The sequence below is a fragment of the Aristolochia californica genome, unplaced genomic scaffold, assembly GCF_029961685.1.
Source record: "Aristolochia californica isolate CCGP_79_NKW_82.1479 unplaced genomic scaffold, dmAriCali1.0.hap1 SCAF_4, whole genome shotgun sequence".
NCBI classification, from domain to species: Eukaryota; Viridiplantae; Streptophyta; class Magnoliopsida; order Piperales; family Aristolochiaceae; genus Aristolochia; species Aristolochia californica.
In genome coordinates, this window is record NW_027182103.1 from 25,964,024 (window position 1) to 26,036,112 (window position 72,089).

The 72,089-nt window shown below is 37.1% G+C and overlaps 1 pseudogene; it reads left to right on the top strand.

Moving 5' to 3' along the window:
- Positions 1-32,940: 32,940 nt before the first annotated feature.
- Positions 32,941-34,472, top strand: LOC137963173 (E3 ubiquitin-protein ligase AIP2-like; annotated as a pseudogene).
- The last annotated feature ends 37,617 nt before the right edge of the window (positions 34,473-72,089 follow it).

Below are 72,089 nucleotides of genomic sequence, written 5' to 3' on the forward strand. Positions count from 1 at the left end.
TCTTTTCAAAACAACTTGACCAATCAGGAAAAACCTTTTCAACAAAGAAATTCTAGAATAAGGGAGGTTTAAGAAAAATATATTTTGAGTTTAAATTGAGGAGAAAATGTTTTATAATATAGAAATTTCAGACTTTGTTAAGAAAGCAAACTAAAATCATGTAAGTAGAAGAATGGGAAACTCGTGTTATGTGAGATACAAAAATAGAAACTCTTACGGAATGATGCTCAAGTTGGGAAACACTTAATTAAAATTTGAAAACAACTAGAAAACTTAGTCAAACTAATATTATCATCTCAAAAAGGAAAAAATTGGCATAAAATTTGGAGTTCGACATGCAACAAGCTACCAGCATGACCTTCAATTTTTCCAATGTTGATATCTCTCTTTGGAAGCATCCAATTGAGAAACGGTTTGTTGGATTAGAAAATAGACTCATGTACCTTTTTTTACATCAAATTTTATTTGCTACTTCAGATATTGATTTCTCTTTGTAGAAAACTCCGATTGACAAAATCCTTTTTGAGTTGAAAACTAGACTAAAATATACTTCCATCAATTTTTAATTTTAAAAATTAAATATTGTTTATGATAATGTAAACTCCAAAGACAAAAATGGGTGCTAGGTAAAAAGGAAGACTCTATCCGCTTTTGCTTCTCCATCTCAAAACCTTGCCACTTTGATACCATGTTAACTTACAAAGAAGAAGTATGGAAGAGAGAGACATGAGAAAAAGTAAGAAAGAGAGGAGGCACAAGAGGGAACCAAGGAGGAGCATGTGTATAGATATGAAGAGGAAAATTTGAGAATGGTGCATCCTTTGATCCCATACATGGTTTTTAAAAAATGATACAATGACTCGTGCTAAAAATAAACTTTCCCAAACTTCCAAATTACACCCAATAATATCTCACTAAACCTAATCACGATAATTTATAATAAGGAAACTAAACTAAAAGAATAAGGAAGAAATCTCTCACTTACCCCCCCCCCCCCCCCCCCCACACACACACACACACACACACACACATACATGCTCCATTTAGGGTCTTCTTTTCTTCTTCTTCTTTGACTTTTCTTTAATTATTAAACCTCCTTTGCTTGAGACACAACTTAGATTCTTTGTTATAAAATTCTTCAACACCCTCCCCCCAAGCTATACTTTGTAACTTCAATAAGCAAACAATCTTTGTCATAAAATTTATGTGGCTGAAAAAGAAATTTTTGATCTTGTGTAGATTGAACAAGAAATTATCATTCCAAAAGAAGTTCTAATTGTCTTGATTCATCTTGTTCTTGTCTATATCTTGTTTTAATCTCATCTTGTTGTCCCCCTAAGATATTCTGGTTGCACAAAATTTGATTACCACTTGTAGAATTTGTTGTTGCCTATTACCTCATACTTACACTTCTTATTCGACACTCCTCAAGCTAGGGATCTCTTTTTTCTTTTCCAAGAAACCCTAGCTTCCACAAAATAATGGTGAGAACAGAAAAAACACCCTAGCCTAATGATCAAACTCCAAATCCTATCTGAAATATCCATTTAAATTTAAAGGCAGTTCAATCCACTTAGGGCAATGGAAAGAGTCTACTCACTTTTTAAGGGTAGGTTAAAACTTCTACTTGCGTAAAAACTAAAATAATAGATTTAAGATATGTTGGGTGCACTCCTTTTTTTTTAAAAGTAATGGGTCTATAGGCATTACTCTTAAGTCATTTTAGAAAAAAATTTTGAAGCAGTTTGAGGAATTAAGGGTGTAAAAATTCAAAGGAAACAAATGGTATAGGGATTGAAAAGAGAAAAAAAAAAAGGATAAATACGAACCTAAATAGCTAGAGATAATAGATCAAAAAAGGATCTCATTATCTTTGTGGGTTGATTGAGTCAATACCATGTTGAATTTATGGAAAAGAGAAATACTTCATTGACTTATTATAATCAAAGTACATGAAACTCTATTTATGATAGAGGAAGGTAATAGAGTCCAATTACAATTAAACTACCTTTGTCCCAATTACACCCAAACTCTAACACTTAAAGATAAAGATAAGCCCTAGCATAATTAAATAACTCAATATAAATAGAAGACTAACATGACTAAAAAACCTTTAAACTGAAACTCTTCTATGAGATCTGCTTCCATAATAATTTTGGGTATGTAAGACTTCTTATGCCACCTCAAGTGATCATGGTGAGTCAATATCTTATGGGCTTGGGCCCATCTTCCAACAAACTTGGATATGTGGGCCTTCCTTGTTCATGTGGACTTGGGCCCATTTTCCAATAGAACAAGCAACATAACCATCTAGAATGTGTTTGATAGTAAAAACCCATTTATAGCCCACTAGTTTCTTTCCAAGAGGAAGGGGAACAAGGACCCAAGTTTGATTTTCATACAAGGCATGCATTTCTTATTCCATGGCTACCTTCCATCCTAGATGTCTCAAAGCCTCCTGATAGGACTATGGAACAGAGATGAAGAAATAGATGCAAGAAACTAATAGCATGAAGAAAACAATTGATGGTGAGAAATTTTTTTTGATATAGGATGAGAAGTGGATGTTAGAATTAGATGCCCTAATTCCAAACTATCGTGAGCAACAATAATAATCAAAGAATAAAAATAAGCAAGCAAAAAAATACAACAAGATTTACACAGGTTCGCCTCAAGGTGAGACTATGTCTTGTCTTTCGCCACTGTAGTAATTCACTATCAAGATGAAATTGTTTACAATAGAAATTGTACACACTCATAGGTGTTTTTATCTAACCTCTCTCAGGCCACCACATATGATTCTCCACAATGATGATAAAACCCTAATAGTGGTGCCATCAAATATAAAAGAAAAATTAGGGCCACCGCAATACAAGAGGGAAAGATTAGTGGTCCACGTACCGACTCAATGTAAGGCATTGATTAAGCTCCACAACTTAACAGTGGAGGGCCTGCTGCAAGTCTGAGGCTCCTTCCGCAAAGCTATGGGCCAAATATCAAATTGTGGGCCAAATACAATAGGAGAAGGCTGACTTACCTCAGACGGATCTATAAACTTAATGAGTGTGGTGTTGGCTGAGTCTTCAGGGGGCTGAAGTAGATCTACATAAAGTGCCACAACGGGCTTCAAAGTTTCTTGTACTAATGAAAGACCCGGAGGTGCATCTTTTGAGATATAAAAAGATGTGTCCTCGAAAAAGGTGAACTTATTAGAGACAATTAACTTCTAAAGATAAGGATTATAATAGACTTAACCTTTTTTGGGTACGAGAGTAGCCCGAAAAGATACACTTTAGAGACTTAGGCTCAAGCTAACTCTTTGGAGAGGATGTGATATGAACAAAGCATGTGCAACCAGAGACCTTCAAACAAAGTGAGTATGGGTCTTCATCTGAAAAAAAATAACGAGTATAGGGATTTATGGCTAAGAACTGTAGCCTATTAATAAAGAAGTAGATTGTAAGAATGGCATGAGGCTAGTAATAGTATAGCACCTTCATAGAGTAGAGTAAGCCACGGGCTACCTCAAGAAGTTTTCAGTTTTTTCTTTCAGTTACACCATTTTTTTAGGGGCTTAGGCACAAAGTTTGATGAATAATACCACTATCATGACAAAAAGGATTGAAATTCGCTAGATAGGTACTTTTGGCATTATTCAATCGAAACAATTGTATTTGTTTTCCAAATTGTGAAGACACCATAACATGAAAGGAGTTAAATATGGAAAAAAATTCAGATCGTTCTTTAAACAAAAATTGCCATGTTACTCTAGTGAAGTCATCAACAAAGGTGATAAAATATTTAACTTGAGATATGTTCGAGACATTTAAGGGCCCCCATATATTTGAATGAATTAATGAAAAGGGAGCAACACCTTTAAGTTTATTTCGAGGAGAATATGTTGTCCTCTGGTGTTTGCTCAATTGATAGACTTAACAATTGAAATTTGATAAAGTTTTTAAAGATGAAAATAAGTGCTGAAGCGATGCTACTAATGGATGACCAAACCGGTTGTGTCACAACCTTGCCTTTGTCCAAGAAGTGGCAATCGCAGTGAGTGGAAGAGAGTTTAAGTAATAAATGCTCCTTTGTTCATGGCCGCCACAATCATGTGATTAGTTGTGAGATCCTGGAAAACACATGAAGAAGGTGAGAAGGTTATGGAGCAATTAAAACATTTTTTTTACTGGCTAACAAATAAAAAAATTTAAGGGAAATTGAGGGACAAATAGGACATAAGTAAGCGGAAGGGATGGTGTAACAGAGGAGGATCCCTTCCCAAGAACTTTGGTTATGGATCCATTAACCATGGTAAAAAACTTATTTGGTAGACATGGCTATAGGAAATTTAATAGACTCTTATTACCTATAAGATGCTCGGAGGCCCTGAGTCGATGATCCAAGATAAAGAGGATGAAGTGGGAGAAATTGTACCCAAAGCAGTGGCAGTAGTAGTAGTTGAAGATGCAAAAAAAGATGGAGGGGATACCATCAAAGTTTTTATCCTTTATAACTTTATAAGATATCATAATCATCATCGGTGATAGTCTTCTTTCCTCTTTGTGACTTAGATTGGGTAGAACTATTCTCATTTTGAACCGAGGCTTGGTTGGCAATGACCTAGTCCGGTTTGCCATGAAGCTTCCAATAGGTATCCACCAGATGGTTACTCCACCATAGTGAGTGCAGACACATTTGTCTAACCTTGAAGGACCTGAGCCACTTCTACCACCTCTTGCTTGGCCTCCTCTATAATTTCTACCATGCCCTCGGGTGGTAGAAGATTTACCCCTATTTCCTGAGTACATAGCAGATGATACATTAGCTTGAGATGTGGAGGAAGGATCTCGTATCTGAAGTAATATTTCACTTATGTCATCAAAAGATGAAAATGTGGAGGAGCTAAGGAGTTGGGATTTTTCCACTTCAAGAAATGGCTTGATATTTGACAAATAAATAGCGACTGCTAAGGCCTCCCATTAATTTTCTTGAACCGATATATCAATGGACTAGGTTTGAGAAAATTTCCCACTCATTAATCAGCCCTCTAAACCTAGCCAAGAACTCATGCAAGTTTTCTTCTTATTTAGTAATAAACATGTTATTAAACACATCATATAGTTTTCTCCTTGTTGTCAATTAGCCAACTAATGACAATTGTGTCATTCTTGAGCCATTTAATATAGAAATTATCAACTTCATCTATGGGTGGAGCTGGTTTAGCCAAATGTCCTAAGAGATCTCTAGTGATAAGAAATCTCTTAACCGACTGATCTCAACTTAAGTAATTTGAGAAACTGTTACAGTCCCGAGTCATGGATCTTGTAACATGGTACTAGAAAGGGTAATCCAGAGTTTTGGGGATGAGTTCTGCACTACTAAGGTCACTATTGGTTTTGGAAAATGGAAAAGAGAAAGAAGAGAAGTGAAGAAAATCAGATTCGTAAGGGAATCTAGACCTTTGGGTTAGATGAGGAGAACTCCAACCCTAGAGCTCATTGAGGAGAACTCCAAATCCCAATTTAGGCTAAAATCAGACTTGTCTTTTCCCATTCCTCTTTCCCCCCTAAGTAGGGTTTGTGCCAACAAGAGTTCAAGAAAAATAATTACAATAATGCCCCTACAACATATTAATTCAACAATTGAAATAAAAATGAAGTAAAAACAAATTGAAAGAAAAGCAATTAACTGAATAAATAAATGGCTCAGCCGCGGCGCTTTTGAATGACTCGGCCTACTATTGAGTCCATAACATTACTTCCCTTGGAGAAAGAACTTGTCCTCAAGCTCAAAGGTAAGGTAGGCTTGGCAGAATGTCTCCAGATCTTCCCATGTTGCAGATGCTTCATATGTGTTAGCCCACTGGATGAGAACCTCCCACCTATTATGAATTTGTCAGGCTTGCAAAATTGTGGCTGGAGAGAGGATAACATGCCCCTCTATCATTGGAGGTAAGAATGGAGGTGGAGGTGGAGTTGTACACTTGAATGGTTTGAGGAGTGACACATGAAAGGCATTATGAAGTTGAGAGTGTGGTGGAAGCTGAAGCTGGTAAGCCACCTGGCCGATGCCTTGGATAACCGAGAAGGGCCCAAAAAATTTGGGTGATAGCTTGTGGCGGGGGCCAACAATGGAATGTTGATGGTAGGGTTGGAGGTGGAGCCACACATAATCACCTGGGTTGTAAGTAACATCTTTGTGCCCCTTGTCATAGTATTCCTTCATCCGAGCCTAAGCTTTCTTGAGATGTTGGGTAGCATCTTGGAGTACTTGATCATGGTCCAGCAATGCCTGGTCAAGAGATTCAACTCTGGTGGAGCCAATATATGAAAATAATCGTAGAAGATCCCTGCCATAGAGAACCTTGAAAAGGGTAGCTTGCAAAGTTGTATGAAAAAATGTATTGTAGCAATATTTTGCCCAGGGAAGCCATTCGAACCATCGTTTAGGGCGGTCACCCACAAAGCAAAGTAAATACATTTCCACCGTATGGTTGACAACCTCAGTCTGGCCATTGGATTGAGGATGAAAAGAAGATGAAAAGTTGAGTTTGGTACCGCATAATTGGAAAAGCCCTCTCCAAAAGTGGCAGGTAAAGACTGCATCATGATCACTCATGATGGACTTTGGAATGCTTGCAAAATAACAATATTTTCTAAAAACACTTGAGCTACTCTGAAAGCCCTATAAGGATGAGCCAATGGAATAAAGTGAGAGTACTTTGAAAAATTTTCAACTACTACAAATAGGACGGATTTTCCATAAGTTTTGGGGAGGCCATCAATGAAGTCCATGGAAAGATCAACCCAAACCAGTGTGGGAAGGATTAGTGGTTGAAGGATGCCAATTGGTGATAAATGTTTGGCCTTGTCACATTGGCATACATGACACGAGGTCACGAAATCTGCAAGAAAAAATTGGCCCTAATCCGATGCAACGTCTTTTGAACACCCTCACGAGTGCTATCATGATAAGTGGATAAAATTACTACAATCAAGGAAAAGAAGTGTTGTAAATAGATACGATTGTCATACATTATAATGTTGTTCCGGATAGCCCACTTGGAGTCCATTGTCCTTGCCGTAATCTTGTGAGACAACTCTTGGAGTGCTAGAGTAGTCTAATGGTCCTCTTTAATGGAGTCTAAAAGGAGAGACTTTGGCTGACTAATCGCATATAATTGGTGTTGTTCGTCCAGACGTCGGGATAAGGTGTCAACCACCTTATTCTATTTGCCCGACTTATATTTCATCATAAAGTCAAATCCCATTAATTTTCTATTCTAATGCCGTTGTAGAGAAGTAGAGATGCATTGCTCCAGTAAAAATTTTGAGGATGTAATGATCAGTGCGGATGAGGAAGGTGCGTCCCCGCAAGTATGGCCACCAATGTTGAATAGCCTTGGCCAAACCAATTAACTTCTGGTGATGTGCCACTAATTTGGGGCCAAATGTGCAATGGGATGCCTGTTTGAGTGCATTGAAAGAGTCTATAGCCGCTTCGCTCCAATTGAAGGCATTACGTTTGAGAAGACTGGTCAAGGGAATGGCCAGCATTCCATAACTTTTTTATGAACTTCCGATAATATCCCACTAACCCCTAAAATCCTCTTAAGGCTGAAATGTTGTGCGGTTGTGGGCAATTGGTGACTACTATAATTTTTTCTAGGTCCACTATTACACCCTTTACTGAGATTATGTGGCCAAGAACTGGGGGTTCCCCAAATGAATATTTAGAGCATTTCAAGTAGAGGTGATGTGCTCGGAGAAGTTGGAAAACAAGTTGTAAGTCTTCCAAATGCTTGTCCCTTGATATTTTGTAAATCAAAATATCACCAAAGAAGACTAACACAAACATTTGGTGAAAGCCATGGAATACCTCATTCATCAAAGCTTGAAATGTGGAAGGTGCATTGGATAACCCGAGTGGCATCACCACGAACTCAAAATGTCCATATGAGTACGGAATGATGTTTTCTCAATATCGGAAGTGTAGAATTTAGGATCTCATGAAAGGAACTTTAGATCAACAAGAAAGAAGAAAAAGAAGAAGAGAGAAAGAGAAGAGAAGAAAAAGAACGTGGAAGGAGAGAGTTTGGATTAAGGGAGAAGAGGGTTGCGTCAAAAAGAAAAATGAGGGTTGGAGGAATTTGTGGAAAGAGAGGAGAGTGCTTCAATGTCCTACCTCTTAGCCAATACCTTTATTTATAGTCTTACAATGCCCTTAGAGCTACAACTTGATAAAACAAAAGACATAAAAGGAACACATATTTACACTTCTATGCCATCTTTATGGAAAGTACCATATTTTACACATATGCCACTCCTTTGACGTGTGGGCTTCTTGTCTTGAGCTCGTGGGCTTGAGCCCATCTTCCAACACTCCCACTCAAGCTGGAGGAGAAAAAACATCATAAATACCCAGCTTGCTACATATAAACGATAGGATTTTAGATGTAACGGGTTTAGTGAGAATATCAGCTACTTGCTCTTGAGATGACACATGTTTGAGAGAGATTATTCCTGCTTGAAACTCCTCCCGTATAAAATGACAATCCACCTCAATATGTTTAGTTCTTTCATGAAAAACTAGATTTGAAGTGATATGAATGGCTATTTGATTATCACAATGCAGATTCATGGATCCCTTTTTATAAAAACCTAGTTCAGTAAGAAGGGTCCTGATCCATAAAAATTCACTAACTGTATGGGCCATAGCTCTATATTCTACTTCGGCGCTAGATCTTGCAACCATATTTTGCTTCTTACTTTTCCATGTAACCAAGTTTCCCCCAACCAGATTACAATATCCTGATGTAGATTTTCTATCATCATGAGATCTAGCCCAATCTGCATTTGGGAAGCCTTCTATGTTGAAGTGCCCATGTTTTTTATACAACAATCCTCTTCCTGGAGCTCCTTTTAGATAACATAATATTATCTCTAAAGCCTGCCAGTGAGATAAATCATTTTTCCCCCAAGTATTTGATATTTGCCAATATCAATATCTTCTTCATTTGTGGCATGTAATTTTACATTTGTATCCATAGGTGTGTCAACTGGTCTACAACCCTTCAATCTTGTTTCTTCAAGGACATCCAAGACATATTTCCTTTGAGACAATATTATCCCATGTTTGGATTGAAGAACTTCTATACTTAAAAAATATTTAAGCATACCGAGGTCTTTAGTCTTGAATTCCTGACATATCATCTGCTTCACCTCTTGTATGCTCAAAGCATCATCACCGGTTAAGATAATATCATCCATGTATACGGCCAATAATATTTTCCCTTTGATCGTATCTTTATAATATACAGAATTATCAACTGAGCACCGATGAAAATCAAACCGTAGGAGTGTTTGACTAAATTTATCAAACCAAGCCCGAGGGAACTTCTTAAGCCCCATATAAAGACGTTTTTAACCTGCATACTGACTCCCCCTCAACCACATAACCAGGTGGTTGAACCATATAAATTTTCTACACTAATATCACCATTTAAAAAAGCATTTTTAACATCCAACTTATAGATGGGCCATGAGGAGTTAGCAGCAATAGATAAGATGATGCGTACAGCATTCAATTTTGCAATAGGAGAGAAGGTCTCCTCATAATCTATCCCATAGCACTGCGTATAGCCCTTAGCAACCAGTCGAGCTTTAAGATGAGCAACTGATCCATCCGGATTATGTTTCACCAAAAAAACCCATCGACAACCAACCAGTCTTTTACCTTTTGGGAGTGATGTTAAGTACCAAGTTTGGTTTTCGTATAAGACGTGCATTTCTTCATCCATAGCCACCTTCCATCCTGGATGTCTCAGGGCCTCCTGATACGACTACGGAATGGAAGTAGAAGAAAGGGACGCAAGAAACTGAAAACACTTGGAAGACAAGCGATGGTGAGACATAAAATTTGAGATAGGATACAAAGTAGTACAAGAGCGATGTTATTTTCTTAAAGCAATAGACCGAGTATAAAATTCAGGCCCATACATAGAAGGAGATGGACTTACCTCTGGTGGATCCAACAACTCCACAGGTGAAGGTATGGCCGGTGCATCAGGGGATGGATCCACTTCAAGATTGAACGGCACAAGCGGACAAGGAGTAGTAGAAGGACAAGTCCATCATGGAGGAGCATCATGGAGGAGCATCATGGGAGGAGTAGAAGGGAGTGTTCTCAAAGAAAGTCACATCCCTAGAGATAAACATCCTCCGAAGAGTAGGATTGTAACAGACATAACCTTTCAGGGTGCAAGAGTATCCCAAAAAAATGCACTTCATAGATCGAGGATCTAGTTTGTTTTTATGTGGAGATGTAACATGAACAAAACACGTACATCCAAACACTTTCAAAGGAAGAGAAAAAGGATTTTCACCATTAAATAACACAGAGTAAGGAGTTTTATGATGAAGGACAGATGAAGGTAACCTATTAATGAGAAAGCATGTTGTAAGTATAGTATGAGGCCAATAGAAATAGGGTACCTTCATGGAGCAGAGGAGGCCCCGAGCAATGTCAAGAAGATGATGATTCTTCCTTTCTGCAACACCATTTTTTTGAGGAGTATAGGCACATGATGTTTGATGAATAAGCCCATTACTCTCACAAAATAATTTGAAGTCATGAGACATGTATTCCTTAGCATTATCAGATCTAAGGGTTTGAATTTTCTTCCCAAATTGTGTCAAGACCATAACATGAAAATTTTTAAACAAAGGAGGAATTTTGGAACGCTCTTTAAATAGATATAACCAAGCCACTCGAGTAAAATCATCAACAAAAATAACAAAATATTTAACTTGGGAAATATTTGAGACACATAAAGGGCTCCATACATCAGAATGTATTAGCTCAAATGGAGAAGTACTTGTAGTTGTAAGACGAGGAGAATATGTACTCCTGACATGTTTACTTAATTGACAAACCTCACAACTGAAATTAGAAAGTTCTTTTAAAGATGGAACCAAAGAACGAAGTGAAGAGGTTGACGGATGACCAAGTCGGTTGTGCCAAAGTTGGGCCTCAGATGTAGTGGACGAGAATGCAACTAATGGTGGAAGAGTGAAGTAGTACAAAACCCCCTTTTCATGGCCGCCACCAATCACCCGCTTCGTAGTGAGATCTTGAAAGACACAAGAAGACGGTGAGAAGGTGATAGAGCAATTTAATTGTTTGGTCAATTGGCTAACCGAGAGAAAATTTAAAGGAAATTGAGGAAAAAACAAAACATCTCGAAGGGGAATTAATGAAGTAAGAGAGGAGGAACCTTTGCCAAGGACCTTGGTTTGGGTACCATCAACAATAGTAACGAATTTATGAGGATAACAAGGAGATAAGGACTGCAACAAGTGTTTGTTACCTGATAGATGTTCGGAGGCCCCGAAGTCGATGATCCAAGAGGAAGAGGAAGAAGATGAAGAGAGCATACCTGAGGCAATAGTAGTGGCATCAGTAGATGATGAGGGAATAGAGGATTCCTTGAAGGACTTCATTTTCTGAAATGCAGCATAGTCCTTAGCCGTAAGAGTCACATTTTCAGATGATGATTCAGCCTTATCTTCATTTTTCTTAACGTTAACCGAGACTGGGTTAGCTGTAGCCCAATCAGGCTTGCCATGAAGTTTCCAGCATGATGCCACAAGGTGGTTCTGATGGCCACAATAAGTGCAAAGTTGAGCCTCAGTACGGAAAAAATTCTGACCCATTCTACCACCTCTATTTTCAACCCCTCTCATAGTTTGACCCCCTCTCATATTTCTGCCCTGTCCTCGGGATGAGGAAGATGTTCCCCGATTGCCAGAGAACATCGCCAAAGGAGCACCAATAGGAGAAGGAGGGGATGGATCCGGTATCCAAAGTAATGTAGCACTAATATCATCGAAGGATGGAAGAGTAGAAGAACTTAGAAGCTGAGTTTTGGCCACCTCAAGGTATGGTTTAATATTCGATAAGAAAATGGTTGCTGCCAAAGCTTCTCTTTGTCGTTCTTGAATGGCAATATCAGTAGAATATGGCTGAGCTAGTTTCCATTCTTGAAGAAAGCATCGAAACCATGCCAAAAATTCGTGAATATTATCTCCATGTTTCGTATGCAACATGTTTTGTAATACATCATATATTTTATGTAATGAAGCAGTGCTTGAGTAAAGCTTGGCACAAGTGTCCCATATGTTCTTAGCGGTCTCCAAGTGGACCACATTGTTGGCCACCTGCTCTTCCATGATATTAATGAGCCAACTTATCACCATGTTATCATCCTTAACCCACTTGTAGTAGGACGCATCTTCTTCATCAATCGGAGGAGGAAAGTTAACAACGTGGCTCAAGAGGTCAAGAGTAATAAGAACCCTCCGAACCGATTGTGACCAGCTCGTGTAATTGGAGAGACCTCTAAGTGGATTTTTAGTAATACGGAGTATATCACTCTTATTACTATTGTATCCAGTCTCCATGATGAGGCAAGTAAAATATGGAGGTCAAGGGAAAAAGATCTTCTTCAAAGAACAATTACTCAATGTAATTTGAAGAACCCGTAGACCAAATCAATCACCAACAAAAGAGAACAAGAACCAATTTCTTTCATAAGGGCAAGCACCAAATTATCAATACATTTGTGCCTTTAGAAAGTGATAATAACATCCAGCCATCACTCAACTTTTCTTGTATTCATAAGAACAAAGAGAAGAAAGTAGATGCAACCGATTAGGCCTTAATCCAAACTCCAACACAAACGAGTAATAGACAAAAATTTAGAGAAGATTTAACGACAAACCAAGACACTTGGAAGAGATTTATCTTCAGCTCATGGGAGATTTCAATGTAAAAAAAAAAAATCAATTGTTGAAGTTAAAAAAAAAATGGAACTACAAAGGGTAAATGACTACTGGAATTTCATTAAACATATAATGGGCATCCAACAACATAACACAAACCCATGAGCAACCTTAAGTAGGAGAAGATACAACAACATGTGCTAGAATTCTACCTCAAATGAGATGGATCCAAATTACATAAAGGTAATTTAATTTCACCCATCAATCTTAATAAGATGCAAACAACAAATGATCTTGATCACTCTTATAATTGATTTACAAGGAGTCAAGATTATAACATCAATTTAGTCATAGAAATAAATCTTTACAACATATAAAGATTTATCTTGACTTGATGTGACTCAAAATTCAAGAAGTAAAGAAAAAAATTAAAAAGGAGTATGTAAATAAGAAAAGGAAACAAAAAAAAAACATAAAGAAGAAGAGTATGAACTTATCTCTTCATGACTGAACTCCTTTTACAACTTCTTGAACAGATTTCATAATAACTCCATGAAGAGATCCTAAACTCCTTGCTATAATACCATGTAGAATTTAGGATCTCATGAAAGGAACTTTAGATCAACAAGAAACAAGAAGAAGAAGAAGAGAGAAGGAGAAGAAGAAGAAGAAGAACGTGGAAGGAGAGAGTTTGGATTAAGGGAGAAGAGGGTTGCATCAAAAAGAAAAATGAGGACTGGACAAATTTGTGGAAGAGAGGAGAGTGCTTCAATGCCCTACCTCTTAGCCAATGCCATTATGTATAGTTTTACAATGCCCTTAGGGCTACAACTTGATAAAACAAAAGACATAAAAGGAACACATATTTACACTTCTATGCCATCTTTATGGAAAGTACCATATTTTACACATATGCCACTCCTTTGATGTGTGGGCTTCTTGTCTTGAGCTCGTGGCTTGAGCCCATCTTCCAACAGGAAGGAGGCATTCTAACTTGATGACAACCCGATCATAAATCTGACTCGATAAAAATTTGAAAACCATGCAATTCATCCAATAGCTTATCCACTACTGGTATGGGAAACTTGTCTTTGACTATTTTTACATTTAGCTCCCTATAGTCCACACAAAATCTCCATGTGCCATCATGTTTCTTAACTAGAAGGACTGGTGAAGAGAATGGGGAACAATTGCTGCAAATAAGGCCCTATTCCAGTAAGGCTTGGCACTGCCATTCTATTTCATCTTTCTGGAGGTGTGGATACCTATATGGTCTAATAACCACCACATCTGATCCAGATTTTAAACAAATTCTATGATCACAGTGTCTCAATGGAGGCAGCCCTGAAAGCTCTTGAAAAAAGTCTATGAACTCTTCTAGTCACTTTTCTAACGTGCTGTCCAATGGTTCCTGTTCGTGTAGTAGGTGGATATGATGTGCCGCTTCAGCTTGACTACCCTTTAGCATTACTTGGCTTCCTTCCGACACAAAACTCATTGTTATAGCAGAGAAATCCCACAAAATTTGGCCCAAGGTTTGCAACCATTTGAATCCAAGTACCATATCAAATCCAGCTAATAGTATGACAAAAAATTCAGTGGTAAAATGAGTGTTACCAATTGAAAACTTTACCGCCCTTGTTGACCCCATAGCTAGGGATTTTCTCACCATTGGCAACTAAAACCATGGCAATTGGGTGAGGTTGGATCCCAAGTTGAAGATGTTTAGCAGCTGTTTAGCTTAAGAAATTGTGGTTGCTTCCAGAGTCCACTAACCCCACAAGTTCCTTGTCTAGAACCCTTGCCCGTACTTGTATACTTTTGGCTGATTTCTGTCTAGTAATTGCATTCAAAGAAATTTCTGGTTTGTCCTCTTGATGACCTTCATTCGGTTCTTCTTATCCCAATGCATCTAACTCCAACCAGAACAATCTTTTACATTGGTTGTCTACATTGTAAGGTTCATCACAGTTATAACATAGGTTTTTTGCCCTGCGGTCAGCCATTTCTAAACCAGTTAATTTTTTTATGTATTGCAGTGGTGGTTTGTCCTTTTATCTGCTGCCATAGTATTAGTCTGAGTATTTTTGGGTGACTGCATTGTTGGCAAAGTCACCTAAGGTGAGTAGTTCCTCCCCCTTGCCAACCAGTCATCCAAATTTGAACTTTCTATCATGCTTCCAATGCTTGAGCTAAATTCATTGCTTGTGCCAAATCAGCAAGTGCATGGAGTTCCACCTCTAACTTCAAAGACTCATTAAGGCCTGATGTAAACAAATTTACTTGTTGGTCAACTCTAACCTTCCTGCTTGCTTGAGCCAATTTTTCTTGGAATTTTTTATGATAATGTTCCATGGATCTGGTTTGTCTTAATAGGACCAAATCCCCCAACGGGCTGCTGTGTGCTGGGGGGCTCAATCTTATAGTACATAACTCTTTAAATTCCTCCCAATCTAGCACCAATCTCTCAGATTCTACTTGATGAAACCATAACTGCACTTCAACAAGCATGTGGAAGGTGGATAGTCCCACCTTATCAAATTCAGGTGTCCCTTGATTAAAAAAAACTCTCACATCTATGCAACCGAATTAACAAGTTGTAGGGCCCAGCAAAAGTGGGAAAATACAATTTTGTATACATGGGTATTGTACCTCCACCCTACTGTGCATGGACACCAATGCACCGTGCATGATGCTCCCCCCTTCTACTATGCGAGTTGTCCTCCCCCCCTTCGGTCTGGGGTTGGGTTTCTTGCAGCCAAAAGATCTGAAACCATACCTGAGAGTATCTCCACATGTAGGATAATACTTGGAATTTGTTCTAGCTGCTGGCCGAAATTTGTCATTCTCACCTCTTGTTCGGCCTTTGCGTCCTTCATCTCTCTAACCATGGCTCTCAACTCTTCATTGCTAGACATATCACCCATGTTACACTGCTCTAATAACAAGTTGTTATGGTCCCGGGATATGGATCTTGTAACACTGTGCTAGAAAGGGTAATCCAGAGTTTTGGGGACGGGTTCAGCACGGCTAAGGTCACTCTTGGTTTTGGAAAATGGAAAAGAGAAAGAAGAAAAGAGAAGTAAAATTCAAAAGGGAACCTAGACATTTGAGTTCGCTGAGGATAACTCCAACCCTAGAGCTTGTTGAGAAGAACTCTAAATCCCTATTTAGGCTAAAATTAGAATTGTCTTTTCCCATTCATCGTTCCCCCCTAAGTAGATTTGGTGCCAACAAGAGTTCAAGAGAAAGAATTAAAATAATTCCCCTTTGGCATATTAACTCTGCAATTGAAATAAAAATGAAGTAAAAGCAAATTTAAAAAAAAGCAATTAACTGAATAACTAAATGACTCAGCCACGGCGCATCTGAATGACTCGGCCTACTATTGAGTCCATAACAGAACACTTAAGTTTGAAACATAGGAGGGGTAATTTTTCTTTTTGTATGTGAGCTTAGTAAATTTCTCCAATAGGGATTCTAGAATGGTATAACCTTACGTCGGTATTTCTTGTTTAAGGCCTCCAATGAAGCCACCAACTTGAGCCAATTGACTCAATTGACTATGCATTCAAACTTTGTTTGGTACTCTTTGATTGAGCCACTTTGCTTGAGCTTTATGAGAAGATAATCACAATCTTGATATTGGTTGGCCCAAATCATATGCATAGATCTTGTACAAACATATGCCAAGTGATAAGAGGACTGGTGTGGTTGTTCTCTTGGAACCAACACACATATCTCCTTCTAGATGGAAAGAAGCTAGAAGAATTTTTTGGTTTTCATCAGTTTATTGATGTTGATTTTTAGGACTCCATAGATTTAGCTCATGGAGAAAAGGAGAGATGACATATTGGAGAAAACATGAGGAAGAAGAGGTTATGGACTTGTATCCCAACCCTTCCCTTCAAGCTCAACTTATAGATTAATAAACCTACAATATTATAATTATGCCCATGGTACTTAAACTAATTATATCAATGCCATCTCTATGAGATGACTCTTTATTTACCATCCTACCATAATTGTATGGGCTTGTGGGCCTTCTCCTTGGTCTACGGGCCTTGAGCCCATCTTCCACATCTCTTGGATGTGTGGGCCTTCCTTGGTCATGTGGGTTTGGGCTCATCTTCCAACACTCCCCCTCATGTTGGGGGCGATAGAACATAATGGAAGCCCAACTTGCTGCAAATGTTGTATGGGATCTTTTGTATAAAATGGCAGTCCACCATATTTTCCAACACTCCCCCTCAAGCTGGTGGTTTCTTCCAAGAGGTCCAACTATCATAATATAAGTGAGAGTAAAATCTGTTATGGATTCAATAGTAGCTTGAGTCATTCAGAGGTGACGTGGTTGTGTCAATTACTTTGGCTGAGTCAGTTACTTAGTCATTAAGTTACTTAGTTATTAAGTTAGTTCATTACGTTTATTTACTTTTCAAGTTGAATGTCGTGGAGGGGCATATCTATAATTTTGTACTCTTGAACCGTACTTAAGGGGTGAAAGGAATGGGAAAGAGAAGTCTTGATTTTTGGTTAAACAAAGGATTTTTGAGTTCTCCTAAATGAGCTCTGGGCTGTGCGTTCTCCTCAACGAACCTAGGGTCTCAAGCTTCCCTTCAGCTTGATTTTCTTTGTCTTTCATCTTCTCCCCCTGTGAATCATCATGTGAGATCTGGAACCGTAACAACTTGGTATAAGAGATTGAACATGGGTGATTTGTCCAGGAGTTACAAGCTTCGAGCAATTGCCAAAGAGGAGCAATTTGTAGCAATGAGGGCAGAAAGTGAGGAAAGAATGAAAAGAATCAACCAAAAAATCAATAGGATGTGGGGTATGATGTTTGGAAGAAATCCACCCCTAGATTGAAGGGTAGAAGACTTGAGCTTGGCCAAAATTGAGAAGCATCGCGTTAAGGCCTTAGAGGGAAGGTCGTCGTTCCGAAAGATGAACAGTTGTTGCCCATCATTCGACCTCAAATCGCGTCAGAACAGCCAAATTTTGGTTCAACCTCAAATCTCCCCTGTTCAAGGCAACCTAAACTTCTCCCAAAATTGGAGACAGAAAATTTTCGAGCGGAGAAGCCCCTTGTTTTAGTTGTTCGCCATCGGCAACAGATCAGGCTCAACTTCATTAGGGGGCATAAAAATCTTGAAATTTTGATTTTGGAGTGGAAATAGTTGCCTTGGAGGAAGATGAGAAGTCTAGACTTGTTGGTTTCGATCTGAAATTATGACCATCGAGTTGCAGCCTCTCACTCTTGTTCTCGGCCTCCAAGCTGGAAACCGACTTGACCAAATTTTGTGGCAAGTTTCAAAACCAATTTTCTCCAAATTTTATCTTGTCCATTCTCAAGTCCCTAGACTTTGTAAGAAAAAACTCTACAATGGTGTTGAGGGTGTTCAGTTGGGCTGAGAACCAGAAAGGTTACTCGCATAAGCTTGAACGTTATGTGTTGCTTGTTGATATATTGGCTTCCACTGGTGATTTGGAAGGAGTTCAGGCTCTAGTGTCAAAAATTTGTGATGGGGATTTTTTGGGTCACATGTATTCAGCATGCGGAGATGTAGTGTCCGCTAGGACACTTATTCGTTGAAATTCTTCGACCAGGTGGGGGTTGTGGGAATGCTATTGTGGACGATTATGAAATGTGTGGAGATGTGTTTGTGGTCGCTTCTCTGATGCATATGTATTCCAAGTTCGGGGATATTCCTGGTGCTTACCAAACAATTGATGAAATGCCCTTTCGAGATGTGGGTACTTTGGCACACCATGAGAGTAGGATTCTGCCAAAAAGATGTGATGTCATGGAACACTATCCTCACTGGTTTTGCAAAGAATGGGCTTGCTGATGGGGCAATTAAGCTTTCCATGTTTTGGGTAAGTCTGAAGGCATACTAGTAAATCAGGGTACTATTATAAGCCTTCTCCCTGCTTTATCCCATTTAGGATCTATGCGACAAGGAATGGTAATTCCAGGAAGAACTATATGGACTGGTTTGTTATATGAGGTGTTTGTTGTAACATGTCTTATTTTATGTATGCCAAATGTGGAGAAATCAAGATTGTTCATTATGTACTTGATAGAATGGACCAAAAAGTTTTACTAGCATGGAATGCACTGACTAATGGTCACTAGAAATTGGGGGATCCTAGGGCAATAGTTTATGCAAAGAAAAGATATGCTACACTGAAAGAACTGGGGTGGACAGAAGTAATTATGAATCAATTGAATCCTATTTGGATTTCAAAAATCGGATTTGTGTGTCAATTTGAAACTGCCCAACCACTGGTATGTAGGGTGTATGATGTTGCTAACCAGTTTCATGACATGCTTGTCAAGGTACTTTAGGTGGATGATACTAGAAGAGTTTTTGACCAAATCTCACAGAGGAATTTAAATTGTTGGAATGCAATGATGTTGGGACACTGTATTCATGGATGTCTTGTGGCAATGGTGGGACAAAGTTTCAGTAAAAAAATGGGTGCCAAGGCAACATCAAAGAAAATGTGTTGACCACAGAAATTACCTTTATTGGTCTATTCTATGCTTATATTCATGCAAGATTAATATCAGAGGGCCACAAGTGTTTTAATGAAATGTTGACTATATCTGATATCAGTCCCAAGTTCGCACACTTTTGGTCCATGGCTAATCTTGCCCACATGCTACTACACAGAGTGAGGGTAGTTGTAAATTTGGAGGTCTCATTTTCTTTTTGGATGGAGCACATAGTCCAACAAGCATGGAAGTGTGTGAAAATTGGTTTTCCCAAGTAGTGCAAGATGACATCAACCAACTTTCTGTAGATGAGAAACATCATAATATTCACAACATCAAACAAGAAGAGGAACAAAATCTCCCAACAGATGCCACAAATGACAGGACTGGCCCATGGGAGAACATGGAGACGCTCCGCCAAGCCTACCCTGCCTTTGAACTTGAGAACAAGCTCTTTCTCCAGGGGGGAGTAATGTTATGGAGTCAATAGCAAGCCGAGTCATTCAAAGGCGACGTGGCCGAGTCTATTACTTAGTCGTTAAATTACTTTGTTGTTAAGTTACTTAGTTATTAAGTTAAGTCATTAAGTTTATTTACTTTTCAAGTTGAATGGCATGGAGGGGCATATTTGTAATTTTGTACTCTTGAACCCTACTTAAGGGGTGAAAGGAATGGAAAAGAGAAGTCTTGATTTTAGGTTAAAGAAAGGATTTTTTGAGTTCTCCTAAACGAGCTAAGGGATGTGCGTTCAGGTCAAAAAACCTCGGGTCTCAAGTTTTCCTTTGGCTTGATTTTCTTCTTCCTTCATCTTCTCCCCCTGTGAATCACCGTGTAAGATTTGGGACTGTAACAAAATCACTCCTAGCTATTAGACATCGCTCCATACTCGAGTCAAATAACTCATGCTACATGTTGGGTACACTCCTATCTTTTGTAGGTAGTGGGTCTATAGGCATTGCTCTGAAGTGTAATAAAACTCCTCAACCACTGTATCCCTCCACAAAACACCGAGTCTCAAATGGTAGGAATAAAAAATACCAATTAAGGAGGGGTAACGAGTAATCACCCAGAAGAAAATATTCTGGGGCCACCATGTGCTTTTTTTTTTCATCAGAATAACCAATGCTGACAAAAATCATCAAGTGAGAAGTCCTTCAATAATAATGTCTCAGCCAAAGAGACATATTAACAACAAATGAAATGGGCTTGGGCCCAATAACACGTACCAAATAATAAAAATACTAAAAAAATTATCCTTAAAAATAATTTGTTGTAAGTTTGTGCACAAAATAATATACTGACCAAGGAATAAGCTGCCAAAACTATAATAATCCAGCCAGAGACAAGGAACCAAGTTGAGCCGAGTCAAATATCAGACCAAATTACTTAGTCGCAAGAGAAATCAATAGAGAACTCATGACCCGAACACATATAACATAGAAAAATAAACAAGAGGGCATAGTCGGGTTGACCTAGACCGAGTTGACCCAACCCACTGAGTTAACCCAAGCGGAACAGAATGAGTCTGGCGCTCGCCCATTGGGTTTACCATGTGGAACAGAACAAACCCGGTTCGGGTCACTCGACAGAATAAAATCTCTACAACACCTTGTTGATTTTTAGGAATACATGGATTTAGCTTATGGAAAAAAGGAGAGATGACAAATTGGGAGAAACTAGAGGAATAAAGAGGTTATGGACTTGTGTCCTAACCCTTCCCCTGAAGCTCAATTTATAGATTATTGAAACTATGGTATTACAATTATGCCCCAAAAACTTAACCTAATTACATCAATGCCATCTCTATGAGATGACTCTTTATTTACCATCTTGCCATCACTATATGGGCCTATGGACCTTCTCCTTGGTCTAGGAGCCTTGAGCTCATCTTCCACATCTCTTGGATGGGTGGGACTTCCTTGGTCTTATGGGCCCATCTTCCAACTCTCCCCCTCAAGCTGGAGGTGAGAGAACAACATGAACGCCTAGCTTGCTACAAATGGCGTATAGGATCTTCTTGTATAAAATGGTAGTTCAACATATCTTTCGATACTCCCCCTCAATCCGGTGGTCTCTTCTAATTGGCCCAATTGGCATAATATAAGTGAGAGTAAAATCACTCCTAGCCGTAAGCCATCGCTCCATACTCTAGTCAAATAACTCATGTTGGATGTTGGGCAAACTCCTATCTTCTGTAGGTAGTGGGTCTATAGGAATTGCTTACAAGTGTAATCAAACTCCTCCATCATCGTGTCCCTCCATAGGCAAGAGTAATAAATTCCAATTAAGGAGTGTAATAGGTAATCACCCGAAAGATAATATTTTGGGGCCACCATATGCTTTCTACGTCATCAAATAACCAATGCTGACAACAGTCAGCAACTGACAAGTCTTTCAATAATAATGTCTCAGCCAAAGAGACACAATAGTAACAGATGAAATGGGCATGAGCCCAATAACACATACCAATTAATGAAAATCCAAGGACCCATAAAATAATCCGCTCAGAGATCATTAGAACGTTGTGCACCAAATAATATGTTGATCAAGGAATAAGTTGTCAATTAATTCTACATAATATCATGCTGAAGACAAGGGACCGTGTCAAGCTGAGTTAAGTAATAGACCAATGTAGTTGAGTCACGGAAGAAATGGGTATAAAACTCAGGACCCGGACCTGTATAACCGAGGCAGGAAAACAAGTGGCTGAGTCAGGTTGATCTGAACTGAGTTGATTCAGTCTGAGTTGACCCAACCCACTAGGTTAACCCAAGCGGCACGCAATGATTCTCGGGTCGGTGGGTTGACCCGACAAGGTTTGGTCTGAGTTGGGCTTGAAGCTGAATCAGTGTTGGATGAAAACAAGTTTCCTAACTTAATAAACATTTAATTTTTCAAGAAGTCATCATCCCTAAACATCACAATGGAGCAGTCATCTTCCAGAAATATCCTAGAAAATCTTGAAGCCGTGAGTGAAGCTCGGCATATCAAATGGTGAGACAGCTACGAGACTTGTTTGTGAAATCAATCTAGCTATCATCTTCATCCTCCCAAAATGGCAATCTAGCTGGGGCAGGAAAGGCTAGCAGAAAAAACTCTATCTTTAGAAGTTACTTAAACAGTAGAGGACCAACAAGGAGATTCTGAAATAATTAGAGTTGTCATCCAAAAATGGCAACACAAAGGGATACAGTCACGAGACATTCTGAAAAATAGATATAACAACAACAACTAATGAGTCTCTGTAAATGGTAATGGACTTGATGCAAGGAGATGAGCCAAGGAATTTTCCAAAAAAGGAAATAGCAGCAAGAGCAAATGTATTCTTGGCATAAACCTCTTTTTGTGATAGAGAAAAATAATCTAGTGAAGAATAGCTATTCAGCTACAAACTGGTGTCGTCGTGATACGATGACAAAGGCAATGGCTATAGGAGGAAAGCATGCAACCAGACAACAACTAGAAGAGTATAATATTGTCTGCTATTCACTAGCTCCATCACCGGCACTTGAATCGCAGTTGTTGTGGATGCTGTAACACTCCTTTGCTTCTACTTATCGGATCCAAAGCTTTCTACTTTCTCCTTTTCTGAGCCAGTTACTCTAGTTTAGATGAATTGACAAGAGTGGTAGAAAATGCATGTGGATGTGGATTGGATGGGGATGGAGACGATGTAAATTTTGTTCAAGTAGAATCAGTGCCCGAGACCAAAGTTGTATAGCACTTGCACCTCCTTCCCTGCCTTCTTCATCGTCTCCTCGCACTCCATCTCGTCGATAGGGACCAAAGGTGTAATACTAATACCATATACGACTCTGATATAAAGACCACAATACAAGTTTTTTTAGTCTTCTCGGCATCACAAACACCTCTTCATTTTTTGACACTGGTACTACTCTTTTTAGTAATAAAACTATCACTGTATGGCTAGTGACCGATGATTGAACTGGAGCCAAGTGATGTCAGAAGGCAAAGGATTCAACACCCAGATGGTGGAGATTCTCCTCTCAAGAATGATGCAAAGAAAGCCAAAGAAATAAAATAATCATAAAGCTGAAGGAGATGACATAAAAAGAACTATAAAAAATGAACCATCAATATGACAAATAAAAGGGTTTTTGGAATCCTAAAAACTCATAGCTACGAGTCCTGAAAATCAATGCTCTGATACCGTGTTAATTTTCAGAATTCCATGCATTTAGCTCATGGAGAAAAGGAGAGATGATATATTGGGATAAAATAGGAAGAAGAAAGAGGTTATGGACTTGTGTCCTAACCTTTCCCTTAAAGCTCAATTTATAGATTAATGAAACTACAATATTAAAATTATGCTCTGGAACTTAATCTAATTACATCAATGCAATATCTATGAGATGACTCTTTATTTACCATCCTACCATCACTATATGAGCCCATCTTTCGCATCTCTTGGATGTGTGGGCCTTCCTTGGTCTTATGGGCTTGAACCCATATTTTAAAACATTTGGATGTGTGGGTCTTCCTTAGTCATGTGGGCTTAGGTCCATCTTGTAATACTTCCCCTCAAGCTGAGGGTGATAAAACATCATGAATGCCCAGCTTGCTGCAATTGGTGTATAAGATTTTCCTGTATAAAATAGCAGTCCACGATATCATCCAACACACCTAAGTTGGAAATTTAATTTATTTATCGTCTTCCCCACTTCCGAACACAGCAGAAAACCAGAGAGAGTAGAGAGGTATTGTTGCGGCTGTCAATGATGAGCAAGTGGTCCTAAAAACAGCAGTATGATCTGCCAATGAAGCAGCAACAATGAACGTGATAGTTATAATCAGAAACTCGACAACATTTTCTTTAGATTAACAGCAGTAGGTGACAATACAAAATCAAGATATCTTCCATAAATAAACTCAGATTCATACGAAGCAGAAACCTTCGGATCAAAAGATGCATCTTCAGCCAGAAATGGTAACACTGTGGTGCTGGTGATTGCCAAGCAAAGGAGGATTAGAGTCAGCTCAGTAAACCAGCTAGAAGATTTTGATAGCAGGAAGATACGATTCTATCTTCAAAAGATAGCAGAGAACTCTGATTAAAAACAAAGACTCTCTTCCCGGTACATTAAATTCAAGGTACTGATTAGAGGATTTTCCAGAAAATCAGCAGTAAGATCAAGATAAGTTTCTGGAAATCAATCGGTAAATCAGCAGCTTGTATAAGCCATACCAACGAAGACGAAGCTGCCTCTGTTGCTGAAAAAAAAAAATCTGACAAAGCCTTGATCTATTGCTGAAGGGATATGTATCTCCTGCTAATGAGATGCAGATATCCAAACAAAAATCCAAACCAAAAATTATGCTTCTTAAAAGGATGTGTATTTTCTGTTAATGAGATGTCCAAACAACAATACTAGCGGGAAATCTGGAACACCCCTTAAATAGAAATTCCAAACCAAAATTCTTGTTGTAACGCCCCTTAAACAGCAACAATGACACAGACCAGAGATTGTGATATGGAATCTGAATAGGTCGCTAATTGCTTCACCAATGTGGGTAAGTTTCCTCAGAAACGGATGTGTCTGAGCTTGCCACTTCCATCTTGCCTTTGCAGCAGCAAGGAATGACTTCAACGATGGTGATTCAATGCTTCGTCTACTCCGATTATGTTATGCATGCAATAACATTAATATTTAATTATTTTTATTTAATTTATATTATTTTATTTCAGTTAGGCCATAGGGGTATTTTTGGAATATTATAATTATAGGGGTATTTTTAGAATATTTTATTTATAGGGGTATTTTTGTAATATTTTATCTTAAACCCTAACAGGTTGAACCATATTTAAGGGGTAAGAGTAATGAGAAAGACAAGCATTGATTTTAGGTTAAATTTAGGTTAAACAGGCTTGGAGCTCTCCTCAAAGAGCTCTAGGGTTTTCGATTGATTTTCATCTTCCTCTCCATGTCTCCCTACGAGAAAAAAGGATTGCCATGAATGATCAATGGGAAGAAAGACATGCACGGTATAGAGCAATTGACAAAGAATTGCGTACAACAAGAGAAGTATTTTCTGCTGACTTTGCCATCGAAAAATTCATACGACTTGAAATCCCCAAGCAGGATGTATGAGAAGGGAAAGCAGCAGAAGTTGTCTTGGTCGGAGCAACAGGCCACGACCTAGAAAAATAAAAAAATTTGTGCCGTTTGCCGGCTGAAGGCCCTGCGGAAGATTCGGGGGAAACCACAAATCCGGATGGACAGAAAAGCCATGTCTCGGAAACCTTCAAAATTTCAGCCCAGGGAGAGCCAAAGCCGCACAGCGGGGACCACTATTTGGGACACTCGGCAGGGTTTTCTGCCAAGACGTCATCGGTCGTGGACAACACTGGTGCGAACCCAAATCCGAATACGGGGGCCTCAAAAATCTCCAAAGGACACTAGAAATCCGAAATCGGAAGGGTATGCAGACACAATCTCGTCAATAAAAGTTGATTTGGGTTTGACTCCCAATATTCATTATCATGGCCGGCAGAAGGTCGGTTCTTAACCGTCGACATGGAAAAATCCCAAATGGCGAAGCCCCAACGGGCTACGATTTGCCACAGGAGAAGCAGGAGACTCCGTCGGGTCCGTCGGTGAAATTTCCGCTCAAACTCGGTCTTGGCAGCATAGCGGCAAACGAATTTCCACAAAATCTGGGGTAAACTACTGCGACGAATTTTCCAAAATTTCATCTTCTCTTTTCTGAAATCCATCTATATTTTACATAATTCCTTCCCAATGGCATCAAAATTGTTCTGTGAAAATTTTAGTGTTGCGAAACAGAGGGGTTTTCTGTTTAATTTTTGGGATCTCATGTATGCTGTTCAGCCACAAATTTCCAATTCAAAATTTTGGCTTGGTGTGTTTCTGTTCTAAGAAGCAGAGAAATTTTGGGTGTATGAATTTTGACATGTAATTTTTTCTGGGGCTGCCTGGATTCATAGAAATAATTTTACAGAGAATGCTGAATTTTTTTTTGAGGGGCTTTGTTTTTCTGTGGATGAGCACAATATCTGTGCGACTGTGAGTCTTCAAATTTTTGGATGTGGGGTTCAAGTTGAAATTTTTTTGGAGGAGACTAGCCGTTATGTAGCTGAGGCCCTTGTCCAAACACTTTGGGTTGATAGGCAATATGGCTTCCATAGAAAAGGATGTAACTACAAAATTTGAAGAGATAACAAGTCCTAAAAATATGGGGAAGCCTAATGCTATAAACTATAGCGTGTTGGCCACTAATGAAACATCTATTTCTTCAATAACTAACAAACAGAAAACAGTGGACGGCCCAGAGGCAGCTTCTGATCTTGTGGAGGGAAAAATGGATGAAAGTATATCAGGAGTCCACCCAAACATTGGGATTGAAGTTCCTATTACACTGCAAAGTTTCTATTCAGGCAAGGGAGAATTAGAAGCAGATGTTGCTGAAAACAGTTGGTCTCCTATTGAGAAGGAGTTATACATGAAAGGAATTGAGAATTTTGGAAGAAATAGTTGACTTATAGCTAGGAACTTACTACCTGGCTTGAGGAGCTGCATGGAGTTATTCAGTTATATGTTTAATGATGCAGAATATGCTTCCAACAACACTTCCACATTGCCCAGCTTAACGTTGGATGACAAAGAAAAAAATGAACTGGAGTATATGGAACAGTTGGAAAAATCTCCATTCCTTGTGTGGCTCACCAAGAAAGACTATGAGGTAATTTTCTTCACAGCCCCAGTATTTGAATTTGGAGGCAATTCAGCAGAAGTGTCCTTCCATATTGTCACTATTAGCACTGCTTGTGCTTCTATCCCTGAAGGGAAGACATTAGATTTGAAACCATTCATGTCGGAGGATGCATTTTTGCGTAGTTTTGGCGGGGACGAAGATGACCGAGATGAATGTACCCCAACAGTTGATAGAGAGGAATTCCTGAGGGAGGTGGACAACGTCAAAGATTTTGCTGGAATTTGCTTGGCGGATGAGAATGTTCTTGATGCTGTTTTATCTGAATTTGATTATGTTCATGGACCCTTTAAGAAGGTACATGAAGATGTTCATGAATTTCCAATTGTTGCTTACAAGGCCCAAAATGTTATTGCTGGAAATGGCATGCCGGGGGGTGAGCTTGGAAGATTTCCTGCATGGGAAAGGAAGGATAAAAGTTTGAAGGGTTCTTTTGCAAATGTTGCTGCCAGAGAAGTCAAGAAAGTAAACGAGAATTATTTTGGGGCATACAGTTCTTTTGGAAGTCACAGAGAGATGATCAGCAAGATGGTGAGGACAGATTCTTATAGGGCAGCTATTCTGAATAATCCTTCTCTCATGAGCCATGCAACAGTTCTGGATGTTGGTTGTGGTACTGGAATACTGATTTTATTTGCTACTAAAGCAGGGACCATTCTCCCTGATATGACAACTATGTTTGGTCCTGGAGTTGGGAGAGGTGGACCTAGCGTTCCATTATGGGAAAATGTCTATGGATTTGACATGTCTATCTTTGGGATGGAAGTTCTGGAAGATGCTACCCAGATTCCTATTGTTGATGTAGTCGACATTAGTGATATTGTAACAGGCACATCAGTTCTAAAGACCATTGATCTGGTGCAATGGAGTCTAGTTATGTAGACTTCACGTCTAGCTTTGAGTTGGAGCCAAAGAGGCTATCTCATGTTGCTGCTGTTATTGTAGTGCAGATAAGGGCACCCCAGCAGCAACGACAACCTGAAAAATATAATGCAGTTCCATATTGTGTACAGAGATAGAACCATGAATGGGACATAGCTTCATGCACACCTGACTTGGACAGTGGCCTGCAAATTGCTACTGTGGTGGCACTGCAGCAATGGGGTCAGCAGAAAAAATAACACCGGGTCAAAGTGATGCAGACGAGCAACACCTGGAATATGTAGACCAAAATGGAAATGACTCACAGGGTGCATCTATAGCTGATGTGATTCAGGGACATACCGCAGTGATTAATGCTGTCTAGTTCGGTGAACACCAATGGGAAACAACACACCTAATCGGTCCATATTTAGGCAAGCGGTATGGCAGTGTTTATGGGCAGAGAGGAAGTTCCACTCCATGGAGTTCTTTACACCTAGCAAAGGCTCTCTTAACCCAGTGGAGTGCTGTGGCAGTCCAGCATACTCTGCTAACAGCCAACCAAGCCAACAAGGCTGCTGTGACAGTCCAGCATACACTGCTGCGAGCCAGCCCAGCCGAGGTGCTTCTTGTGGATGCAGAGGGCTATTGGCATGCAATCAAGGCACTAACCCAGAGTGTTGGACACAGGCTGTATCATTTCGGTGATGCTGAATCTATTGCTTCTGCTGAACCTGTTATCAGTGATGGTTTCCGGCCTTTGAGTGTTTCAAGGTGCAGCAAATGGAGGGGGTTAGTGCTGCTGATTCTTCTCCATCCCAAGGGGCTGGTCTTGATGTTGTTGCTGCCAGGCTGGCAAAGTGTAGGCAGTGCAACCTGGCCAATGGGGGGCCACCATGAGGGGCTGTTTCACACCAGTCCAGGACTGAGGAAGGGCAGAGATGCTGTTTGGGGAGATGTAGCGACATTCGACATGCATCCCTACAGTCAAGCATAAAAAAAAGAAAGTTGCTAGAGGGAGTGCTCCAGTTTTGGGCATCCAGAGGGCAGACATAGCGATCGCGGATGCTACTTGGCCCCAGGAGGAGACGTCGGCGTACAGACCCTAGTTACGAGCTTGAGGACAAGCTCATTCTTCTGAGGGGGGTGTAATGTTATGCATGCAATAATATTAATATTTAATTATTTTTATTTAATTTACATTATTTTATTTCATTTTAGGCCACATGGGTATTTTTGGAATATTTTAATTATAAGGGTATTTTTGGAATATTTTATTTATAGAGGTATTTTTGTAATATTTTATCTTAAACCCTAACAGGGGGAACCCTATTTAAGGGGTAAGAGTAATGAGAAAGACAAGCATTGATTTTAGGTTAAATTTAGGTTAAACAGACTAAAAGCTGTCCTCAACGAGCTCTAGGGTTTTCAATTGATTTTTATCTTCCTCTCCATGTCTCTCTACAATTCTGCCAGGTTGTTCTACAATTTCCCATGACCAAACCGGAACCTTAACAATGAATCTTTGTGTCAGATCCGGGACCATAACAGATTACGTCAAGACCACCACATACCATACTGCAAAAAAATTATTGCTCCCTCTACCGAGATTACTACTCCCTTTGCTTTGTTACATGAAGACTACAACAGCTGATGAATAATGAGTACCATGCACACTCTAATGCATAAAAGCATTTCGCAATATAATCAGTAGTAGATGAATACGTGGAGACTAACTACAACAGAAATATTCTCTTACTCTACTGTTATCCAATGACCGTTGCACAGAGTAACAAAATCAGCCACCAGAATCAGTAAAGATTATTAGGAACCAATAATCAGAGACAGAATCAGTAAAGATTCTTAGGAACCAATAATCAGAGACAACGACTGCCAAGGATTCGCAAAAACCAGCAATCCATATCCACGTCATAGAAACAAACCAGTAAGCACCAGAAACCAGAACCTATCTGCGTCATGTGGACACCCAAAATTGGAGCACAATGATTCTCTAGCTTGCAGTTCAAGTGGTTACGTCGATTAACAAAGACTCAGAATTATATATGTTACCAAGCAACCAGTAACCAACAAAAAACAATGGAAAGGAGCCTAGAGATATCCAATATTAAATCACACAGAAAAATATGAACCTTGCCTAAATAGCCGCTACTTGAGATAGACCACTAGATTCAGAATCAGAATTCGCCAAGGATAGAAGCAGAGAATTATCAGCAATAAAGACAAACAACAACAAACTTTGAATAATCACGTAAGGGGAAAACCCCATAGAGTAAATGAGATTGTGAGCTTTTAAAATAAAAAACAAAAATAGGAGAAGACGCATAATCATGCGCCCAAAAAAATGAGAATTCTAAAAACAATAGCAATAGTCCTAAAAATCATGCTTTGATACCATATTGATTTTCAGGACTCCATGGATTTAGCTCAAGAAAAAAAGGAGAGACGCATATTGGGAGAAAATAGGAGGAAGAAGAGGTTATGGACTTGTCTCCTAACCCTTCCCCTAAAACTCAATTTACATATTAATAATCCTACAATATTACAATTATGCCCCTGGTACTTAAACTAATTACATCAGTGCCATCTTTATGAGACGACTCTTTATTTACCATCCTTCCATTATTGTATAGGTATGTGGGCCTTCTCCTTGGTCTATGGGCCTTCAGCCAATCTTCCATATCTCTTGGATGTGTGGGCCTTCCTTGGTCGTGTGGGCTTGGGCCCATCTTTCGACAGTTGAAAAGGAAAAAAATTAGACATATAAGCTCCCACTCCATCGGTTCATCTCTAGGCCTATATTTTGGAAAATATTTCATGCCATGCGTGTTAAGTTGTGGAGCTTAATTAAATCTTACCCTCTGACACGATATTTTGACTGATGTGTCATTAAGGGTAGTGTGGGAATTTCACACTTGTAATCCAATTGCCCTATTTTCTTTTTATATATGGGGTCGTCGTTGTTAGGGTTTTATCATTTTGATGAGTATCATCATCTTGAGGAGCATCTGGAATTGTAGCTTGAGAGGTTAGAGAAAAGCACATGTAAGTGTGTGTGGTTTCTCTTTGTAAACTATTTCATCTTCATAGTTGATTACTGTAGCGGCGGAAGACAAGACGTAGTCTCACCTCTAGAAGAACCTGTATAAATCTTGTTTTTAATTTTCATTGCTTGCTTTTATTTCTTCCGTGTTTATTATTATTGCTCTCGTTAGTTTGGAATTAGTGCATCTAATTCCTAACAAGTGGTATCAGAGGTTTGGTTTGTGATTGAAGGAAATGGCTGGCGGAGAAGGATTGACACTTGGAATCAACAAGTTCGATGGTATGGATTGTATTCTGGAGGATGCAGATCAAAGATTATTTTTATAGTAAAAAGCTACACGCACCACTTCTGGATATGCAACCAGACGGTATGAAGGATGATCGATGGAATCTCCTCAATAGACAAGTGTTGGGAGTAGTCCCATTAAAATTGTCAAAGAACATTGCTCTAAACATGGCATCGGAGAAAACCACAGAGGGGATGATGAAGATTATGTCCGAAATGTATGAGCAGCCTTCCACAAATAATAAGGTACATCTAACGAAAAAAAATTCTTCAATTTAAATTTGATAGAAAAAAATTAGTAGCATAACATTTAAAAGAGTTTAGCATGATTGTCAATCAATTGACCTCCGTTCAAATTAAATTTGATGATAAGGTTCATGCATTAAATCTTTTGGCATCTCTGCCAAATTGTTGGGAACTTGTGAGGGTTGCGGTCAGACCCTATGCAAGTAATGGAAAATTGATCTTTAACGATGTTTGGGATACCATTCTTGCAAGGGGAAGCTGTTACGATTCCGGATCTAACACAACGATTCGTAGAGAAGGAAAGAATATCAAGCCAAAAAGAAGCTTGAAAACCTGTTATGGACGCAATAACATTATTATTTTAGTTGTTTTATTTAATTTACTTTATTTTATTTCAGTTTTAGGCCATAGGGTTATTTTTGGAATTATTTATTAATAGGGATATTGTTGGAATATTTTATTCATAGGGATATTTCTGTAATATTTGATTAAACCCTAACAGGGTGAACCCTATTTAAGGGGTAAGAGTAATGAGAAAAGGAAGGATTGAAGTATTAAGAATTAGGTTAAATCTAGCGTAGAGAGGCTTAGAGTTCTCCTCAACGAGCTCTAGGGTTTTCAAGCTTCCCTTAGGCTTGAACTTTCGTTTTCATCTTCCCCATATCTTCCTACTACCCCTACGGTAATGCCTAGAAGACCCGTAACCCGTGGCAGACCCCAAATCCTCCCAAAGGATCCTTGTGTCAGATCCGGGACTGTAACAGGTTTGCCATTGGTTCAACCGCCTTGGTGTCTTTGGCTCTCTTTGGTGCCTTTGTGAGCCGTGCTGAAATTTCCACAGTGGATGTTTTGACACCTTAAGTCTTCACTGGGTTGATTGTGGGTGCAATGCTTCCATACTGGTTCTCCGCTGTGTTATGGGACATCTTGGTTATGGGCCTGGGTTAAGTATCTATGTCTTCTGCTCCTAACAGGCCGGTCTTTTGGGTAGTATTGGCTAGGTGCTTAACATTTGGTATCAGAGCCGACCCTCGGTCGCGAGTTCGATTCCCGGCAACGCTGCAGAGGCTGGATTAAAATACTGGTAGGCCGTAGGATAAAAACCCGGGTCGGGCCAGTGTCGCTGCATCGCGCTCAAAGGCTAGATTAAAATATAGGTAGGTCGTAGGATAAAAAATCCGGGTCGGGCCTGTGTCGTTGCGCCGCCGTGGTCGTCAGCTCGCGAAGGGGGGGTGTGATGTTATGGGACATCCTGGTTATGGGCCTGGGTTAAGTATCTATGTCTTCCGCTCCTAACAGGCCGGTCTTTTGGGTAGTATTGGCTAGGTGCTTAACACGCTGTGACCATGAAGAGTGCGGGAAATGCATTTCTTATTCTCTGGAATTTCACTTCCTTTTCTAAGACACTAGAGAAGCTACAAGAAAGAAGGAGAAGTGAGCTAAAACTAATGGCGTCCGAAGATTCTGTGCAGCAGAAATTGCAAGAGCTGCAGAAACAGCTAGGGAAGAAACAAACTTTTGAAGAAGCCGTGTCTTTGATCCAATCCATTCTTCTTGAAACCTATTCTTCTACTTCTCCGTAACTTCATAAATTCATTTATTCTGTAATTTTTCGGGCAGCAACGATCTTGCAGACTAGATGTACACCAATGGGATTCTAGCAAGCAGGTTTGAGGCTTTTTGAAGATGCAGAACGCATTGTTGCTGAGTCTTCACAAAAGGAGCACCTGGGAGCATGCATTGCTAGAGCTCTTGAACATTTAGATGAGGCAGAGAATGGACACCAGGCCTCAGACTCCACACCAAATACTCTGCACAGAGATTATATATTTCTGTTTGAAGTACATTTAACAGTTGGACTTGAGCCCTGGCCACCTGGATGGCTCGTGGCACATAATTTACTTACAACTCTGGCTACCACACAAGAGCAGGTTAGTGCTGTTGAGTCTTCTCAATCCCATGGGGAGAGTAATAGAACAAATGATTTTGGTCCCGATGCTACTTCTGCAATGTTGGAAGAGTTGGTAAAAACTATGCAAGAAATCAGTGGTTTGCAGGACATTCATTCTGTCATTGAAACTTCACTACAGGAAATTGGTGCTAGACCAAAGAAGCCACCTCCAACCTCAAAAGAGATGGTTGCAAGGCTTCCAGTCATCACAGTCACACCTGAAATCTGGGTGATGCTAGGGAGAGAGACAGAATGTGCACTTTGTAGGGAGAACTTGGTTATAGATGACAAGATGCTGGAGTTGCCTTGCAAGAATTTATTTCCAATGGCTGGATGAGTATAATTCGTGCTCGATCTGCAGGCATGAGCTACAAACAGAAAACCATGCATATGAGAGTTGGAAAGAACGTGAAAATGAGGCTGAAGAAGAAAGGAAAGGAGCAAAAAATGCACTCCGAGGTGGAGAATATATGTTGAATACTATTGGTGCTTCTACCACAGTATAGTACTTGGATAAAAAAAAATTGTTAATTTTCAGAGGAAACTTTTTGCCAACTGGGGGAGCTAGTGGAGGGTTTCAAATACCACAATCTCTCTGTCTGGGGTGTTACATTGCAGCGCTTACACCACTTATGTCATCCTGTGGGTTGACGCGGATGCCATAGATGCTACTTGGGGAGATATGGCAACATTTTGGCAAGCATCCCGATCTTCAAGCTTGAGGACAAGCTCTTTCTCCAGGAGGGGTGTAATGTTATGAACTCAATAGCAGGCCAAATCATGCAGAGATATCATGGCTGAGTCAATTACTTTGGCTGAGTCAGTTTCTTAGTTATTAAGTTACTTACATGTTAAGTTACTTAGTCAATAAGTTAAGTCAATTACTTAGTCATTAAGTTTATTTACTTTAAATTCCACGGAGGGGCAATCTATAATTTTCTCTTGAACCTTATTGACGTGATCCTTGTTTAGGGGTGTAAGGAATGGAAAAGAGACAAGTCTGAATTTAGATTAAACAGAGGGTTTTGAGTTCTCCTATATGAGCTCGGGGGTATGCTTTCTCCATAACGAACCTACGGGTTTTGTTACGGTCCTGGATCTAACACAAGGATTCTTTGGGAGGATCTGGGGTCTGCCACGAGTTACGGGTCTTCCAGGCATTACCGTAGGGGTAGTAGGAAGACATGGGGAAGATGAAAACGAAAGATCAAGCCTAAGGGAAGCTTGAAAACCCTAGAGCTCGTTGAGGAGAACTCTAAGCCTCTCTACGCTAGATTTAACCTAATTCTTAATACTTCAATCCTCCATTTTCTCATTACTCTCACCCCTTAAATAGGGCTCACCCTGTTAGGGTTTAATCAAATATTACAGAAATATCCCCATGAATAAAATATTCCAAAAATATCCCTATTAATAAATAATTCCAAAAATACCCCTATGGCCTAAAACTGAAATAAAATAAATTAAATTAAATAAAACAACTAAAATAATAATGTTATTGCGTGCATAACATTACACCCCCCTTGGAAGACGAGCTTGTCCTCAAGCTCGGAAGTAGTGTCTGTATGTCGACGTCTTCACAGGTGCTGAAGTAGCATCCGCGATAGCTATGACGCTCCCTCTGTTTGCCCACTTTTTTTTTTTTTTTTTTTTTTTTTTTTTTTTGGGGTGGGCCAGTCCGAGTTAACCTGGGTTGACTCGGTTCAGGAACCCGGTCCGGCGTGCGACTCAGCGGACCGGGCCGATTAAATTTTCCTAAGTTAGGAAAATTTAATCGGGAGTCGTCTTCTTCCTTCGGCAGCTCCCGAACTCTACGGCCGGCGGATCCGTTCCTCACGGCACCGACAAAGTCCGGCGATGGGCGTCTCCTTCCTCTTTCCTGGCACCGACGGAATCGCCTGATTTTTCGGTGGCAAATAGCAGCCCGTCGGGGCTTCGCCGCCTGGATAGTTTTCGAGACAGAGGGGTCTCAGAAACTTGTGAATCGTCATTGCTCAGCCCCCCGGAACCGAGATCCCTTGCGGAAAAGTTGCTTACGGCACCGACGAACTTTCCTGCTTTGCCGGTGGCGACGAGAAGCCCGCTGAGGTGTCGCTGCTTGGAATTTTTTCGAGACAGAGGGCTCTCAGGTAGTTTGCCGACGGACCCGAGGGACGCGACTGAGTCACCTGCTACTCCGGCGGCGAATCGCACCACTTGGAGGCGAATCGTAGCCCTTCGAGGCATTTAAGAAGTTTTGCGCTTGCTCGAAGATTTCAAGTGCCGTCGGAATTTCCAGTGCAGCCGTTTTTGGTGTTTTGGAATCCCCAGATTCCGATGTCGTCGCCGTTGGAGTTCCTGGCCCTTGGCCTTTCTGCTCGTCCAAGGCAGCAACTGCCTCTTCTATGCATATGCCGTAATCAGAGATTTCAGGTCGTATGACCTTTTTTGTGGGAGCCTCCCTTGCCGAACGTTCAATTGAAGCATCTAACCGCACTCGTATTTCCTCCAATTCCTTACCCATAGCAATCCATCTTTCTTGGGATATAGAATAACCAATTGTGTTCCCGCTCTGATACCAATTGTTACGGTCCCGGATCTGACACAAGGATTCTTTGGGAGGATCTGTGGTCTGCCACGGCTTACGGGTTCTTCCAGGCATTACTGTAGGGGTAGTAGGAAGATATGGGGAAGATGAAAACGAAAGATCAAGCCTAAGGGAAGCTTGAAAACCCTAGAGCTCGTTGAGGAGAACTTTAAGCCTCTCTATGCTAGATTTAACCTAATTCTTAATACTTCAATCCTCCCTTTTCTCATTACTCTTACCCCTTAAATAGGGTTCACCCTGTTAGGGTTTAATCAAATATTACATAAATATCCCTATGAATAAAATATTTCAAAAATATCCCTATTAATAAATAATTCCAAAAATACCCCTATGGCCTAAAACTGAAATAAAATAAGGTAAATTAAATAAAACAACTAAAATAATAATGTTATCTCGTGCATAACAAAACCCTCTTCCAATAGCAGCAGTAGTGGTTCCAACGGCCTCAAGGGCAATAGTTATTTCGCATATCCTATGACTCATGCCAGCCATCTCAGCAATACCTCCAGCGTTGTCACTAATGGGACCATATGCATCAATGGCCACACCAGTAACAATGGTGGTCCAGCATTCCAAGAGCTGCCACTGCAATGCCATACAAGGCAGCAAGGATAAAGTTGACAAAAATGCTGACAGCAGTAGCCTCTTTGAAACAATTAACTTGTATGTACACCTTTAATTGAGCACAAGCTGAGAGGACTGAAACAACATCAACCCCATCTAGGTTAACACCTTCAACTGGCCATAAGCCTCTTTGCCCCTTTTGAGCATACCCTGTAATCCTCCTAATCCAAGAACCCACATTTCTTTCAGACATTTCATTAAAAATAATAGTTAAAACTTCTTTGATCCCATTATTAATGTCATTCAGATCCCTCCAACGCATTCCAGAAATTCCAACAGAATTTCCAATAAAGGCATGCTGTGCAAACTCATATAGACCTCGGTATAGAGAAAAACCAAGGATATTCTCCATCACTAAAACCTAGTCTCTTGAGAAGCTTGTATTGTCAAAAAAAAAAAAAAAATTGAAATAGAAAGCCTCCCAGGAGTCCTGTGTTATGGTCTTGGGTTAAGTACCTTTGCCTTCCGCTCTTAGCAGGCCAGTCTTTTGGGTAGTATTGGCTAGGTGCTCAACATTAGGTATCAGAGCATGCGCTACATCGCGAGTTCGAATCCCCGCGGCGTGAGTCCTAAGTGGAGGGGGCGACCTAGCAGAAACTAGAGTGAGCCGTCGCTAGAGTGGGTCGTCGCTAGAGTGTGACCGCCGTGGTCATCAGCTCATGAAGGTAGGTGTGATGTTATGGTCGTGGGTTAAGTACTTATGCCTTCAGCTCATAACATGCCAGTCTTTTGGGTAGCAATGGCTAGGTGCTCAACATTCTGATCCAAAGACCCACGCATAGCCAATAACTGAAACAACTTGTACCTTTGAGAAAACATTTGCTGCCAGAAACCCAAATGCAATATGCAATTTTTTGGAATTCTCTGTTCCTGATTTCAAATCCTGCTGTCGGTGCCATTTCTCCCATTGTGGTCGCCATTTCCTTTTCTCCAATTTTTTATCCGCTCTGCAGTTAGCCGGAATAAGAGAAACCGTCGGCTGTTCGAGAAGTTTGGGAAGGAGCTTCGCTATTGCTTCATATAAGTCACAATATGAGGTACCCCTAAAGCTAATAGGGCTTTCGAACTTCAATCTCTAATTATTTTGGAAAGTAGAGTTGAAGTCCTAGTCCTGAATGATGGAGACCTCACAGAGGATTCTTGGAACCATGGTGATCTCATCCAAGATCTTCTTGCCGATGACCTTGATAGGGAACGTCGTGCCATCAATGACAGACTTGGCGTAATAAACCTTGGCGAAGGGTCCCTGGCCAATGAGCCTGTCGAGCTTGTATTTTCTGAAAAAATTGGGTGTGCTGGCATCGAGGACATTATGGTCTCTATGGGTCACAGAATCAATCGACCCCAAGGAAAGTCCTGAGTCCCGAAGCTCTTCGTCTTTGCTCTTGCACTCAAGCTCGCTTCGGATTCTCCTTCCGCCACGGTAAAAATTTCCACTTCGAAATGAAAATCTCTGGATTTGTTTTACCTTCCTGTTCTTATAAACTGCTAATGATGAACAATCAAAACTACTGGGAGATGATTTTTATGCCTCATGACGAAGGAGAGCCTGGCCTGTTTCGGTGATTAGCAGCAAGTCATAGCCAAAATTTAGCATGGGGTTCCTCTGCTAAAAAATTTCCAGTCTCAATTTCTGAAAGAAGGTTAGGTTTCCGTGAATAGGGGAGATTTGAGGTTGAACCCAAATTTGGCAGTTCTGATGCGATTTGAGGTCGAACGATGGGCAGCAATTGTTAATCTTCTAGAGTGGTGACCTTCCCCTCTGAGGCCTTAACATGATGCTTCTCGATTTCTAGAAATGGCTCAGACATTATACTGGAAGACTCATACATTTCATTCCACAATGTTGAAACCCCTGTGTGTATTTCTCCCAATAGGTCGGGTATGGCAAGCCATTTTTCTCGGGACAAAGCATCACTCATTGTGTTCCCGCTCTAATACCACGTTGTTAAGATCCCGAATCTAACACAATGATTCCTAGGGAAGAAGAAGAGAAGAAAAGAAAATAAAGGCATAGGGAAACGTGAAAACCCTAGGTTCATTACGGAGAACACACACACCCTAGCCCTTTGTTTAACCTAAATTCAGACTAGTCACTTTTCCATTCCTTACACCCCTAAATAGAGATCACATAAAAAAGGTTCAAGAGAAAATTATAGATTTTCCCCTCCACAACATTTAAAGTAAATAAAATTAATGACTAAGTAATTGACTTAACTTACTGACTAAGTAAATTAACAACTAAGTAACTTAATGACTAAATAACTGACTCAGCCATGGCATCCCTGCATGAGTCAACTTGCTATTGATTTCATAACAGAAGTTTGTAGAAAGGACTCTGGAGAATCGTCGACATCTAATTCTGCCTTAAGTGTCAATACTAGTGGCAGGAACTTCGAGAGGAATTCCATCAAGGGCAATGGTAGCGAGAAGTCAAGGAATGGAAGAAGCAAGTCCACATTCGGAAGGAATGTGGAGTGCATGCATTTTAGAAAGTCAAGTCACAGAGAGAAAAACTGCAGAGCATCGAAGAAAATGAAAATAAAAACAATGCTGCAAATTCGGTAACTAAATAAATACAAGATGTTTTACTCTTGTTGATTGATAGCCCTATTGACTCTTGGGTGTTTGATTCAAGAGTTTCTTTTCACACCACTGCACATTGTGAGATCATGGAGAATTATGTTGTTGGAGATCATGGGAAGCTATATCTTGCTAATGGAGAACATTTGGATATTGTCGATATTGGTAATGTCAGTTTGAGGAAGTGAAATGGGACAGTGTGGAAAATTCACAAGGTGAGACATGTACCAAAACCTATGCATAATTTGATTTCAGTAAGGGTAGCTTGACGATGAAGGTCATATTGTGACTTTTAATGGTGTTACCTGGAAAGTTACTAAGGGAGCCATGGTTGTTATACAAGCAGTTAAAACTGGAACTCTTTACATCACTTCCAGTTGCAGAGACATGGTTGCAGTTACTAATGCTCTTGATAATTCTAACTTGTGGCATTATAGGCTCGATCACATGAGTGAGAAGAGAATGAAAGTGCTTCAGTCACAAGGGAAACTACCAAGGTTGAAAACTGTAAATAATAGTATTTGTAAAGGTTGTATTTTCAGCAAGCAGAAAAGGGTTAGCATTTCTAAGGCTAGAAATGAGCAAAAGACAGCAAAATTTAAGTTGGTTCACACAGATGTGGGGGGGCCTTCAACTGTTACTTCCCTTGGTAGTTCTAACTACTATGTGACATTTATTGATGATACAAGCAGAAAGGCATGGGTTTATTTCCTAAAAAATAAATCTGATGTCTTTGATACATTCAAGAGATTAAAAGCAATGGTTGAGAATGAGATATATTTGAAGGTGAAGTGTCTGCAGTCAGATAATGGGGGAGAATACATAGATGATGATTTCAAGTGGTATTGTGCCGATAATGATACCAAGATGAAGAAGAACATTCCTGGAAAACCTCAAAAGAATTGTGTGGCTGAGAGGATAAACATAACTCAAAACGAGCGTGCTAGGAGCATGAGATTACATTCATGATTGCCAAAGATGTTCTGGTCGAAAGCTATTAGCACCGCTGCCTATTTGATCAACAGATGTCCCTTGTTGGAAGATGGGCTCAAGTCCACAAGATCAAGGCTAGTAAGTCCACACATCTAAGTGGTGGCATATGGGTAAAATAAGATGCTTTCGATAAAGATGGCATAAAGATGTAAATACATGTTCCTTTTATGTCTCTTCTTTTATCATGTTGTAGTCCTAAGGGCAGTGTAAAGCTATAAATAAATGCATTGGCTAAGAGGACATTTCCAACGTTTCATAAAAAAAGGCTCTAAGAAGGAATTAATGTTGTAAAAAAGGCATCATAAAATTTTACAACTAAGAGTTTTCCTCTTGATAAGTGTTTCCATGAAACATGAGGCAATAATGGTCCCTGGAGACATATTTTTATTAGAAATACTTTTCCAACGTTTCCTAAAAAAAATGCACTAACCAAGACTAATAGTTGTATAATGTAATATGTTTAAGAAAAAAATTGTGTTACCACAAAAAATTTCTACAAAGAATTTTCAGCTTGAAAAGTGTTTCCAGTAAACATATGATCCCTGGAGATGTATTTTTACTATAAATATTTTTTCACTATTTTCTTGAAAAAATCCACTAACAAGGCCATATAGTTGTAGGAGGTAAGTTGTTTCAGATAAAATTATCACACCATATAATTTTCCAAGTACAAATTTTCAGCTAGAAAAATGTTTCCAGGAAACACGAGGCACTAAATTTCCTTGGAGACGTATTTTTTCTAGAAATAATTTTCCAGCATTTCCTACACTAATAATGCCTTATTTTTTTAGAAAGTAATTTGTTTTAAAAAAAGGCCACATCACAAAATTTTCATTGTAGAATTTTAAGCAAGAAAAGTGTTTGCAACAAAAATGAGGCACGGATGGTCCCTTGAGACGTAATTTTACAAGAAATACTTTCCCTACATTTCCTTTAAAAAGGTACTAACAAGGCCTTATAGTAGTAGAAAGTAATTTGTTTAAGCAAAAATTTCCTTACGACAAGTTTTTCCTGGTAAGCATTTTCAACTTGAAAATTGTTTCTTGGAAACATTAGCTACTAATGGTGCCTAGACATGTATTTTTACAAGAAATATTTTTTTCACTTTTCCTTAAAAAAATGCCTTAACAAGGCCTTTTAGTTGTAGAAAGTAATTTCTTTCAACAAAAAATTCCTTACCACAATTTTCCTAGTAACAATTTACATCTTGAAAAGTGGTTTAAGGAAACATGAGGCACTATTGGTCCCTAGAGATGTATTTTTACTAGAAATTCATTTTCAATGTTTATTGAAAAAAAGGCACTAACAAGTCCTTATTGTTGTAGAAAGTAATTGGTTTGAGCAAATGTTACCTTACCTCAAAATTTTCCTTGTAATAATTTTTAGCAAGAAAAGTGTTTCTAGGAAACATGAGGCACTAATGGTCCCTAGAGAGGTATTTTTACTAGAAATACATTTCCTTCATTTCCTGAAGAAATGCACAGACAAGGCCTTATAGTTGTATGAAGTAATTTGTTTTAGCAAAAATTGCACAACTACAAAATTTTCCTCATAGCATAAAAAGTGTTTTAAGGAAACATGAGTCACTAATGGACTCTGGAGACGTATTTTTAGTAAAAATAATTTTTGCAATGTTTCCTTAACAAATGCACTAGCAAGTCCTTAAAGTTTTAGAAAATAATGTTTTAAAAAAACGTCTTACCATAAAATTTTCCTAGAATATTTTTTTTGCTAGGAAAATGTTTCCAAGAAACATGAGGTACAAATAGTCTCATGTGATGTATTTTTATTAGAAATAATTTTCCAATGTTTCCTGAAAAAAGGCAATAACAAGGTGTTATAGTTGTAAAAAGTAATAGGTTTAAGCAAATATTGCCTTACCTCAAAATTTTCGTTGTAAGAATTTTCAGCAAGAAAAATGTTTTTAGGAATCATGAGGCACTAATGGACTCTGGAGACGTATTTTTACTACAAATACTTTGCAACATTTCCTTAACACATGCACCACCAAGGCCTTATAGTTGTAGAAAGTAATTTGTTTTAAAAAAATTCCTTACCATAAAAATATTCCTAGAACGATCTTTTTCTTATACATTATTTACAGGAAACATGAGACACAAATTGTCACATGTGACGTATTTTTATTAGAAATAATTTTTCATTGTTTCCTGAAAAATGCCTGTAACAATACCTTATAGTTGTAAATTGTAATTTGATTCTGAAAAAATTGCCTCTTCAGAAAATTTTCCTAGTAAGAATTTTCTGCTTGAATAGTATTTCCAAGAAACATGAGGCACTAATGGTCCCTATAGATGTATTTTAACTAGAAATATTTTTTTCCAAAGTTTCTTGTTAAAGGACAAAATAGTAGTAGCAAGTAATTTGTTATACCAAAAATTGCTTTCCAAAAAAAATTTTCTCTTAAGAATTTTCAGCTTGAAAATTGTTTCCAGGAAACGTGAGCCACTAATGTTCTCTAGAGACATATTTTTACTAAAAATACTTTTCCAACGTTTCCAAAAAAATGCATTAACAAGGCCTTATAGTTGTAGAAAGTAATGTTTCTTCATTAAACATTGGCAAACCACAAAATTTTCTTGGTAAGAATTTACATTTTGGAAAGTGGTTCAAGGAAACATGAGGCACTAATGGTCCCTAGAGATGTATTTTTACTTGAAATACATTTCCAATGTTTCCTGAAAAAAGGCACTAACATGGCGTTATAGTTATAGAAAGTAATTTATTTGAGCTAAAATTGCCTTACCACAAAAATTTCTTGTAAAGAATTTTCAGCAAGAAAAGTGTTTCTAGGAAACATGAGGCATTAATGATCCCAAGAGATGCATTTTTACTAGAAATACTTTTCAAAAATTTCCTTAAAAAGTGCACTAACAAGTTGTTATAGTTGTATAAAGTAATATGTTTCAGCAAAAATTGCCTCACCACAAAATTTTTCATATAGGAGTTTTCAACTTGAAAAGTGTTTCCACCAAACATAAGACATTAATGGTCCCTGTAGATGTATTTTTAGTAGAAATACATTTCCTACATGACAAGACATTATAGTTGTATAAAGTAATTTATTTTAGCAAAAATTGCAGAACTACAAAATTTTCCTGGTAGCTTAAAAAGTGTTTCCATGAAACATGAGGCACTAATGGACTCTGGAGAAGTATTTTTACTAAAAATACTTTTTGCAATGTTTCCTTAACATATGCACTAGCAAGGCCTTATAGTTTTAGAAAGTAATTTTTTTAAAAACACCATTACAATAAAATTTTCCAAGATTGAGTTTTTTGTTTGTAAAGTGTTTCCAAGAAACACGAGGCACAAATAGTCTCCTGTTATTTATTTTTATTAGAAATAATTTTCCAATGTTTCCTAAAAAAGGGCACTAACAAGGTGTTATATTTGTAGAAAGTAATTGGTTTAAGCAAATATTGCTTTACCACAAAATTTTCCTTCTAAGAATTTTCATCAAGAAAAATGTTTCCAGGAATCAGGAGAAACTAATGGTCTTTGGAGTCATATTTTTACTACAAATACTTTTGCAATTTTTCCTCCACAAATGCACCACCAAGGCCTTATTTGTTTAAAAAATTGCTTTCCATAACAATATTCCTAGAATGATTTTTTTATTATAAATTGTTTAAGGGAAACATGAGGCACAAATTTTCACATGTGACGTATTTTTATAAGAAATACTTTTCAAATGTTTCCTAAAAAAATGCCTCTAGCAATACCTTATAGTTGTAAAAAGTAATTTGATTATGAAAAATTGCCTCTCCAGAAAAATTTCCTGGTAAGAATTTTATGCTTGAAAAGTGTTTCCAAGAAACATGAGGCACTAATGTTCCCTAGAGATGTATTTTCACTAAAAATATTTTTCCAACGTTTCCAGAAAATTGCATTAACAAGGCCTTATAGTTGTAGAAAGTAATTTTTATTCATTAAACATTGTCTAACCACAAAATTTTCGTGGTAAGAATTTAAATTTTGGAAAATGGTTCAAGGAAACATGAGGCACTAATGGTCCCTGGAGATGTATTTTGTTATGGAATCCATAGTAGGACGAGTCATCCAGAGGCGACGTGGAGGAGTTGGTGATTCAGTGGAACAACCAAGTACCGTAGGATTATATGTCTATTTTATTTCATAAGTCATTAGCATGTAAGCCACAATGGCAAGATTGTAAAAACATTCAATTGGGCTCTTAATGTGAATTGCTTTAAGGGAGCTCACGAAATGAAATGAGGCAAGAATGATTTCAACCTAACTAGGATCAGTGTTCTCTTCTAAGGACCCCAAGATTGGCATTCTCCTTGACAAACCCAAGGTTCAGGCATCCCTTCGATGAGTCTGACTCTACATCTCCAATCCTTCCTTCATTCCCTCCCATTCTCGGCAACATAGGTCAACCAGGTAAGTCCTTTAGGCCTGGTTCATCCCCTGTTGCCCTTGGCGAACCTTCCCTTCGTCGAGTGACGAGATCTATGGTCAAGGACCACAACACGTTGGTATCAGAGCAGGTAAATATGGGGGAGTCTTCGACCCATGAGGATTTTTTGGTAAGAGTCTCGGAAATGGTTTACACCAGACCGGAGGAGACTGAGGGCCGACTAGTAGCAGTGCTGGATAGTTGACTCTCTCAAGTATAAGATGATTTCAGGAAAAAAAACCAACCTCGAGAGGGGGCACCTACAAATGGACAAGGAGCACATCACATTGGACGCACATAACACACTGGATATGGGGGAAATTTCAGTCCAAGCAATTGGGCAGTCCCAAGGTACACTAAACTCTATTTTCCGGTTTACAATGGGGTTGACGGCCCTTTAATTTGGTTATATCACTGTGAAATTTTGTTTTACAATCAACGAACGGCTGAAATAGACAAAGTTGGGTTGGGCGCATTCCACATGCTCGATGAAGCGCAACTATGGGGCCATCAACTTGAGTTGGAACATCCTGGCATAGAATGGGATGAATTTAAAGAATTGTGCACCATACGGTTTGGGTCCCCTGCTCAAAGCAATCCTTTGGGCGATTTAGTACTATTATGACAGACGGGTAATGTCGCCTTTGTACCAAAAGCAATTTCAAGAGAAAATAGCACGAGCCAGCAAAGTGGTGCGAGTGGACTGACATGTCAGTTTGTTCACGGCTGGCTTCACTGAGTCCCTCCATTTACAAGTGAAACTACTTGGGCCTACGGATTTGACAAGAGCAATGAATTTGGCTAGAGCCTTGGAAACCAAACAGAAATTTCAAACTCGAAGACCTGTCTGGCAAGGGGGAAAGAACAGCTCGACAGTGCCTACCATAGCACCACTGTGGCAAAGTAATACTGCTACCACTACTTCTACAACACCTAAACCTCCTCCATCCACTCCAGCATTCATCTGGAAATTAAATCGGTCTGAAATGGAAGAACGTAGATCGAAGGGGTTATGTTATAATTGTGATGAGCAGTACACATTCAGCCACCAGTGTAAGAAACTATTCTGGTTAGAAGTGAAGGATGAGCAGAAAATTCAGAAGTAGAGCAGCTTGAGGTTGAAGAGCCTGCCATTTCTTTGCACACAATCACAGGCCTCCAGTCTACCACAACCATGCAAGTTTGTGCCTTAGTCAACGAGCAACCCCTTTTAAGTCTTGTGGACTCCGGCAACACTCATAATTTATTGAGTTTCACGGCTGCCAAGTTTTTAAAGCTTCCAATTCAAACGTGGCATGTAGCTTCAGTCTCTGTTGCAAATGGGGAAAATGTGCCTAGTTATGGGATCAGCAAGGAAGTCAGGTTTACTATTGATAATCAACAATTTTCTGCGGAGTTTTTTATCATCCCACTGGCAGGATTCGATATGGTTTTGGGGGTTAAGTGGCTCCAAACATTAGGGCCCATCTTGTGGGACTTTTCAGCATTGATGATGAGCTTTGAAGTTGGCAACTACAAGGTTACACTACAAGGATGTAAAACTGAGGTGCCAGTGCATCTACATGGACTTCAGCAACACACCCCGGTGGACAGCAATTTAGACAACTTGATGAATCACTTCCAGGACTTATTTTTGGAACCTATTACTCTACCGCCATTGAGACATTGTCATCATTGGATCACTTTGAAGGCTGGGTCTGAAGTGGTGGTTGTGAGACTATATAGGTACCCCCACCTCCAAAAGGATGAAATTGAACGTCAATGCCGAAACATGCTGAAATGGGGTTTCATCCGGCCAAGTAAGTCCCCTTTCTCCTCGCCAGTTTTATTGGTAAAGAAAAATGACAGTACTAGGCGCTTTTGTGTGGACTACCATGAGTTAAATGCCAAGACCATTAAGGACAAGTTCCCTATTCCAGTTGTGGATGAGTTATTAGACTAATTGCTTGGAGCAAAAGTTTTCACAAAGTTAGACTTGCGCTCGGGGTATCACCAAGTCAGAATGTACCCTCTGGATATAGAGAAGACCGCATTCCGTACTCACCAAGGTCACTTTGAGTTCATCGTCATGCCTTTCGGTCTCTCCAACGCCCCTTCTACATTTTAGGCACTAATGAACGAGGTATTTAATGACTATCTCCGAAAATTTGTGTTAGTATTCTTTGATGACATTTTGATCTACAACAAGTCTTGGAGTCACCCTTTAAGAGACTTACGTCTGGTGTTCCAACTTCTTCGGACACATCATTTATAATTAAAACGTTCCAAGTGCTCATTTGGTACCAATCAGGTGGCCTATCTGGTCATTTTATTACAGCCAAAGGGGAGACAGTGGATCCGGAAAAGATTGAAGCAATTGTGCATTGGCCACTACCGTACCATATTTCAGCATTGAGAGGATTTCTGGGCTTAGCCGGGTATTACAGAAAGTTTATCCACAACTATGCACCACTAGCTGCTCCTCTATCCAATCTTCTCCGCCGCAATACCTTCCACTGGCATGATAGCACTGCAAATCATTCCAAGCACTCAAGCAAGCTCTAGCATCAGTTCCAATGTAGCAGTTACGCGATTTCAAAGATTTGGTAGAATGTGACGCCTTAGGAGGAGGGATTGTGGCGTTGCTTCAACAATCCAAGCACCCTATTGCCTATTTCAGCCGTCAACTCCGACTTCACCATCATAAGGTACCAGCCTATGAATGGGAATTCATTGGCTTAGCCAAGTCCGTCCACCATTGGTGACCTTATTTATGGGGATGCTTTTTTCTTATCCACACAAACCACTATAGTTTGAAGTTTTTGTTGAATCAACGCATATCAACTTCTCCCCAACAACACTGGCTTAGCAAGTTAATGGGCTTTGATTTTTAGGTGGAACATAAAGCGGGTGTTGAATTTATGGAAAAGTGAAATACTTCATTGACATCAAGAACTTGTTGTAATCAGAGTACATGAACCTCTATTTATAATAGAGGAAGGTAGTAGAGTCCAATTACAATAAAACTACCCTTGTCCCAATTACACCCAAACTCTAACACTTAAAGATAAGTCCTAACACAATTAAATAACTCAATATTGATCAAAGACAAACATAACTCAAACTAAAACTCTTCTTGGTCATGACCCTAAGATAAAGATACTTTTGTGAGCCCTTCTTGATCTTCCAACTAATGTGATAAGGATGCCAGCTCATGGTAATCATTGTGGGTCCTACTTCTTATGAGCTTGGGCGCATCTTGTGGGCCTTCTTTGGTCGTGTAGGCTTGAGCTTATCTTTCAACACTCCCCCTGAAGCTGGGGGTGAGAGAACAACATGAACTCCTAACTTGCTGCAAATGATGTATAGAATATTTTTGTATAAAATGACACATCTTCCAATATGCCTTCATCTTCCAATACTCCCCCTCACGTTGTTGCGTCCTTTATTGAGCCTTATGAAAATCACTCCTAGCCGGTAAGCCATTGCTTCATACTCCAGTCTTAATGCTAGATGTAGGACACACTCCACTTCTATCGGTAGTGTGTCTATCGACATTGCTCTAAAGTGTCCACCACCATGTCCCTCCATAGGACAACGACTCTCAAGTGGTAGGAGACATAAAAACCATTACAAGGGGGGGAGGGGGAGGGGGAGGGATAACATATATGTAATTACAAGTTCCTCCGTCATGGACTTTCAACCACAAATAATTTTGATCTTTTTGATGGGGATGAAGTTCCTCCGTCATGGACTTCCAACCACAAATAATTTTGATCTTGTTGACGGGGATGAAGTTCCTCCGTCATGGATTCCCAACCACTAATTATTTTCATCTTTTTGACGGGGTAAAATAAATGATGACATGAGGCCACCTCTTCTTCTATAATAATGTCCCCAAAGAGACATAATAGTTGCAGCTGAATATAACACCACCATCTTCCAACACATATAACACGAACGAAATAATAAACTTTGTAAAATTACCCATGAAATAATCCGATATAAAAATTTCTTCTTAGATGCACAATCTCCCCCTCAAGCTGAACCAAATATCATTGATGTAGAAATAAGCCCATATAACATATATGCATAGATAAGTCCTCAAACCAGGGATAAGTGAGATATTTTTCTGATATATCAACTCAAAAAGTGATGCAAAACAATGGGCATGAATTCGGATTTTTCAATACAATAGAATACTAGCATGACCTTTGATTCTTGCAATGCGAATATTTCTTTAAATATAGTTCAGATTGACATGAGATTTTATTCGTCTGAACCTAGAATTAAATATATTTCATACAAGTATAACTTCATTTCATAAAATATAATTTTAAGAAGATAAATAATCTGATATATTTTAGTCTCTATCATTTGGACGAATGAAGCACTGTTTCTACTTTTTTTTTCCAGAATGATCATTGATTCTTCAAAGATCAATATCTCCTTATAAAAAGATCATACCGAGGATTGGTTGAGTTGGTAAGAAAATAGACTTATGGATATTTCTTTTGATATATAATTCTCCATATAAAGTATCTTTCTTGATAGCATAAAATACCTCAGAATTTGAAGCTTTCTGCTGCCGCTCGAACCTCATTTTCAATCTGACCTTTTCTGTTTCAAATATCAATTTCTATTTGTAGATAACACAGATAAGAAATTTGTTGAATGGTTAAAAGAATAGATGTATTAATATTTATTTTACTATATATTTCTCAATATAAAGTCTAGTTATTGATAGCAAAAAATACCTCAGAATTTGAAGATTGTTGTTGTTGCTCGAACCTTTTTGCAATCTGACTTGCGCTCATTCAAATATCAACATCTCTCTGTAGATAACTCCGATTGGAACAAATCATTTTCCCTTAGAAAGTAGAATCAAATATATTTCCGTCAATATATAATTTGCAATATGAAAAACTTCGTATAGAGGTAAAAACCGCAAAGAAATCTATGGGTATAGGGACTGAAAAAAATAACTATGAACCTAGACTTAGGGTTTAGGGTTTAGAGAAAAGGATCACATTAAATCATAGAACCTGCTCTGATACCATGTTGAATTTATGGAAAAGTGAAATACTTCATTGACATCAATAACTTGTTGTAATTAGAGTACATGAACTTCTATTTATAATAGAGGAAGGTAGTAGAGTCCAATTAAAATAAAACTACCCTTGTCCCAATTACACCCAAACTCTAACACTTAAAGATAAGTTCTAACACAATTAAATAACTCAATATTGATAAAACACAAACATAACTCAAACTAAAACTCTTCTTGGTCTAAGATAAAGATACTTTTGTGAGTCCTTGATCTTCCAATTGATGTGATAAGGATGCCAGATCATGGTAATCATTGTGGATCCTACTTCTTATGGGCTTGGGCCCATCTTGTAGGCCTTCCTTGGCCGTGTGGCCCATCTTATAATAATCTTAGATATGTGGGCCTTCCTTGGTCGTGTGGGCTTGAGTTTATCTTTCAACAGCGGGTACTCTGAATAAAGCTATTGATGGCCTCTCCCATCGTACCGAAGACCAACTTCATTTGGCTGCCATCAGACACACCACTTCTATCTTACTAGATTCCATCAGAGAGGAACACCAGCACACACCAAATTTATAGGAGTTGTCACAACAGATAGTTGTAGGCACTAAGTCAGCCCATTGGTCCATTCATGACCACATTATTCTCTATAAACAGTATATCTAGAATCCACTTCACCGTTGGTAACACTGGCTCTCTCTTCTTATCATGACAGCACACATGAAGGGCTACAAAAAACTCTTTAGCGCATCCGAGAAGATTTTTATTGGCCAGGGATGAAATCCACAGTTGCAACGTATGTGGCTGAGTGTCTGGTGTGTCAATGAAACAAAGCTGATCATTTGAGTCCAGCTGGCGTCTTACAACCACTCATTCTTCCCACGTAGGTATGGGCAGATATTTCTAAGGATTTCATTGAAGGGCTTCCGAAAACTTCGAACAAATCTGTTCTCTTGGTGGTGGTAGACCATTTTTCTAAATATGCACACTTTATCCCTGTGGAGCATCCATATACAGTAGCCACTGTAGCCCAAGTTTTCTTTGCCAACATTGTCTACCTCCATGGTATTCCGGAATCCATCGTCAGTGATTGAGATGTGGTCTTTACTAGTATCTTTTGGAAGGACATTTTCAAGTTTTGTGGTACCAAACTCAAATACTCCTCCACATATCACCCTCAGACAGACAACTAGACTGAGGTGGTCAACCGCACAATTGAGATGTACTTGCGGTGTTTTGTGGGGGACAGTCCTAAAAAGTGGGTAGATTGCCTTCCTTGGGTGGAGTACTGCTACAACACTTCTTTCCACAAGACTTTACATGCAACACCATTCAATATACTATATGGCAGGGATCCTCCTCACTTGCTCTCCTATGCTCGTGGGACTACCAGAGTGGATGCAGTGGACCAAGCTCTTATAACTCATGGTCAATTGTTGAAATTTACTGTCCAACACCTTCGAACAACTCAAGCCTGCATGAAGCACTATTATGATCATGGACACCGCGATATTCAGTACAATCTGGATGATTTTGTATGGCTCTACCGTCAAACTTATCGTCAAAATTCTATTGCAAGCACTCATCACAAGCTTTCTCCAAAATATTTTGGCCCCTTCAAAATTATCCAGCGTATTCGGCAGGTTGCATATAAGCTACAAATTCCTCCAAGGTCCAAGCTACACAATGTCTTTCATGTCTCCTTACTCAAGCCGCTCAAGGGTCCCACCCCCAATCTATTCCCACCTTACCACCTATTGAAGACGGTAAAGTTTCTCTCACTCTTGCCAAAATATTAAGTGCTCGACTGAATCATGAGCGCAAAGAAGTCCTAGTCTAGTGGACACACACAGATGCCACAAAAGCCACTTGGGAAGACCTAGATTTTTTCTAGCACGTCTACCCTACGTTCGAGCTTGTGGACAAGCTCTTTCTCCAAGGGGGAAGTGATGTTATGGACTCTATAGCAGGACGAGTCATCCATAGGCGATGCGGGCGAGTTGGTGACTCAGTGGAACAGCCAAGTACCATAGGATTATATGTCTATTTTATTTCATAAGTCGTTAGCATGTATATGTCTATTTTATTTCATAAGTCGTTAGCATGTAATCCACAATGGCAGGATTGTAAAAACATTCAATTGGGCCCTTAGCGTGAATTGCTTTAAGGGAGCTCACGAAATGAAATTAGGCAAGAATGATTTCAACCTAACCAGGATCGGGATTCTCCTCTAAGGAACCCTGGATCGACGTTCTCCTTGACGAATCCAAGGTTCAGGCATCCCTTCGACGAGTCTGACTCCACATCTCCAATCCTTCCTTCACTCCCTCCCATTCTCAGCAACATAGGTTGACCAGGTAAGTCCGTTAGGCCTGGTTCATCCCCTGTTCCCCTTGGTCATCCTTCCCTTCATCGAGTGACGAGGTCTATGGTCAGGGACCACAACATATTTTGACTTGAAATACATTTCCAATGTTTCTTGAAAAAAGGTACTAACATGGCGTTATAGTTGTAGAAAGTAATTTGTTTCAACTAAAATTGCCTTACCACAAAATTTTCTTGCAAAGAATTTTCAGCTAGAAAAGTGTTTCTAGGAAACATGAGGCATTAAAGATCCCAAGAGATGCATTTTTACTAGAAATATTTTCCAACATTTCCTAAAAATAATGCAATAACAAGTTGTTATAGTTGTATAAAGTAATATGTTTCAGCAAAAATTGCATCACCACAAAATTTTCATGATAAGAGTTTTCAACTTGAAAAGTGTTTCCACCAAAGATAAGGCATTAATGGTCCCTGGAGACATATTTTTACAACAAATATTTTTCCATGGTTTTCCTGGAAAAAATGCACTAACAAAGCCTTATAATTGTAGAAAGAAATTTGTTGCAAGAGCACGACCTTATTGTTGTAGAATGTAATTTGCTTCATAAAAAATTGCCTTACAATAAAAATTTCCTAGAAAAAAATTTACACCTTGTAAAGTGGTTCCAAGAAACTTGAGGCACTAATGGGTCCCTGGAGATGTATTTTTCTTGAAATGCCTTACCGCGAAATTTTCCTGATATGAATTTTCAACAAGAAAAATGTTTCCAGGAAACATGAGGCACTAATGGTCTCTGGAGATACATTTTTACTACAAATACTTTGCTAACACTTCCCAAAAAAAAAAAAATGAATCAACAAGGCCTCTATATGTTTCAACAAATATTGCCTTACTACAAAGTTTTCCTGGTAAGAATTTTTTGATAGAAAAGTGTTTCCAGGAAACATGAGGCACTAATGGTTCCTAAAGATGTATTTTTACTAGGAATAAATTTTGAAAGTTTTTTAAAAAATGCACTAACAAGTCCTTCTAGTTGTAGAAAGAAATTTGTTATGCAAAAATATTGCCACATTAAAAATAAAATCTTTGTAAGAAATTTTATCTTGAAAATTGTTTCTAGGAAACATGAGGAACTAATGGTCCCTATAGATGTGTATTTACTAGAAATACTTTTCCAATGTTTCCAGAAAACTGCACTAGCAAGGTCTTATAGTTGTAGATAGTAATTATTTTAGCAAAAATTGCCTTACCACAATTTTTCGAGTAACATTTTTAATCTTGAAAAGTGTTTTTGGGAAACTTGAGGCACAAATGGTCTTTAGATACATATTTTTGAAAGAAATATATTACCAGTATTTCCAAAAAAAAGGCACTAACAAGGTCATATAGTTGAGGAAAGTAATATGTTTCAGCAAAAATGCCTTACCACCAATTTTTTTGGAAAAAAAACATTTCAATGAGAAAAGTGTTTCCAGTAAATAAGAGGCACTAATGGTCCCTGGAGACGTATTTTTACTTGAAATACTTTTCCAATGGTTCCTGAAATATTGCACTAACAAGGACTTATAGTAGCAGAATGTAATTTGTTTTAGCAAAAATAGCCTCTCCACAAAAATTTTTTCGTAAGAATTTTCTACGAGAAAAGTGTTTCCTGGAAATATGAGGCACTAATGGTCCCTGAACACATATTTTTACTAGAAACACTTTTCCAATGGTTCCTGAAATATTGTAGTAACTAGGACTTAGATTAGTAGAATGTAACTTCTTTCACCCAAAATTGCCTCTTCAAAAAAATATCTTGGTAAGATTTTTTTGCTTGAAAAATGTTTCCTAGAAACAAGAGGCACTAATAGTCTCTATAGACTAATTTTTAGTAGAAATAATTTTCCAACATTTCAGAAAAGAATGCATTAGCAAAGCCAAATAGTTGTAGAAAGTAATTTGATTCAGCAACAATATCTTAACACAAAATTTTTGTGGGATGAAATTTTCAGCTTGAAAATTGTTTCCAAAAAACATGGGGAACTAATGGACCTTGGTGATGTATTTTTACTATAACTACATTTCCAATATTTCCTAAAATGCAGTAACAAGGCTTTATAGTTGTCAAAAGTTATTTGATTCAGCAAAAAATGTCTCATCATAAAAATTTTCTAGTAAGAATTCTTTTCTTGAAAAGAGTTTCCCAACAACTTGAGACACTAATGGTCCCTGGAGCTGTATTTTAACTAGAAATACTTTTGAAACATTTCCTTTAAAAAAAGGCAATAAAAAGGCCTTATAGTTGTAGCAAGTAAATGTTTCAGCAAACATTGCCACACCATAAAATTTTCCTCGTAAGAATTTTCAGCTAGAAAGATGTTTCTAGGAAACATGAGGCACTAATAGTCCTTGGAGACATATTTTCACTATAAATACTTTTCCAACATCTCCTAAAAAATGCAGTAACATGGCCATTTAATTGTAGAATGTATTTTGTTTCTGCAAAATATGGTTCTCCACAAAATTGTCCTTGTAAGAATTTTCAACTAGAAAAGTGTTCCAAGAAACATGAAGCACTAATGGTCTTTGGATATGTATTATTACTAGAAACACTTTTCTAATGTTTGTTGGAAAAAAAAAGAACTAAAAAAGGCCTCATAGTTGTAGAAATTAATTTGTTTCTACAAATATTGTCATACCACAAAATTTTCCAGGTAAGAATTTTCAGTTCGAAAAGTGTTTCCGGGAAATATGAGGTCTATGGGTCCCTGGAGACGTATTTTTACAAGAAAGCCATTTCCATATTTTCCCGAAAAAAGGCACAAACAAGGCCTTATGGTCATAGAAACTAATTTGTTTCAGAAAAAAAAAATTCCACAATTATTTCTTGGTAAGAATTTTCAGCTAGAAAAGTGTGTCCAGGAAACATGAGGCACTAATGGTCCCTGGAGACGTATTTTTTCAAGAAATTCTTTGACAATGTTTCTTGAAAAAAGGAACTAATAGTCCCTATAGACATATTTTTACTAGAAATACTTTTCTAATGTTTCCCTAAGAAATATACTAACAAGGCCATATAGTTGTAAGAAGTAATTTGTTTCATTAAAAATTGCCTAACCACAAAATTTTCCTGGTAATAATTTTCAGCTTGAAAAGTGTTTCCTCAAAACTTGAGGCACTAATGGTCTTTGGAGACGAATTTTTACTACAAATAGTTTTCCAACGCTTCTTGAAAAATGCACTAACAAGTTGTTATAGATGTAGAAAGTAATTTTGTTTTAGAAAAAAAGCCCTGCCACAAATTTTTCCTGGTAAGAATTTTCAAGTTAAAAAATGTTTCCAGTTACATGTGGCACTAATGGTCCCAGAAGATGAATTTTTACTAGAAATAATTTTCCAATGTTTCCTAAAAAAAATGGATTATCAAAGCCTAATAGACGTAGAAAGTACTTTGTTCCAGAAAAAAATGCCTTACCACAAAATTTTCTTTAAAAGAATTTTAAGCTAGATAAGTGTTTCCATGAAACATTGGGGACTAATGGTCCCTAGAGACACATTTTTACAAGAAATATTTTTCCAAATTTTCCTTAAAAAATGCCCTAACTAGGCCTTATATTATTAAAAAGTAATTTGTTTCAACCAAAAATGCCTTACTAAAAAAATATCCTTGTAGGAATTTTTAGCTAGAAAAATGTTTCCAAGAAACATGAGGCACTAATGGTCTCTAAAGATGTATTTTGACCAGAAATACTTTTCCAACGTTTCCTGAAAAACTGCACTAACAAGGCCTTATAGTTATAAAAAATTATTTCATTCACCAAAAATTGTCTTACCACAAAAATTTCTTTTTGGGAATTTTTAACAAGAAAAGTGTTTGAGGTAACAAGAAGCACTAATGGTCCCTGTAGTTTTATTTTTACAAGAAATATATTGAGAACTTTTTTTGAAATGTTTTACTAAAAAAACCTTATAGTTTTTGAAAGAAATTTGTTTCAGCAAAAATTGCATTACCACTAAATTTTCCCTATAAGAATTTTCAGCTAAAAAAGTGTTTCAAGAAAACATGAGGCACTAATCATCCCTGGAGACTTATTTTTACTAGAAATACATTTTAAACTTTTAGCGAAAAATGCACTAACAAGGCCTTATAGTTGTAGAATAATTTGTTTTACAAAAAATTGCCTTACCACAAAATTTTCCTGGTAAGAATTTTAAGTTTGAATAGTATTTCAAGGAAACATGATGCACTAATGGTCCCTATAGATGTATTTTTACAAGAAATAATTTTCTTTTATTTCCTGAAAAAATGCACTAACAAGGCCGTACAGTTGTAAAAGTAAGTCGTTGAACCAAAAATTTCTTCACCACAAAATTTTCCTAGAAAGAATTTTCAGCTAGAAAAGTGTTTCTAGGAAACAAGAGGCACTAATGGTCACTTGAGATGTATTTTTACGAGAAATACTTTTCCAATATTTTTCATAAAAATACACGAACAAGGCCTTATAGTGGTAGAAAGTAATTTGGTTCAACAAAAATTACTATTCCACAAAATTTTCTTGGTAATAATTTTCTTCTAGAAAAGTATTTCCAGGAAACAGGAGGCACTAATGGTCCCTCAAGACGTATTTGTATGACTCCTGATCATAGAATGTAATTTGTTTCAGCAAAAATTGCCTGAACACAAAATTTTCCCGCTAAGAAATTTTAGTTAGAAAAATGTTTCCAAGAAACATGAGGCATTAATGGTCTCAATAGATGTATTTTTACTAGAAATATTTTTCCAATGTTTCCTAAAAATGCACAAATAAGGCCTTATAGTTGTAGAAAGCAATTTGGTTCAACAAAAAATGACTGACCATAAAATTTACCTGGAATGAATTTTTAGAATGAAAAGCGTTCAGAGGAAACATGAGGAACTAATGGTCCCTAGGGATGTATTTTACATGAAAAATATTTCCAAAATTTTCTGAAAAAATTCTATAAAACGGCATTATAGTTTTAGAAAATAATTTGTTTAAAAAATTGTCTTACCACAAAATTTTCTTGGTAAGAATGTTCAACTAGAAATGTGTTTCCAGGAAACATGAAGCACTAATGGTACCTAGAGACATATTCCTACTAGAAATATTTTGCCAATGATTTCAAAAAAAGCAACTAACAAGGCATTATAGTTTTAGAAAGTAATTTATTTTATCAAAAATTGCTTGACCACAAAATTTTTCAGGTAAGAATTTTCAACTAGAAAAGTGCTCCCAAGAACAATGAAGTACTAATGATCCTTAGAGATGTATTTTTACTAGAAATAATTTTCCAACATTTCCTAAAAATGGCACTAAAAAGGCCTTATAGTTGTTGAAAGAATTTGTTTCACTAAAATATCCCTAACCACAAAAATTTTTTAGTAAGAATTTTCAGCTAGAAAAGTGTTTGCATAAAACATCATGCACAAATAGTCTTTAGAGACGTATTTTTTATGAGAAATAACTTTCCAACATTTCCTAGAAAAATGAAATGACAAGGCCTTATAGTAGTAGAAAGTAATTTGTTTTAGAAAAAAATGCCCCACCACAAAATTTTCTTAGTAATAATTTTTTAGCTAGAAAAGTATTTCCAAGAAACTTGAGGCACTAATTATCCCTAGAGAAGTATTTTTACTATAAATACATTTCCAACATTTCCTAAAAAAAATACAAAAACAAGGCTTTATAGTTGAAGAAAGTAATTTGTATCACCAAAAATTGCTTTTCCACAAAATCTTTCTAGTAAGACTTTTTTTCTCGAAAAGTGTTTCCAAGAAACTTGAGGCACTAATGGTTCATGGAGACGTATTTTTATACAAAATACTTTTCCAAAGATTCCTAAAAATGCATGAACCAGGCCTTATAGTGGTAGAAAGTAATTTGTTTTAGAAAAAATACCCTAGAACTAAATTTTCCAGGTAAGAATGTTCAGCTAGAAAAGTGTTTCCAAGAAATATGAGGCACTAATAGTCCCAAGAGATGTATTTTTACAAGAAAAACATTTCCAACATGTTTGAAAAAAAGGCACTAGTAAGGCCTGATAGTTGTAGAAATTAATTTGTTTCAACAAAAATTGCTTTACCACAAAAATTTTCTTGGTATAAATTTTTTGCTAGAAAATTGTTTCCAAGAAAAAGAGGCACTAATGGTTTTTAGCGATATATTTTTACTGGAGACCCTTTTCCATCGTTTCCTGCAAAAAATGCACTAACAAGGCCTTATAGTTTTAGAAAGTAATTTGTTTCAACAAAAATTGCCATACCAAAAAAATTTCCTGGTAAGAATTTTTAGCTAGAAAAGTGTTTTAAGAAAACATGAGCTAGTAATGGTCCATGGAGACATTTTTTCACTAGAAATAGTTTTCAACGTTTCCTAAAAAATGGCATTAGCATGCCTCAAAACTTTTCTCGTAAGAAGTTTTTGCAAGAAAAGTGTTTCTAGGAAATATGAGGCACTAATGGTCCTTGAGACGTATTTTTATTTTTAAAATAAATACTTGTCCAACATTTTTTGAAAAAAAAATCACTAACATGGCCTTATAGTTGAAGAACGTAATTTGATTCAGCAAAAAAATGCCTTACCACAATATTTTCATGGTAAGAACTTTCACCTAGAAAAGTGTTTCCCAGAAACATGAGGCACTAATGGTCTCCATAGATGTTTCTTTACTAGACATATTGGCCAAATTTTCCTAAAAATAGACATTGATAGGCCTTATAGTTGTAGAAGGTAAGTTATTTTAGAAAACAATTGTCTTACCCCAAAATTTTCATGGGAAGAATTTTTAGCTGGAAAAGTGTTTCCAAGAAACATAAGGAACTAATGGTCCCTGGAGTGGTATTTTTACTAGAAATACTTTTCCTAAGTTTCCTGAAATAAAAATGCACTAACAAGGCCTCATAGTTGTAGAAAGTAATTGGTTTCAGCAAAAATTGTCTGACTCGAAAATTTTCCTCATAATATTTTTTTGCTGGAAAAGTGTTTCCAAGTAACTTGAGGCACTAATTATCTCTACTGATATATTTTTACCAGAAATACTTTTCCAACATTTCCTTAAAAAATACATAGATAAAGCCTTCTAGTAGTGGAATGTAATTTCTTTAAAAAAAAAGCCTTACCACAAAAGTGTTTCCAAGAGACATGAAGCACTAATGGTCCCTTAAAACGTATTTTTATTAGAAATACTTTGCTAATGTTTCCCAAAAAATGTCACTTTCAAGGCCTTATTATTTTAGAAACAAATTTGTTTCAACAAAAATTGCTTTACCTCAAAAAATTTCTCATAAGAATTTTCTGTTAGAAAAGTGTTTCTAGGAAACATGAGGCACTAATGCTCCCTATAGACGTATTTTTACGAAATACTTTCCCAAAAAAAGCCACTAACAAGGCCTTCTATTTGTAAAATTTAATTTGCTTCAACGAAAAATGCCTTATCACAAAAATTTTTAGGTCAGATGTTTTAGCTGAAAACGTGTTTCAAGGATACATCAGGCACTAATGGTCCGTGGAGACGTATTTTTACAAGAAATAATTTTCCAACATTACCTGAAAAAAAAGAAACTAACAAGGCCTTATAGTTGAAAAATGTAATTTGTTTCATCAACAATTGCCTTACCACTAAATTTTCTTTGTAAGAATTTTCAGCTAGAAATGTGTTTACAGGGAACTTGAGGCACAAATGGTCTCTGGAGACATATTTTTACAAGAAATTTTTTTTCCAACATTTCCTGAAAAAGGCACTAACAAGGCCTTATAGTTCTAGAAAGTAATTAGCTTCAGACAATATTGGCTCCGATAATATTGTCTTGATCAGAATTTTTAGCTAGAAAAGTGTTTTCAAGAAACATGAGGCTCATAGAAATAATTTCTCCAATATTTCCTGAATGAGCCACTAACAAGGTATGTATTTTTACTAGAAATATTTCTCCAATATTTCCAGAAAAAGCGCAATAACAACGCCTCATAGTGGTTAAATGTAATTTGTTTCAGCAAAAATAGTTGTACCACAAAATTTTCTAGGTAAGAACTTTTAGCTAGGAAAGTGTGTTCTCGAATCATGAGGCTCCAATGGTGCCTAGAGACATATTTTTACAATAAATACTTTCCAACATTCCTAATAAATTGCACTAAGAAAACGTTAAAGTTGTAGAAACTAATTCGTTTCACAAAAAATTGCCTACCTTAAAAATTTTCTTTGTAAGTATTTTTAGCTAGAGAAGTGTTTCTAGGAAACATAAGGCACTAATGGTCCTTGGATACTTATTTTGTACTAAAAATATTTTTGCAACGTTTCCTAAATACATTCCCTAACAAGGCCATATAGTTGTAGTAAGTTATTTCTTTTATCACAATTTTTCTTGTAAGAATTTTTGTTTGAAAAGAATTTCCAGGAAACATGAGACATTAATGGTGCCCGAAGACATATTTGTACTACAAATAAATTTCCAACATTTCTTAAAAAAATGCACTAATGAAACCATATAGTTGTTGAAAGTAGATTGTTTCAACAAATATTGCCTAACCTCAAAGCTTTCCTGGTAAGAATTTTTAGGTTGAAAAGTGTTTCAAGGAAACATGAGGCACTAATGGTCCTATAAGACGTATTTTTCCTAAAAATAATTTTCCAATGTTTCTAGAAAAAAATAAGAACTAACAAGGCCTTATAGTTTTACTAAATAATTTGTTTAAGCAAAAAACGCATTACAAAAAAATTTCTTGGTAAGAATTTTCAGCTAGAAAAGTGTATCCAGGAAACATGAGGCAATAATAGTCCTAGGAGATGCATTTTTTTTAAGAAAAATACTTTGCCAACGTTGCTTGAAAAAAAAACTAGCAAGGCCTTATAATTTTAGAAAGTAATTTGTTTTGGAAATAATTGTCTTACCACAAAATTTTCGTGGTAACAATTGTCTGCTAGAAAAGTGTTTCTAGGAAACATGAGGCATTAGTGGACCCTGAAGACATTTTTTTACTAGAAATACTTGGACAATGTTTCCTAAAAAAAGCAACTACCGAGGCCTTTTAGTTATAGAAATAAGTTGTTTTAGAAAAGAATTGCCATACCACAAAATTTTACCGGGAATAATTTTCTGCAAGAAAAGTGTTTCCAAGAAACATGAGGCACTAATGGCCCATGGATATGTATTATTACTAGTATTATTATTCCAACGTTTCCTAAAAAAATGCAATAACAAGGCCTTATAATTGTTGAAAGTAATTTGTTTTAGAAAAAATTGCAAAACCAGAAAATTTTCTTGGTAAAATTTTTTATCTCGAAAAGTGTTTCCTAGAAACTTGAGGCACTAATAGTCCTTGGTGACATATTTTTATTGGAAATAATTTTCCTACGTTTCCTGAAAAAAGGACTATCAAGGCCTTACAATTGTTGAAAGTAATTTTTTCTGCAAAAAAATCGTTACCGCAAACTTTTTAGTAACGAAGCCTTACAATTGGTGAGAATGTTTAGTTTTAAAAGGGTTTCAAGGAAACCTGAGGCACTAATGCTCCCTGGAGATGGATTTTTCCTAGAAATACTTTTCCAACATTTCCTTAAAAAAAGCACTAACAATGCCTTATAGTTGTTAAAAGTAGTTTGTTTCATAAAAAATAGGATTTCCACAAAAATTTCCGATAAGAATTTCCAAGTTGAAAAGTGTTTCCAGGAAACATGATTCACTAATGGGCCCTAGAGACATTTTTTTTCCTAGAAACGTTTTTTCAATGTTTCCAAAAAAAAATTCACTAACAAGACCTTATAGTTTTAAGAAGTAATTTGTCTAAGTAAGAAATGCTAGGAAACATGAGGCACTAAAGGTCACTGGAGACATATTTTTACTAGAAATACTATTTCCAATGTTTCCTAAAAAAGTCATTATTGAGGGATCACGGTTATAAAAAGTAATTTGTTTAAAAAAATGCCTAAGCAAAAAAGTTTTATTGTAATAATTTTCTACTAGAAAAATTATTCTAGGAAACATGAGGCACTAATGGTCCTTACATATGTATTTTTACTAGATATGTTTCTCCAACGTTTCATGAAAAAAGGCATAAAAAGGCCATATAGTTGTAAAATGTATTTTTTTTAAGCAAAAATTCCCTTACCTCAAAATTTTTCATGTAAGAAATTTCTTCTAGAAAAGTGTTTCCTAGAAACCTCAAACACTACGGTCACTGGAGACATATTTTTACTAGAAATAGTTTTCTAATGTTTCCTGAAAAATGCACAAACAAGTCCTTATAGTTATACAAAGTAGTTTGTTTCTACAAAAATTACCTTAACTCAAAATTTACTTGGTAAGAATTTTAAGCTAGAAAAGTGTTTCCAAGAAACATGAGTCGCTAATGGTCTTTGGAGAGCTATTTTTATGAGAAATACATTTCCAATGTTTCCTAAAAAAAAGGTACTAACTAGAACTTACATTTCTAAAAATTAATTTGTTTCAGCAACAATTGCCTTAACTCAATACTTTCTTGGTAAGAATTTTTAGCTGGAAAATGTTTCCAGGAAACATGAAACACTAATGATCCCACGAGATGAATTTTTACAAGAAATATGTTTCCAACCTTTTTTGAAACAAAAGGCACTAACAAGGCCTTATAGTTGTAAAATGTAATTTGTTTATGCAAAAATTGCTTTACCACAAAATTTTCCTAGTAAGAATTTTCGTCTTGAAAAGGGTTTCTAGGAAACATTAGGCACTAATGTTCCTCAGAGACGTATTTTTACTTGAAATACTTTAACAAAAATTCCTAAAAATACACCAACAAGGACTTATAGTTCTAGAAACTAATTTGTTTCGACAAAAAATTGCCTAACCAAAAAGTTTTCTTGGTAAGAATTTTCAGCTAGAAAAGTGTTTCTAGGGAACATGAGGTATTAATGGTCCCGTGAGATATATTTTAGAAAGAAATATTTTTCAAAATTTTCTGTAAAACATACACTAACAAGATCTGATTGTTGTAGAAAGCGATTTATTTCAGCAAAATTTTCCTAGTAAAATTTTCAACTTAAAAAGTGTATCCAGAAAATTTTCACATTTTTTGTAAACATACACTATCTAGTAAAAAATTTTCCCAGAAATATTTTTCCAATGTTTCCTCAAAAGATGCACAAAGAAGGCCTTATAGTTGTAGAAAGTAATTTCAAAATTTTAATGTTTCTTCAAAATTTTCCTGATAAAAATTCTCAATTGTAAAAGTGTTTGAGAGATAAGTGAGGCACTAATGGACCCTGAAGATATATTTTTACAAGAAATAATTTCTAGCGTTTTTTGAAAAAATGCACTAACAAAGCCTTATGATTGTAGAAAGTAATTAGTTTCAACAAAAAAATTTATACCAAAAATTTTTCTTGGAAAGAATTTTCATCAAGAAAATGTTGAGGACTCAATAGCTAACTGATAAATTGGGTTGAAGGCCCTATCCCAAAATGACTAGCCACTTAGGAAACATCTTCTGCCAACTAATAAATGCCAGATCTTTATACTCACTAATGTATGTGGGACTATCCTTTTGAAATCTCCCCCTCACGTGTAGGCACATGGATATTTTGGGTAGAGGCCCTCATGTGGCAGCACGTGGATAATTTGGGTGGATGCCCACATATGAGAACTTTGCTCTGATACCATGTTAAATTGGATCGAAGGCCCTCTCCCAAAATGACTAGCCACTTAGGAAACCTCTTCTGTCAACTAATAAATGCAAGATCTTTATACTCACTAATGTATGTGGGACTATCCTTTTTAAAACTAACCGAGTCATCCAAAGGAGGCTCATTGAGTCACTGAGTTAATTGCTTTATTTCCATATTGTTTTAAATTCGTTTTTATGCATTATTTAAGTTAAATTGCCATAGGGGCAGAATTTTAAAATTAAACCCTAAAATTATGTTGCCTTCAACCCTACTTAGAGGGGAAGGAGAATGAGAAAAGGCAAGTCTTGAATTAGGTTAAACAGGGTTCAGAGTTCTCCTTGACGAGCTCTAGAATCAAGTTCCCTCTTGAATATGAATTTCTTTCTTCTCTCTTTGATTTTTTGTTTTACCTTCCTCTTCACCAAAAACAAGGAGAGATTTCTTCCTCTTTTCCGAGCTCAACAAGAGGCCTTTAGCCTCTAATCAGTGCACAAAAGCAAGAGAGGATCTCTCTCCCTCTCTCTTTTTGAGCCAAGATAGAGGTTTTCCAGCCACTATACCGAGAGCAGCAAAGGCTAGAGGTTCTTCAACCACTAAACTAGAGAGCAGCAAGGTTAGGGACTCTTAACCTCTCATCCGTGGACTGCCCAAGTTAGAGTCTTTTCAGCCCCTATCCCGGACAGCAGCTGGAAGGGTCCTAACCCTCTCAGTCGTGAGCAGCAAGGGGCCATTCCCCTCCTGTCCGAGAGCAGCAAGGGCTTCCCATCCTCTTACCAAGAACAACAGCATAGCTGAAAAAAGGAAGCTCTTTTCCTTCCAATTGAGAGCAGCAACTCTCTTACAACTCTGGATTCACCAATCCCACACCGAGTTACCAAAGCAAGGGACCATAACAACTTTGTATTAGAGATATACCGTTGTTGCAAGTTCGAATCCCAGAGGGGGCGACCTAGATACCAGATTAAAATTACTGGTAGGCTCAAAAAGTGGGTCGGACCAGTGTTGCTAGAGTGGGCCACTGAGGATGTTGGCTCATAATGGTGGGAGTATTGTTATGATCCTGGGGTTAAGTACTTGGCTTTTTGCTACCAAATAGATCGGTCTTTTGGTAAGTATTGGCTAGGTGCTTAACATTTGATATCAAAGCGGGAACACAATGAGGGATTCTTCATCCCGAGAAAAATGTCTATTGGGAGAAATAAGTGCAAGGTTTTTAGCATTGGTAGAAATACGCACAAAAATTTTAGCATGCTGTGATGGAAGGCGTGAATCTGTTAGGTTCTTCCCTTGCCATGGATCAAGTGATTTATCATGCATAACGGGCTATATTTCTATAAGGAATGACTTATGGATTGGGAGTCAACACTTGGATAAAAATCCCCCGCCTCCCCCATTTCCCAACGATTACAAAACCTGATATATAAAAACTAAAAAAGAGTTTACAATCCCTAATAATTACATACACTTTTTGAAATTATCACTCTCTACATTTGGGCATTCTGCATTTCCATTTTAGATTTGAACTTTTTTTCTTAAATCAAAACCTGAATTTTATCTTTCCTTTCATCACGTAAACAAAAAAAGAAATAAAGGGCAAATAGATCACAACAAAATCAAAAATTTAGAGTTTATGTATGCAAAAAATTTAAAGCAATAACATATGTAAGTAAAAATATTTATTCACACACCACAAATGAACACAAAAGTTTTGTTATCCAAATTTGGGAAATTCCACTTGTTCAACGCTAATAGCTTGGAATTTTATAAGAAAGAGATTTTTCTACACATGTTTTAAAAAATGGAAATGCATGCTTGAAACATGTTAAAGATGCAAATGACATATGGATCCCAACCTTTTAAAGAGAATGACATTAAATTCTCAAGTGAACGTGCGGTGGGATATTTATCTGAGTTGAACTAGCCATTATTTTGCCGATTTACAAAAAGCTGCCTAAGGATCATAGATGATTGTAAAGTGATTTATCATGCGCAATGAGCTATATTTTTGTAAGGAATATCTTATCGATTGGGATTCAACACTCGGTTAAAAATCCCCTGCCTCCCCCTTTTTTCCGACGATTGCAAAACCAAATATATAAAAACTAAGAAAGAGTATACAATCCCTAAAAATTACAGGCACTTTTTGGAATTATCACTCTCTACATTTGTGCATTTCGTATTTCCATTTTAGATGTGTACTTTTTTTCTTAAATCAAAACTTGAATTTTCACTTTCCCTTCATCTCGTAAACAAAAAAAGAGATAAAAGGCAAATAGATTACAACAAAATAAAAATTTTCGAGTTTATGTTTGGAAAAAATTTAAAGCAATAAAATATGTAAGTAAAGAAAATTTCTTCACACTCCACAAATGAGCACAAAATTTTTCTTATACAAATTTGGGAAATTCCAGTAGTTCAACCCTAATTTCTTGGAATTTTATAAGAAAGAGATTTTTCTCCACATGTTTTCAAAAACGGAAATGCATGCTTGAAACATGTTAAAGATGCAAATGACCAATGGATCCAAACCTTTTAAAGAGAATAACATTAAATTCTCATGTAAACATGCGATGAGATATTTACTCGAGTCGAACAAGCCATTAATTTGCCCAATGACAAAAAGCTGACCTGATGATCATAGATGATTGTAAAGTGATTTATCATGCGTAACGGTCTATATTTTTGTAAGGAATGACTCATGGATTGAGAATAAACACTCAGTTAACAATTCACCGCCTCCTCCTTTTCCCGACGATTGCGAAACCAGATATATAAAAAATAAAAAGAGTTTACTATCCCAAAAAATTACAGATACTTTTTGGAATTATCACTCTCTAGATTTGTGCATCGTGCATTTCCATTTAAGATGTGTAATTTTTTTTCCTAAATAAAAACTTGAGTGTTCACTTTCCCTTTATCTCGTAAACAAAACAAGAGATAAAAGGCAAACAGATCACAACAAAATGAAAATTTTAGAGTTTATGTATGCAAAACATTTAAATCAATAATAAATGTTAGTAAAGAAAATTTATTCACACACCACAAACTAACACAAAAGTTTTGTTATCCTAGTTTCGGAAATTCCACTAGTTCAACCCTAATAGCTTGGAATTTTATAAGAAAGAGATTTTTCTACACGAATTTTAAAAATTGGAAATGCATGCTTGAAACATGTTAAAGATGCAAATGACCTATGGATCCAAACCTTTTAAAGAGAATAACATTAAATTCTCAAGTGAACGTGCAGTGGGATATTTACCCGAGTCAAACTAGCCATTATTTTGCCCATTTACAAAAAGCTGACCTAACGATCATAGATGATTGTAAAGTGATTTATCATGCGTAACGGGCTATATTTTTGTGAGGAATAACTTATGGATTAGGAGTCAACACTTGGTTAAAAATTCCCCGCCTTCCCCTTTTCCCGACGATTGTAAACCTCATATATAAAAACTAAAAAGAGTTTACAATCCCTAAAAATTACAAACACTTTTTTGAATTATCACTCTCTACATTTGTGTATTGTGAATTTCCATTGTAGATGTGTACTTTTTTTTCTTTAATCAGAACTTGAGTTTTCACTTTCCCTTCATCTCGTAAACAGAAAAAAAGAGATAAAAGGCAAATTGACCACAACAAAAAGAAAATTTTAGAGTTTAGGTATGGAAAAAATTTCAATCAATAAAAAAATAAGTAAATTTTTTTTCACACACCTCTAATGAACACAAAAGCTTTGTTATCCAAGTTGGGGAAATTCCTCTAGTTCAACCCTAATAACTTGGAATTTTATAAGAAAGAGATTTTTCTGCACATGTTTTAAAATATGGATAGGCATGTTTGAAACTTTTTAAAGATGCAAATGACCTATGGATCCAAACTTTTTATAGAGAATACCATTAAATGCTTAAGTGAACATGCAGTGGGATATTTACCCGAGTCAAACAAGCCATTATTTTGCCCATTTACAAAATGCTGACCTAACGATCATAGATGATAGTAAAGTGATTTCTCATGTGCAACGGCCTATATTTTTTTGAGGAATGAGTTATGGATTGGGAGTCAACACTCGGTTAAAAATCCCCTGCCTCCCTCTTTTCCCGACGATTGCAAAACATGATATATAAAAACTAAAAAAGAGTTTATAATCCATAAAAATTATAGATACTTTTTGGAATTATCACTCTCTACATTTGTGTATTGTCCACTTCCATTTTAGATGTGTGTTTTTTTTCTTAACTCAGAGCTTGAATTTTCACTTTCCCTTCATCTCATAAAAAAAAAAGAGACAAAAGGCAAATAGATCACAACAAAATGAAAATTTTAGACTTTATGTATGGAAAAAATTTAAAGCAATAACATATGTAGTTAAAGAAAATTTATTCAAACACCACAAATGAACACAAAAGTTTTATTATCCAAAATTTTGAAATTCCACTAGTTCAATCCTAATAGCTTGGAATTTTATAAGAAAGAGATTTTTCTACACATGTTTTAAAAAACGAAAATGCATGCTTGAAACATGTTAAAGATGCAAATGACCTATGGATCCAAACCTTTTAAAGAGAATAACATTAAATTCTCAAGTGAACGCGCGGTGGGATATTTACCCACCTCAAACAAGCCATTATTTTGCCTATTTACAAAAAATTTACCAAACGATCATAGATGATTATAAAGTGATTTATCAAGCATAACGGGCTATATTTTTGTTAGGAATGACTTATGGATTGGGAGTCAACACTCGGTTAAAAAACCCCCTCCTCCCCCTTTTCCCTTCGATTGCAAAACCTGATATATAAAAACTAAAAAGAGTTTACAATCCCTGAAAATTACAGACACTTCTTGGAATTATCACTCTCTACATTTGTGCATTGTGCATTTCCATTTTAGATGTGTACTTTTTTTCTTAAACTAGGGTTTTCACTTTCCCTTCATTTCGTAAAAAAAAAAAAAGAGATAAAAGGCAAATAGATCACAACACAAAGAAAAATTTAGTGTTTAGGTATGGAAAAAATTAAACCAATAATAAATGTAAATAATGAAAATTTATTCACACACCACAAATGAACACAAAATTTTTGTTATCCAAGTTTGGGAAATTCCACTAGTTCAACCCTAATAGCTTCAAATTTTATCAGAAAAAAGATTTTTTCACACTTGTTTTAAAAAATGGAAATGCATGCTTGAAACAGGTTAAAGATGCAAATGACCTTTCGATCCAAACCTTTTAAAGTGAATAACATTAAATTCTCAAGTGAACGTGTGGTCGGATATTTACCCGAGTCAAACAAACCCTTATTTTGCCCATTTACAAAAAGCTAATCAAACGATCATAGATGATTGTACAGTGATTTATCAAGCGTATCGGGCTATATTTTTGTATGGAATGACTTATGGATTGGAAGTCAACACTCGGTTGAAAATCCCCCGCCTCCCCATTTTCCCGACGATTCCAAAACCAGATATACAAAAACAAAAAAGAGTTTACAATCCTTAAAAATTACGGTCACTTTTTGTAATTATCAATTTCCACATTTGTGCATAGTGCATTTCCATTTAAGATGTGTACTTTTTTTCTTAAATCCAAACTTGAGTGTTCACTTTCCCTTTATCTCGTAAACAAAAAACGAGATAAAAGGCAAACAGATCAGAACAAAATGAAAATTTTAGAGTTTATGTATGGGAAAAATTTAAAGCAACAACAAATGTAAGTATAGAAAATTTATTCACACACCACAAATGAACACAACTTTTGTTATCCAAGTTTTGGATATTCCACTAGTTCAACCCTAATAGCTTCGAATTTTATAAGAAAGATATTTTTCCACACATGTTTTAAAAATTGGAAATGCATGCTTGAAACATGTTAAAGATGAAATGACCTATGGATCCAAACCATTTAAAGAGAATAACATTAAATTCTCAGGTGACGTATAGTGGGATATTTACCCGAGTCAAACTAGCCATTATTTTGCCCATTTAAAAAAAGCTGACCAAACGATCATAGATGATTGTAAAGTGATTTATCATGTGTAACGGGCTATATTTTTGTAAGGAATGACTTATGGATTAGGAGTCAACACTCGATTAAAAATTCCCCACCTCCCCCTTTTCCCGACGATTACAAAACCTGATATATTAAAACAAAAATAAGTTTACAATCCCTAAAAATTATAGTCACTTTTTAGAATTATCACTCTCTACAATTGTGCATTGTGAATTTCCATTTTAGATGTGAACTTTTTTTTTCTTAAATAAAAACTTGAGTTTTCACTTTCCCTTCATCTCGTTAACAAAAAAAAAAGGGAAAACGGCAAATAGATCACAACAAAAAGAAAATTTTTGATTTTAGGAAAGAAAAAATTTAAAGCAATAAAAAATTTAAGTAAAGAAAATTTATTAACACACCACTAATGTACCCAAAATTTTGTTATCCAATTTTGGGAAATTCCTCTAGTTACACCCTAATAGCTTGGAATTTTATAAGAAAGATATTTTTCTACACATGTTTTAAAAAATGGATATGCATGCTTGAAACATGTTAAAGATGCAAATGACCTATGGATCCAAACCTTTTAAAAAGAATAACATTAAATTCACAAGTGAACGTGCGGTGGGATATTTACCCGAGTCAAACAAGCCATTATTTTGCATATTTACAAAAAGTTGACCTAACATTCATAGATGATTGTAAAGTGATTTATCATGCGTCATGGGCTTTATTTTTCTAAGGAATGACTTATGGATTGCGAGTCAACACTCGGTTAAAAGTCCCCCACCTCCCCCTTTTCCCGACGATTGCAAAACCCGATACAGGAACTAAAAAGAGTTTACAATCCCTAAAAATTACTGACACTTTTTCGAATTATGACTCTCTACATTTGTGTGTTGTGTATTTCCATTATAGTTGGGTACTTTTTTTTTCTTAAATCAAAACTTGAGTTTTCACTTTCCCTTTATCTCGTAAACAAAAACAAAAGATAAAAGGCAAATAAATTACAACAAGATGAATATTTTAGAGTTTATTTATGGAATAAATTTAAAGCAATAACAAATGTAAGTAAAATATTTTTATTCATGCACCACAAATGAACACAAAAGTTTTGTTATCATAGTTTTGGAAATTCCACTAGTTCAACCCTAATAGCTTGGAATTTTATAAGAAAGAGATTTTTCTACACATGTTTTAAAAATTGGAAGTGCATGCTAGAAACATGTTAAATATGGAAATGACCTTTGGATCCTAACCATTTAGAGAGAATAACATTAAATTCTCAAGTGAACGTGCGGTGGGATAATTACCCGAGTCAAACAAGATATTATTTTGCCCATTTACAAAAGGTTGACCTAACGATCATAGATGATTGTAAAGTGATTTATCGTGTTTAACAGGCTATAATTTTTTAAGGAATGACCTATGAATTGGGAGTCAACACTCGGTTAAAAATCCCCCGCCTCCCCCTTTTCCCAACGATTGCAAAACTGGATAGATAAAAACTAAAAAGAGTTTACAATCCCTAAAAATTACAGACACTTTTTTGGAATAATCAATCTCTACATTTGTGTGTTCTGCATTTCCATTTTAGATGAGTATTTTGTTTACTTAAATCAAAACTTGAGTTATTACGTTTCCTTCATCTTGTAAACAAAAAAAAGGGATAAAAGGCAAATAGATCAGAACAAAATGAAAATTTTAGAGTTTATGTATGGAAAAAATTTAATCCAATAACAAATGTAAGTAAAGAAAATTTATTCACACACCACAAATGAACACAAAAGTTTTCTTATCCAAGTTTTGGAAATTTCACCAGTTCAGCCCTTATAGCATGGAATTTTTTAAGAAAGAGACTTTTCTACACATGTTTTAAAAAAGGCATATGCATGCTTGAAACATGTTAAAGATGCAAATGACCTATGGATCAAAACCTTTTAAAAAGAACAACATTAAATTGTCAAGTGAACGTTTGGTGGGATATTTACCCGAGTCAAACAAGCCTTTATTTTCCCCATTTTCTAAAAGCTGACCTAACGATCATAGATGATTGTAAAATGATTATCATGCGTAACAGGGTCTATTTTTTGTAAGAAATGATTTATGTATTGGGAGTCAACACTCCGTTAAAAATCCCCGCCTCCCCCTTTTCCCGACGATTGCAAAACCTCAGACATAAAAAGTAAAAAGCGTTTACAATCCCTAAAAATTACAGACACTTTTTGGAATTATCACTCTCTACATTTGTGCATTGTCCATTACCATTTTAGATGTGTAATTTTTTTCTTAAATCAAAACATGATTTTTCACTTTCCCTTCATCTCGTAAACAAAAAAAAAAAAAGATAAAAGGCAAATAGATCACGACAAAAAAAAATTTTAGAAAATTTATTCACACACCACAAATGAACACAAAAGTTTTGTTATCAAAATTTTGGAAA